We start from the raw sequence: 72,089 nt of genomic DNA on the forward strand, positions 1-72,089 counted from the left end.
CATGAATAAATAGCCCTCGTTTTGATGTGCCAAGTATACTCCTCGTTTCGATACCATCTTTGGAAAGGATACGGTCCTTGTTAAATCGGGCTACGGGCCTAATTAACACAAGTCCCTTGTGCTGGAGGACTCTAAACTTTCGCAGTACTAAGTATAAAAGGATACGGTCCTTGTTAAATCAGGCTACGGGCCTAAGTAACACAAGTCCCTTGTATTGGAGGACTCTAAACTTTCGCAATACTTTTGACCAAACGATTACGGATCGTACATGTTATGATACTTGTAATACTTGATGATGAATACGGTTCATCCCTTGCTTTGCCGATGTTATGATACTTGATGATGAATACGGTTCATCCCTTGCTTTGCCGATGTTATGATACTTGATGATGAATACGGTTCATCCCTTGCTTTGCCGATGTTATGATACTTGATGATGAATACGGTTCATCCCTTGCTTTGCCGATGTTATGATACTTGATGATGAATACGGTTCATCCCTTGCTTTGCCGATGTTATGATACTTGATGATGAATACGGTTCATCCCTTGCTTCGCCGATGTTATGATACTTGATGATGAATACGATTCATCCCTTGCTTTGCCGATGTTATGATACTTGATGATGAATACGGTTCATCCCTTGCTTCGCCGATGTTATGATATTTGATTGATGAATACGGTTCATCCCTTGTCTTGATAAAGTTTCGATATGTTCTGTTTTGAAAGACCTCGGCTTTATTCATGCAAAAACCTTTATTTTTAGTACCATTCACTGAGTTTTGTACTCACCCCTCTATATATATGTAGGTGATGAGCAGGATGGCGGTGACGCCTAGACCGTTTTGGATGCTTGTTTTGGATTTGTGCTTACGTCGGCTTTACTGTTGTAATTACGTCGGCGATGCCCTGTTTTGCATGTCGGCAGATCTTGAAAATCATGCTTCTTGACTTATATTAGCTGTATTTTGTATATGTCGGCTCGAGAAGCCTTTTGATCAAGATGTAACCTGTATATTTTATCTTGATGTATCTAAGTTGCAAGTTAATTGGAATGTTTGGCATTGCTTTAATCTACGCACAGCTCTTATGGACCACTTGTGTTTGATCTATCGCTTCCGCATTTGTGAGCCCCCTACATCCATACTCTGATTGTGTTGAGTTTTGAAAAGTTGGCCTTCGGTAATTACGGATTACTGGCCATCGCGGCACCAAACTACTAGGGGCGGTTTGGGGTCGTGACAGAGTGGTATCAGAGCACAAGTTCCTCGGTATACGTTATTCACACACTTTGAGTCCTGAAGAGCATAGGATTTCCCTTAGAAAGATGTTAGGGTTGCATCATGGTGTTTGTTGTTTGAGTGAAGTGTGCATTGTCTTGATATGCTTATTTGCTATTTGCCTATGTGGTTATCTGCTTAATTGTTTTAAAGTCATACTTTGCACGCTCATAGCATCATGAGGAGAGGTAGACCACCGCTTGGCCGAGATCAGCCCGAAGACAGAATGGACAGATTGGAAAGATTAGTTGAGGGTTTGGCCCGCGAGTTGAGGCAAACCAGGCAACAGTTCGCTAGTGCTACGTCGACTCAGGCCGAGCAGACCAACGGCCGAAATGTAGTTCCACCTCCTCCAGTGCCGCAAATTCCCCCGCAACCAGCCTTATATGGGGATGGCACGATAGCTTTGATTAGGGAGTTCAAGAAAATGAGACCACCGAGGTTCTCTGGGGGTATAGAGCCGATGAAGGCTGAGGCATGGGTTTTGGAAATGGAAAAGTTGTTCGAGATCTTCCCTAGCACTGACGCTCAGAAAGTGACGTTGGCAGCATTCACATTAGATGATGACGCCCGCAGGTGGTGGATGACGGTTAGAGGGAGCAATCCGGATTTGACCTGGACCCGATTCTTAGAGTTGTTCTACAAGAAACATTTTCCCCTAAGCGTTCGAAACCGCAAGGCTACCGAGTTTCATACTCTGACGCAAGGCAACAAAACAGTGGCGGAATATGACCGCGCTTTCACTGAATTGGTAAGATTTGTACCTCACATGACCAACGATGAATATATGAAGGCCAGGAAGTTCGAGTGTGGGCTTCGTGGACCGATTCAAGACCGGGTGAGTTTACTCGATATGCCGACTTATGCCGAAGTATTGGATAAAGCCATTCACGCCGAAGCTAATCTGAACCGATACCAGAGCTCGGGAGAAAACCAGCGAAAGAGGCAGAACTATGACAATCGCCGAGGACAGCTGGGCACAAAGAAGAGAACGAACATGGGCAGTACTAGTAACGTAAGGCAGGAAGGGAGTGCTAAACCGGTGTGTTCGGATTGTGGGAAACAGCATTTCGGGATCTGTCGACGAACGTCTGGAGCCTGTTATGAATGTGGCGAGATGGGCCATTATGTGAGGGATTGCCCCAAAACAAAGGCTGATAACAACAAGAAAGGAGAAAATACCTCGGGTTCCGTTCAGAAGGGAAATGCTGGGAGAGGACAGATGAGACAGGGCAGAGTGTTTGCATTAGTACCAGGAGACACTCAGAACGCTGAGGCAGTAGTGTCAGGTATACTTCTAATTTGCTCCCAAGATGCTTATGTGTTGATTGATTCGGGTTCTACTCACTCGTTTATATCTACTAAGTTTGCCGAGAAAATTAATAGAGAACTAGAGCCCCTTGGTTATGTGTTGTTTGTATCTACTCCATCTGGGAAATCTATGTTTGTTACATCCATTTACAGAGCATGTGTTGTTGTGATTGAGAATGTTGAATTGCTAATAGATCTTATGCCTCTAGACCTAGCTCATTTTGATGTTATACTGGGAATGGACTGGTTAGTTGCAAACGATGCATCTATTAATTGTGTTTCGAAAAGCGTCACACTGAGACCCCCAAACCTAGCCGAGGTTATTTTCCAGGGTAAAGGGGTAGTGCCCCCACCATACTTGATTTCGTCCATTAAGGCCTGTAGGTTAATTCAGAAAGGGTGTCGAGGTTACTTGTGCAGTATACTGAGTGATCAGAATGGAAATGTTAGCTTAGCCGACATCCCGATTGTTAGGGATTTTCCCGACGTCTTTCCGGACGAATTGCCTGGCCACTTGACCGATAGAGAAATAGAATTTACTGTCGATATTACATCGGGAACGCAGCCGATCTCCAAACCACCTTATAGGATGGCCCCCGCTGAACTTAGAGAATTGAAACTGCAATTGCAAGAGTTGTTAGATAAGGGATTTATTAGGCCGAGCACTTCACCATGGGGAGCACCTGTTTTATTTGTTAAGAAGAAGGATGGCACACTCCGTCTTTGTATTGATTATAGAGAACTCAATAAAGTCACCATTAAGAACAAGTACCCGTTACCTAGGATTGATGATTTGCTTGATCAGTTACAAGGAGCACGAGTCTTTTCTAAGATCGACCTTCGGTCTGGTTACCATCAGCTTAAAGTTAAAGCCGAAGATGTTGAGAAGACTGCTTTTCGAACAAGATATGGCCACTACGAGTTTTTAGTAATGCCTTTTGGAGTGACTAATGCCCCTGCTGCATTTATGGATTTAATGAACAGAATCTTCAAACCGTATTTAGATGAATTTGTAGTTGTTTTCATTGATGATATATTGATCTATTCCAAGAGTAATGATGAACATGAAAACCATTTGAGACTTGCCTTACAGATTTTGAGAGAACGGAAATTGTATGCGAAGTTTAACAAGTGTGAGTTTTGGCTTTCTACCATCTCATTTTTGGGTCATGTGATTAATGAGGAGGGTATCTCAGTAGATCCTAGCAAAGTTGAAGCCGTAGTAAATTGGCCGAGGCCGACTAATGTGTCCGAGATTCGTAGTTTTCTGGGTTTGGCAGGTTACTACAGGAAGTTTGTGAAAGATTTCTCAAGGATTGCAATTCCGTTAACGCAACTGACTAAGAAGGGAACACTGTATGAATGGACTAAAGATCGAGAGTCAGCCTTCCAGGAACTGAAGACGAGGTTAATTACAGCACCAGTACTTGTACTACCATCAGGTAACGAAGAATTTCATGTCTATAGTGATGCATCGCATAAGGGTTTGGGTTGTGTATTAATGCAAAAGGGTAAGGTTATAGCTTATGCATCTCGTCAGTTGAAACCTCATGAGAAAAACTACCCTACCCATGACTTAGAATTGGCGGCCGTAGTATTTGCTTTAAAGATTTGGCGTCACTACTTGTATGGAGCTACTTGTCAGGTTTTTACAGATCATAAGAGTTTAAAGTATCTATTCACTCAGAAAGAATTGAATTTGAGACAGAGACGGTGGCTTGAGTTGTTGAAAGACTACGATATGCAGATTCAATATCACCCCGGAAAAGCTAACAGTGTAGCCGACGCTTTGAGCAGGAAGTCTGATGGAAATTTGGCGTGTTTAACCGTGATATCAGCAGAGCCGACTATTGTTAATGAAGTAAAGACAAGACAGATGGAGGATAGCTTCCTCAGGAAAATAGCCGAGGAAATTCTCACAAAGCCGAGACCAGGGTATACTATCGAAAACCGAGTACTCAAGTTTGAAGGAAGGTTATGTGTGGCCGACGTCCCAGAGCTGAAGAAAAAGATTTTGCAGGAAGCTCATAGCACTAAGTTTGCTGTCCATCCAGGGAACACCAAGATGTATCAAGATATGAGGCAGACCTTCTGGTGGCCAAATATGAAAAGAGAAATAGCCGAATTCGTGTCCCAGTGTTTACATTGTCAGCAAGTGAAAGCAGAACATCAAAGACCAGCAGGACTTCTTCAACCTTTGCCGATTCCTGAGTGGAAATGGGAGCACATCTCCATGGATTTTGTGATTGGGTTGCCGAAGACACCTAAGGGTATGGATTCAATTTGGGTTGTTGTGGATAGGTTAACTAAGTCAGCACACTTTCTACCCGTTAAGACTACCTTCAACGCCAATCAACTTGCCTTGTTATATGTGAACGAGATTGTCAGACTTCATGGAGTGCCGATGTCAATTGTTTCAGACCGAGATCCTAAATTTGTTTCTAGATTTTGGCAGAGTCTACAGAGGGCCTTCGGAGCCGAGCTGAGATTTAGTACAGCCTTTCATCCCCAGACAGATGGGCAGACTGAGAGGACAATTCAGACGCTTGAAGATATGCTTAGACTTTGTGTGTTGGACTTCCAAGGAAGTTGGGGAACACATCTACCCTTAGTGGAATTCGCTTACAATAACAGTTATCAAGCTAGCATTGGCATGGCGCCGTATGAGGCCTTGTACGGAAGAAAATGTAGGTCGCCGATATGTTGGACCGAAGTCGGAGACAGAGCTCTGCTTGGTCCCGAATTGATTCAAGTGACAACAGAAAAGATTAAACTTATCCAACAGAGGATTAGAACTGCCCAGAGCCGACAAAAGAGCTACACCGATCAGAGGAGAAATGAGTTAGAGTTCGAAGTTGGGAATCATGTATTCCTGAAGGTTTCACCAATGAAAGGAGCTTCCAGATTTGGAAAGAAAGGTAAGTTAGCACCTCGCTATATTGGGCCATTTGAAATTCTTGAGAGAATTAACCCCGTTGCCTACAGACTTGCTTTGCCGCCAGATTTGAGCCAAGTCCACAATGTGTTTCATGTTTCGATGTTGAGGAAGTACATCCGAGACCCACTACATGTAATTGATCATTCCAAGATCACAGTTAATGAAGATTTGGGCTACGAGGAGAAGCCAATGAGGATTGTTGATCGACAAGTGAGACAATTGAGGAACAGATTGATACCGATGGTAAAGGTCGAATGGAAGGAGCATTATGGCACAGAAGCCACGTGGGAAAAGGAAGAGGACATGAGAGTCCGTTATCCGGAGTTGTTCTGGAAACAAGGTAATCTAAGTTTGGGGACCAAACTTCTTTAAGGAGGGTAGGATGTAACAACCCTCACCTTACTCTTGCCATACTTGCATACTTTTTTTTTTGCATGGTCTAGCTTATTATGTTAATTTGAAGGTTTTGCCTTGTCTTGATTTGCTTAAAGTTTGCTTGCATGATTTTGTTCTTTGCTTAGTGTGTGTGTGCATAGCCGAGGTCATCTTGAGCTTAGTCCGCCTTTGACCCTTTGTACTTAGGACTATCTTGAGGTCTTGTTTAACCCCATCTACACCTCGGGCATTCTTTGCCGAGATGTTTCGTACTTGAACCTTGTCCGCAGGCAGGTATGGCCTAGGCCGAGATGTGGCGCACCCCGGCCAAGGTGTGGCACAGCTTAGTCAAGTGTCGTCCTCCCTAGCCGATGTTTTTCTATTCCGTTACTGGATCCATGTTTTGAGCCGATGTCATCTCCTTGCCGATGTGTATTACCCGAGCTTGCTGCATACGATTTGTCAGAGACCTGTCTTGTCTATCAATCACCTTTTGGAGCTGAACCAACCCGATTATGCCACGTGTCCGAGCTGTTTGTTAAGGCAGCCGACAGACCTTGAAACAAATCATTTCTTGTCTCAAATCTTTGTTTTAGAGAGAGAAGCTCTAGAAAGGGAGGGAGAAGAGTTCTTGAGTGAGAGTAGTCTTCCAAGCTTGATCTTTGTGGCTTGAGCCGTTAGATCCGAGTTTTGAGGTTAGAATCTTGATCTCCTTCGGTTGTTCTTGCTGATCATCTAGTTGCATTGCATGATCGGATTTGTTTTGCATGTCATGCATCGTTTTGAAGTTGGTTTGGAAAGAGAAAATGGTTTTTCATGTGTTCTTGAACAAAGTCTCATTTTGATTGAAGAGTTTGGAACGAAAACCATGTTTTTGTGTTTGTTCTTGCATGACCTTCTTGAATGGGTACTTAAGCCCATATGTTTTGAACTCTTGGCATGAAAACTCAGATTTTGTAACAAGTTGTGAACTTGCATCCATCTTTCAAATGATCATGTTCTTCATATTCTCCAAAGGAAAACCCAGGTTTCTCCTGACCTTGTTTAGCGGGACCTCGGCCTAGCCCTGGTCAGTACCGGTGTGTTTTTATGAAACGGGAGCAGTAATTAAGCTCCCCGCTTGTTTTGTTTTGTCCTTGACTTAGATCTGGCATGAATGCCGAGATCATTTGCATGTATACATAGAGCTTGCTTTGAGAATGTGACTTGCCATGTGATTGTAGGTCCTTGATATTGCTTTGAGTTTGCACCGGAAGAACTAGGTGAGTGGTATTATTGATAAAGCTATGTTATACTTGTTTGATAAATCTTGTTGCCTTGTTTGACAAAGTATTTTGTTAGCATGAATAAATAGCCCTCGTTTTGATGTGCCAAGTATACTCCTCGTTTCGATACCATCTTTGGAAAGGATACGGTCCTTGTTAAATCGGGCTACGGGCCTAATTAACACAAGTCCCTTGTGCTGGAGGACTCTAAACTTTCGCAGTACTAAGTATAAAAGGATACGGTCCTTGTTAAATCAGGCTACGGGCCTAAGTAACACAAGTCCCTTGTATTGGAGGACTCTAAACTTTCGCAATACTTTTGACCAAACGATTACGGATCGTACATGTTATGATACTTGTAATACTTGATGATGAATACGGTTCATCCCTTGCTTTGCCGATGTTATGATACTTGATGATGAATACGGTTCATCCCTTGCTTTGCCGATGTTATGATACTTGATGATGAATACGGTTCATCCCTTGCTTTGCCGATGTTATGATACTTGATGATGAATACGGTTCATCCCTTGCTTTGCCGATGTTATGATACTTGATGATGAATACGGTTCATCCCTTGCTTTGCCGATGTTATGATACTTGATGATGAATACGGTTCATCCCTTGCTTCGCCGATGTTATGATACTTGATGATGAATACGATTCATCCCTTGCTTTGCCGATGTTATGATACTTGATGATGAATACGGTTCATCCCTTGCTTCGCCGATGTTATGATATTTGATTGATGAATACGGTTCATCCCTTGTCTTGATAAAGTTTCGATATGTTCTGTTTTGAAAGACCTCGGCTTTATTCATGCAAAAACCTTTATTTTTAGTACCATTCACTGAGTTTTGTACTCACCCCTCTATATATATGTAGGTGATGAGCAGGATGGCGGTGACGCCTAGACCGTTTTGGATGCTTGTTTTGGATTTGTGCTTACGTCGGCTTTACTGTTGTAATTACGTCGGCGATGCCCTGTTTTGCATGTCGGCAGATCTTGAAAATCATGCTTCTTGACTTATATTAGCTGTATTTTGTATATGTCGGCTCGAGAAGCCTTTTGATCAAGATGTAACCTGTATATTTTATCTTGATGTATCTAAGTTGCAAGTTAATTGGAATGTTTGGCATTGCTTTAATCTACGCACAGCTCTTATGGACCACTTGTGTTTGATCTATCGCTTCCGCATTTGTGAGCCCCCTACATCCATACTCTGATTGTGTTGAGTTTTGAAAAGTTGGCCTTCGGTAATTACGGATTACTGGCCATCGCGGCACCAAACTACTAGGGGCGGTTTGGGGTCGTGACAATGAATATGGCTTTCATTTTTTAAATGTTAAATAAACCCAACTCAATTTATTATCCTATATATTAGGTGAAAGGAACTTTTCATTTAAAAGTTTAGCATTAATTTATTTTATTTTATTTATTAAAATTAGATAAATAAACGTGACGTAAAATTATTAATCCATCTAATTAAACTTACAATTTAAAAAAACAGGTGAGCTGGTTACGAGATTATGAGGAAGATATGGGCATTTTAATAAGAAATTCAATTAGGTGGGTTTGGTCTCTCAATTGAGCAATTATTCATTGCTCCAAATGTATTGACATGACAATTAATGGTGGATATCTAAGGCTCCATTTGATTGTTTACATTGGATATAAGAATTAAGAGGATATGTAATATCTAAGAACAAAGATGTGATATAATATATTATAGGATATGAGATGGATTATATATACTATTGGGTCACTCATACTATATTTGGTTAAGATATGATATAGGATGGGATAAGAGAAGAGTGATTATTTTTTACCTTTGAATGAAAGATGAGTTATATCCGATGGTGAGGGATATACAATACCATTGGAGTGGTATTGCATATCTCCTTTTTGCGTCACATACTATCCGGAACAACCAAATACGACATACAGGGAGACAAAAAAAATATATGAGACTCACTTCATATTATATCCAGTCCTATACACATATCCGGCTTTTATATCTGATAAACAAACAGAGCCTAAGGGTGCTGCTGGGGTGATGGTTGGTTCAATCTATCAATTTTTGTTCCACACCCCCATGGCATTGAGTTATTCCACATGTGGGGGATTATTAGTCCGACTAGACTATTAGTCCAGCCTTCACTTTTCCAAGAGGTTCCAAAGCTTCAATGTCTAGAGAGAAGGGAGAAGAGATGAGCCGATCCAGTACTCAGTGCATCCTCTGATGAACAGCCTGATCGAGATGCTGAGCCTCTCATTCCCGTTGTTGCTTATTTTCTCTGTTTCCAATAAACTAGGTACGGAGATCCTGAGGACGAAGAGGATACTCTATCTGCTAGCTGATTGTTTTTTGCCTCTTAGCCCTCTTCCGGCGTGAATCGCGGGTGTGGCTGCTCGCTGTTTCACTTTGCACCAGAATATGCTGACTTCACTACCCAGAACCATTTCCAAAACTTTCTTTTTGACATCATAGGTTGGAGCTAAAATAGTTACAAAATGACAAAATATGTTAAAAAATTAATAAGGTAAAATGTCATATCCAAACAATAATTATTTCATTTTAATTATAAAAAAAACAATAATTATTTCGATTTTTTTCTCACAAAAATAAAAAAGAAATCATAAAATTAATTACAAACGAGATTTTTTAATTTAGACTAAAATAACTAAAAAATTAAAATATTAACTCACTTCCTAAACGAAAGGATAATAATAATTAACTGATTTTGTTAATACTTTAAAGATAATAGAATGACCAATTCGTATGTTGTCATTTTTTATAATATCATGTATTATGAAAAGTCTCATAATCTGCCTCTCAATTGAGAGAAATGCAGACCACAAAGTCAAATTGAGCATTGATTAATCTGAGATGATGGCTAGGGTGGCTACCGACTGGTGACTAGCTAATTAGTTTCACTCGATATTTTTAAAATTTATAATATATATATATATATATATATATTTTAATCCCATAAGATCAAGGTGGGCTTGGATTTTGAACACATTTGTTTTTAGCTCAACTAGCCTAAAACCTGTAGCATGCATAAGAGAGTCAAATTTTATTTATAAATTAAAAATAATAAAACTTTTTAAAAATATATATATCTATTATACAAGGAAGAGATGGTTTCTAACCCACCCACAAGTTTTGTGAGAGTTTCAATCTCTCAATCTAAATTTATAATTTTTTGATTTTTAAAAATTAAATAATTTCTATTGGCTAGCTCTTATTCAAGCATAAATAAATAAAAATTAATATCCCTTGATTTATAACTTTCAAATGGAAAGTATATCAAATCTAAAAAAAATAAAAAGTATACTAATTCATTTCAAAATTTAAATTTGAGAGTCACTAAATATGGAAAACAATCTATTAATTTTAATTTTAATTTGGCACAATATAAATTTAAAATTATAATAATCTATCCCATGATTTATAAGTGTTAGATACAAATTTAAAATTATCATAATTAGCTCATAATTTTTGTATTTAGGAACAATAAGAGTGACGTTGAGACTATTTATATATTTTATGAAAGAATATTTTTAAGAAGAGATATTATGAGAGTCTTAAAATCTCATACAAAATCTATATACTATTATAATTGAAAAATGTTGCCATCCTATTAAAGTTTAAAGTTTCAATTTTTATTTTTTTTTGATTTTGTTTAATTTTTGTTAATACGTGTCACAAGATTGGTTTATAAATTAATTTTATATTCTGAAAATAAAATTTTAAATTTAGGTTCCTCCTAAATTATGTTACCAGTATAAGATTAAAATTCGTTCCTTAATTTATGCATCTTTTATTAAAGTCTAAAATTAAATTTTAAACTTAAACTCTTTTTTAAATTATGCTATTACAATTAGAATGAGATCAATATTCATGTGTCATAATGATGTGTCATAATATTATTAGTCTAAACATAATATGTTATTAAATACACGTATTCAAATTATTAATCACTATTAAAAGTTTATATTTTTATTTTTTTGTCATTTTTTGGTTTTGAGTTTTATAAAAAAAAAATTATGTCCTTCTAAACTATAAGAACTTAAACTATTACTGTTTTTAATACAATTTTTTTTTGGAAAAAACAAAAAATATTAAGAAAATGAATGACTTTTTTAACAATTGCCAAACATAATGGATTCTGTTATTTATTTATTTTTTTAATCTCAATTGTCAATTAAACAAATTAAAATAAAAAAATAAATTTTTTTGGCTTAAATAGTTGAGTGACTTTTGCTAAAATCAAATAGAAATAAACATTTTTTTTCTCTATTAAAAGTGATAGTTGGTTAAACTTATTTTTTTATATAATAAAAAAAATTAAATGGGAGTTACATGTGATAATTTATTGTTCTATCAATGCTACAAACCCACACTTTCACCCACAATGATTTGACAAGGAAGTTGGGTCCCATGTCATTCAGTGTATAACAAATTAAGAGTTGACATGTATGAAGTCACATCATTGTGGATACAATTGTAGGCGTTTTTTTTTGTGAGTCTCAAACATTTTACTTATTGTTCATTTAAAGTTTTTTAGCACTTTCGAAATATGGTGGATCCTATTAATTAATATATATATAGTTAATTTCAGTTGTCAATTAAACAAACTAAAATAAAAAATGAAAAACTTTTGGCCCAAATTGCTAAAAAGTGCATTTTGCTAAAACAAATAGAAATAAATGTTATTTTTCTAAAAAAGTGATGGTTTGTAAGATATCTTTTTTTTACTTAAAAAAATGGGGGTTATAGTTGATAATTTATTAGTCATCTATAATTATTTTCAGATCAAATGAGAATAACATTCTAAATTTTCTTCTTACCTTTTTTTTATACACAGATACTTTTATTTTGTAGAAATTTAATTTTATTATATTTTAATATTTTTATTGTAATTTTTAAATGAAAAATAATTTTTGAAAAATCATATTTAATTATTTTATGCCATTATAAAATATAATTTTCTTAATGTCAACTTATTCGACGATCCCTTTCTAAAAGGTGTATTTGTTTTTGTTCATTAATATTAAAATTTTAATTAATCTTATTTATTATTAAAAAAAAATTAACAAAAAAATTTATATATTTATATATACAATTTTGTTTCGATTGCTCAGGTTATTTGGTATCTTTATCCAAGTCCATTCAAATTTATTCGAATTTTTTAATTTTACATAGGTTCTCACTGAATTAAAAATTATGTTGCACAATCTTTAAAAATTTACAGGCTTGACTCGAGTTGCTTATATTCAACTTGCCCAAATTTACAATTTTAGCAAGGGGGTTGAAAGTTACATTATTAAAGTTGTGACAAATTAAAAATTGATACATAAATTGTGATAAAAATGTAAAACTTAACTTGTAAGTTTCAATATTTTTTTTTATTTTTATAATTTATGTACAAAAATCTAACTATTTATATTATTTCATATAAATATATTTTATTAATTTTTTCACATCCCGTGCACAGTACGGATTTTCACTAATATATATATATATATATATATAAAGAGAAAAAGAGATGTGATTTTAGTTGTAGTGTGAATCTAATACGGTGGAGTTCGTAAATTTTGATTATGTTAGAGATTTGATGTGGTAATTTTTAGTAATATAAGGTAATATCAAAATTAGGCCTTATCTTATTGGGTCTTCGAAATTTTGAACCTTATGCAATAAGAATTGTTTTTAGTGAACATTGGGCGACATGGTAAATAGTTTAATGATTATGAAATTTTTTAAATATTTTTTATGTTTATTACATTTTTTTATAATCAAATAGTTATGATTGAAATATAGTCAAATATTTGACCCAATTGATTATAACCACATATGCCAATTAATTTAGCTAATACTTAAGTGCTTTCACCATCTAGAAGGAAAAAAAAAATGGTGTTTTTATTTATTTTTTGATTTGCAGTACAATAAGATAAGTATTTTTAATGTTCATTTTTTTTTTTAGGTTTTATAAATAGTTATGATTAAGTTACAGTCAAAATGTTTAACCTAATTAGATTTTGTCCATGTAATAGATGTTTTTAATTGTAACTTTTTAAATTTAGCCAATATATAATTGAGTTGTAGTCATGTTTAATCCCATTACATTGTGTTACTTATATCAATGAGATAGTTGTTTTTAATTTTTAAATTTAGCAAGCATGGTTAAAGGATGATTCAATAAAAACCAAATTGATACTAATAGTTGATCAGTTTTTTTCCATAAGGAGTTTCAAGTTTTTTTTTTCCGAAAGGAAATAAGATTAAGAAGAAAAATATCTTAATATAAAACTAATCATTTAATAAAAGAGACATAATGGCCCGTTTGATAGAGCTGTGAGAAAGTGATTATAGATTATAGCTTAACAGATTATAACTTACAGCTGTGAATATAAGTTGGTAACCTGTTTGGTACAGTTGTGGGATTATGGATTTAAGCAGCAGAGTAGTGTTTGATAAATAAGTTGTAAAATAGCTTTTTTCTGTGTAATTGTCATTTTTGCCCTTATAAGGTATAAAATTTGTGATTTCATTTATAATACATTTTTTTCTTTTTCTTTTTCATTTTATTTTCTTTTCTTTTTCACCTTATTTTCTTTTTTAATTTATTAATTCATTAAAATTAATATTCATGTTCTAATTTATATTAATGTTGTGATTTCATTACATATTATCTTTCATATATTTATTATCAAAATTATTAATTTTTTTCTTCTCTTCTTTCTCTGTATTTCTTTTCTTTATTATTATTATTATTAATTGTGATTTTAGTATAAAAATTATCAATTGCTCATCAATTATTAATTATTATTATTATTATTATTATTATTATTATTATTATTATTATTAATTTGTTCATCGATTATTAAAATTAGTATCAATTTGTCTATCAATTATTATTATTATTATTTTTCATATTATTATTATTCTTTATTATTATTCATTTTAATTATTTTTAGTAATATTTCATTTTTAGTACAATTTTTTTCATTATAAATTAATTAGTGGCAATTAATGGTTTAATAAGCATCAATTAATAGTAAAATTATTAATAGGATCAATTAGTATAATTTTTTTCATTATAAATTAATTAGTGGAAATTAATGGTTTAATAAGCATCAATTAATAATAAAATTATTAATAGGATCAATTACTATAAATTTTTTTCATTATAAATTAATTAGTGGCAATTAATGGTTTAATAAGCATCAATTAATAGTAAAATTATTAATAGGATCAATTACTATAATTTTTTTTATTTTTTCATTATAAATTAATTAGTGGCAATTAATGGTTTAATAAGCATCAATTAATAGTAAAATTATTAATGGTATCAATTAGTATAATTTGTTTTTCATTTTTTCATTATAAATTAATTAGTGTCAATTAAAATTATTAATTAGTGTCAATTAAAATTATTAATTAGCGTCAATTATTATTTTTTATTCGTTAATTATTATTTTTTTTTATTAAAAAGAACATTGAAAACCTCCAACAAAAAAAAAAAAAAAAAATTGAAAACCCTAGCTCTGGCGGGACAAACCAGTGCTAGGGTTTCAGATTGACAGACAGAGAGAGAGAGAGAGAGAGAGAGAGAGAGAGAAAGAAAGAAAGAGAGAGCCAGAGCCGTAGAGAGAGCCAGAGCCAGATTGACCGCCGGTGTTGATCGCAAAGAAGGAGAGAGGGCTAGGGTTACGCTGTTGATCGCAATGGTTCAAATCGTGCCGCCGACGTCAATCGCGAAGAGGGAGAGAAAGCTAGAGTTCACGCTGTCGATCGCGATGGTTCAAATCACCACCAGCGTCGATCGTGAAGAGGAAGAGAGAGCTAGGGTTCACGCTATCAATCGCGATGGACACCAGAGAGAGAGAGAGAGAGAGAGAGAGAGAGAGAGAGAGAGAAAGAGAGAGAGAGAAGAGACAGAGCTCAGTCGTCGAAAATTGACATGCTCGCCGGAAATCGCCGTAGCTCACCGAAAATCGCCTCTCTCGTTTGTGTGAGAGAGGAAAAATGAGTGAGAAATGGTTTATATACATGGCACACTTGTAATTAGCATCAATTAGGAAGGGCATTTAAGTCATTTTACACCTCCCATTTCAGCTTCCCGTATAAACTGAATCAAGAAGCACCCCTTGACACTACAACAAAATGGTACTTTAATGACAAAATCACTTCGTCTCCAATAGTGAAATTTTCGTCACCAAATTGATCCGTGACGAAATAATTTCGTCACCACGTTCGTCACCAATTCGTCGTCACTAAAAGTACCCGGTGACGAAAATTTATTTTGTCACCTATTATTGGCATTTGGTGACGAAATATTTCGTCACTAAATATTAAATATTTTGTCACCTATAACATCCATTTCGTCACCAAAATTAAATAAAATTTTATTTTATTTATTTTGAGTGACAAAATATTTCGTCATTAAAAATAGTGATAAAATTTTTAGTGACGAAAATATCGTCACCAAAAGATGAAAAAAAAAGACCTTTCAGTGACGAAAACTTTTTGTCAAAAAATATTTTAATTTAGTGATGAAATAGTGAATGTGTGACAAAATTATTTGTTGGGATTAGAAAGTTTTAGTGTCAATTTTTTTTCGTCACCAATAATAAATAATTTTTAAAAATTGAGGGGAGGGTTATATTTGCAATTTATATATTTTTTTCAATAAACAACACCTGTACATTTTAATAATCTATTAAATAAAATATTTAATACAAATCAATATAAAATTAACCTGTTCATTATCATAAAACAACCAAGCAAAATACATGTCTCATAGTATCAAGAAATTAATATATAACATCCAAATTATAACATCTATTTTAGTAAAATCAAAAACTACAACACAATCAAAATAACTTGTACATTTTAATAACCTGCTGAATATAATATCCATTACAAATCATTACAAAAACCTGTTCATTTGGTAATATCAACAAAAACCTGTTCATTTTAATCTATTCAATAAAATATCAACAAAAAGATAAGATCCATCACAATATAATCATAACCCACAACAACATAGTCAAAATACATGTTTGGTAATATCAACAAAAAGTACAACTACACTGTGATGGATGTCTGGTAATATCAACAAAAAACTCTTGCTATGCAGGTTACCAAATTCGTTCATCTCCAATCTGCCATTTAAAAAAGAAAAAATAAAAAGAAAAGACAACAACAAAAGGTTAAGGTAACCATTCACTAAATATGTTAATATGCAACCTATAAGAGAAAAAATAAAAATTTCAAAGTAAATTTTAAACCAAATTTTTATCGTACTTGTTCCGTAAATTTTTACAACTTACATTAGTTCCTCCCAAGGTGTTCATGATATTTCTTGGCCTTTTAACGACTATTTCAAGATTTTACTCCCTAACGGCCTATGTTCAAGCCTAAATGTTTTCCAATCGAGAGTCCTATGATTGTTCTGTAAGTTTTCACAACTTATGTTGATTCCTCCCAAAGTGTTCATGATAATTTCTGATAATCTCAAGGTGTTTGTGATGTTTTTCGGGCCTTTAGATGCATACTTCACTATTTTCCCGAGACCTTGTGCCTAAATGTCAAAAGTAGTTTTTTATTCTACCCTAGTTAAAGAAGAAATGTTCTACTAAATTAACATATAAACATAATATACTAACCAAGAAGCTTGTTCATCAGAATCTGAACTTTCCCCACTCTCAAAATTTCCCGTGATACCTTTCTGCGTCAAACACTCTATGATACTTTGTATCTTCTTGCTTTGTTTCTTCTCTGACTTTTGAAACCTTGCAATTTGTTCATTTTGCTGTGCTATTTGCATCTCAAGGCGTTGAACATAGTCACTATTTTCAGCAGGTGCAACAATAGTCTTCATAGAAGAAAAAGGCCTCAAGCCGAGTCCTTTCACATAACCTGACCTTGGCTTAAGCACCTTAACTGACAACTCCTCTTGGCTTAAAGGGATCACACCAGTCTGCGAGAGGTGTTCGGCTTGCGTCTTTATCATGTTGTCCTGTTAATTTAAAATAAATCGAACAATTATTAGTTATTCTACCCTACAAAGCAAATAAATAATTTTATCAAAATTAATATGCATTGCCTTGTACATACATAATTAGCTTGGCTCTCCGACGAAATCCATTCATGTGTGTTCGAATTATAGTGGATGGACTTGTAAAACTTTGCCAAATCAGGAACTTCTCCATTTGCAATTATCTGATTCATTTATTTTTGAATGTTATTTCAAATATTTAAATAACAAAGCCTACTAATCTGATAAAATAAAATAGCAGAACACACCGAGCTGTGCACCCTAACCGGGATTGATTTTGATCCACATCTATGTTTTGTTTTCATTTGCATCCTATTATTCACATTAGTTAGTGATTGTTCCTACACGATTGAAACACCAATATAAACAACAAAACTTAACATTAGTAAGAAGAAAATAAATTTTTGACAATTAACATAAAACATTATACCATGAATTCTTTACTATTCCACTTCTTGTCAATTAGAGATGTCCATTGATATCATGAGCAATTACCAAGTGGCTATTTCGGCGAATTTCTTAAACGAAGACTAATGGATAGGAGTTAAGAATTCTTTGTTCATAAATCTCTCCGTCCCAAAACACTCACTTTTATTGGATCAAGTGAGAATTTTAAAATATAAAAATCTCGTGACATGTTTAAACAATTATCAGGATAAGAGTTAAGGATTCTCTGTTCATAAATCTCTCCATCCAAAAATAGTCACTTTTATTGGATTATGTGAGAATTTTAAAATATAAAAATCTCATAATATGTTTCAACAATTATCAGTAGTGGTTTGAAAATTGACTATTTTAATTGACTTTTTACAAAAAGATGCACAAAAAAAATATAATAATTTATAATGATTTTTTAACTTTTACACTAAATATATTCCCAATCGAGTCCTCAGTGTTTTGGGAATAGAGGATTCAAAGAGATTGATACAAAGGTTCTGTGCGTTTCCACAAAGGAGGTTCCTAGTCACATGTAATTTTTTTTTTAGGTACATCGGAAAGTTCCTAGTCACATGTAATAGAAACCATATTGTCCATTGAAACCAAGCTGGTGACAACTTCAAGGATCTCCTTCTTCACCATTCAAAGGATTGAAAAATTTATTAGTATATAGGTTGACTTTTACTAACCAATACACGTTTGCTAGGGTTAAAAAGCAGAGAAATTCATCTAAATTTCTGATTTTCAAATGCTTAGTTGCCAGCAAAAGACGAAAAATTATTTTCCTTGAAACTTGTTTCAAAAAAATCTTCCATTTCCAAGTTTGAACCTTACCCTAAAGCCAATGCAAGCCCTCAAAGTCAAATTTAAAATATTTACGAACTAGCAAGACAAAGAAAATAAGAACAATATGAAAAAGTGAATAATTTTTCTAAATTTTATTACTGAAAAAGAACTTAATAGTTGTAAAATCTTAAATTTCAATTTATAACAAACAATGCTTGGTGTAAGTCACAATTCATGCTTCAAATCAAGCTAAGATTACATAAAGTAAGAAACTGTGAAAAATAAAAGTTAGAATATATTCTAGAGAAACGTTACTCAAAACGGATTTATTTAAACTTTGAAATTAAGTTGTTAATATGTTTTCAAATACAATATATTTTTTCGTTCGGAGACCAATAGAATTCACCTAAAATTCAGATCGAATATGAATGTTTTGGCCTGATTCAATGACCTTGAAATATCAACAAAATTATTATTTTACCAACAATTTGTCAAACCGTTCCATGAATTTGCTGTCATTCACCACTGCATTTATACACCCAAATGTCACATATGACTTAGCAATTGGGTCAATTTGAACTGGTATGCTACTCATTTTCCCATATATATATATGGATTGACATTTCAAGTTTTATATTTCTTCTTCCAGGTAACTTCAGGGATGCAACCCCTCAAGTCAAAATTTAAGATATTTATTAAGTATACTAATGCACAAAAATGTATGGAATAAGAAAAATACAAGAAAAAAATAAACCACATAGAAAAGAGACAATTTTTCTGAAATTTTATTACTAAAAAAGAATTAAACAGCATCGAAAACTTCAAGTTCAATTTACATCAAATAATGTTTGGTGACCAAATCACAATCCACAACCCAAATCAAGCCAAGATTGCCAGGGACAAATTTCATTAAAAGGACTTTTATATTTGGCTTTCACAAGCCCCTAATAGCACAAATCAATCCAACAAGAACAAAATCAAGACATGTGAATCCAAAAGAACAGTTATAAAACCTTAATAAAAAATAGCAAACACATATATGACAGAGCCAAACAAATATTCTGAGATAATGAAATTTGAGTATCAAATCAGAAATTGAGAAAGGGTTTGTAAAGCATGGGGCGTGTTTGGGAATTTTGAAGAGGAAATTTAAAAAATGGAGTGATTGTAACAGAGAGAGAGAGGGAGGGAGAGAGAGAGAGAGAGGGGGGGGGAATCCGAACATACCTCAAGAATGGGACAGTCAATCGTCGCCACCGCCGAATGGAGAGCACCGTTCGAAGTCGAAGTTGCTTTCCTTCGAACCCTCTCTCTTCTCCCTCTCTTCTACTAGGTTTTGCAGCTTACAAATCTGATGTTCCAGAAGCCAAAAGAAAAAATTAGTAGAGCCTATTTTGGGGTTTCTTTTGCCGCCCAATTTTCCCTCCGAAATCGGTGACAGAATTATTATTGACAAGGAAACTGGTTTCTCAACAAATGATATAAAAATATTAAAAATTATTGGTGACGAAAATATATTCGTCATTAATAATTTTATAATTGGTGACAAATTGTTTTCTCACTAAAAATCTCAAAAATTTGGCACCATTAAAAAAAAAGCAGAAAAATATTCAGTGACAAAAAAAAATAAAAATAATGACGAAAAAAAATTTCGTCACCTAATTTTTTTATTATCTATGTAGATTAGTGACAAAATTTTATTTTTCTCTCTAAAAATAGTACATTTGGAGACGAAATATTATTTTCTTCACTAAAGGTACGTTTTTCGTGACAAAATTTATTTTCGTCATTAGTTTTCGTCTCCAAAGACTCTTTTTGTTGTAGTGTGAGGTGCTTAGAAATTTAAGCTGAAAATAGCTTAATAAAAGCTATAATCTATCCCTTTAAGGCCCCGTTTGGTAGAGCTGTGGAAAAGTGATTATAGCTTATAGTTTAACAGTTTATAGCTTATAACTGTGAACATAAGCTGATTTTTGACTTATAAATTAAGCTTCTCCTCTCCTACTTAAAGAATAAGTTAATTTTTGACTTACAAAAAGTTATAAGTTGTATTGTTAAGCTGAACCAAATACATTATAATAGCTTAAATTAAGCTAAAAGCTGAAATAAGCTGGAAATAAGCTCTACCAAACAGGGCCTAAGTTTTACCAAACACACCAAAATAACTTCATTTAAGCTAAAAGCAGCTTTAAGCTGCTTTTAAGTGCTACCAAATAGCCCCAATATATATTTCATACTAAAGCTAAACAATACAAATAATATCTAACAAATAACTTTTGCTGATCCAAATATATATGAATAATTATTCCAACTAAATATTGATCATTTTTATACCACACAATTTATTAATAAAACTCTCACATAAACAATAGAATAGACAAAAGTGAGAATAAAAAGAACACAAAAAAGAAAAAAAGAAAAAAACATATATCAATTTAATAATTGCAATCAATCATTGAAATGAATTTTTAAGATATCATATAGAACTAATAATTAGATCAACAGAGACTAAAAATGTATAGTATTAGTTATACCAAATATTATAGGACACACAATATATTTGAGATATATGCATGTAGACACCCCATTTTGACTGACTCTAAGACTTGGGCGCTTTCTTTTGATTTTCCGATGTGAAATTTGTAATGTATTTCTCACGGAATCCTCAATAAGAAGAGATGGAATTTGAGCTTTATTCATAACTTTAAGCCTAGGTTGGTCATGTATTTGAGCCTCATTAGACACATGGAGTGAAGTCGGACCAGCCCGGAGAGAAGCAGAGTCAAACCGGAGGGAAACGGGCAAAACCCTCCTTGGCCGGTCGACCCCCGGATGTCCGGCCGGGTGACCGCCCCAACACAATAAGCCTAGGTAGTTTTGCCTAGTTTTTGGCAGGTTCGGGTGGGCACTTCCCAAACCCATTTTTTTGACCCACCCATGCACAAAATGCAGATACACTCTATCTCCACTATCAATATTGTTGGCCTCTTTACATGAGAGGTGGAGAGAGCATGGCCAAAAGCTTATTCCCTTCACCTCGTTATCCTTTGTCTTCCATTGTTGTCTTTCACCATCTTCTCCACTAAGTTCTCTATATTCTCCACCTTTGCATATACAATAGGACATTAGATTGATAGAGAGGAAGGCTGGAATATTGAGAGAGAGAGAGAGAGCTAGAGCATTGAGAGAGCTTCCTTGATAAAGAAAAACACTTAGCCAAAGTTGCTAAAATTCCTTCACTATTTTACCTCGCCAATATACACTGTTATCCTCACATTTTATTGTGAAAATCAGCAACAACACATTATTGTAATCATATTGTTGAGCTTTGACAAGAGAAAGAGTGTTTGTTGATTGAAAGTGACAACCCTGTGTACACCATTTCAAGCAAGAATTTTAAATTTTCGAGTTGAGGACTGGGAACACATTTCACAAACTTGAAGGTAATTAAGAGGAAGTTTGGAAATCAAGAAATTTAATCTTTCTTTGGAATGTGAATTTCAAGTCTTTCATTTCCTTATATTTTTTATCTCATATTTATTTTCTTGTTTTATATTTCTTAGTGTTTTGTTATAATTCAAGTAGTTTGTTTAGCTTATATTTATTGTCTTACTTTCTATTTCCTATTGTTTTTTTGTAATCTAAGCAGTTAGTTTAGCTCATATTTTTTTGCTTATTTCTTGCTCTTGTTTAATATTAGTTGTGTCGTAAGCTAACCGGTAGTGGTTAGTTGAGCCACCTACAAATTTCTTGTTTGTCCCTTTTCTTGGTTTTGCAGCAAGATAGGTTTTGCTCGGCCTAGTTGGCCAGCCGGCCTATTTGGCCGGCCTGTTAGCTTCTTTTGGACAAGATAGCGTTATCTTCTGACGTTGACCAACTTCTAGTGATTTGCAAGGCAAATGAAGCTTTTTCTTTTGTCTATTTTATTTTGAGTGTTTTGTGAGGTTTTGTTTTATTTTGTTGTAATATTTTCCTCGTCCCTCTCTTATTTGGTTTGTAATAATTTATTTAAAGTGTTGTAATAATCCCCCCAATCCAGCTTCTTTCTATCACGTTCTTTTACTTACTTTCCTTATTTGTGAATATGCATCATATTTTGTTTTTCATCCTATCTATGCTTTGTATCCATGTTTCATGCATCTTGATTTGGCTAAGTTTGCATTTGTGGATTTAATCAATTCCTATGTGATTATGTACGCTACCGCATGTTCTTGAGATAATTCACATGTCATATCTTAAAAGACGAATCTTTAGTTGCATCTCATGTGTGAATTGCATTAGGATTTTGTATATAAGATCATGTATATTTTGCTAACTTTGTTTTGTAACTATTCGCGGGACGTCGGTAAACATGTATGTTTTTATGCTTTAATACTATGTTTAATACTATCTTTAGTTGCATCTCATGTGTGAATTGCATTAGACGAATCTATGTTTAGCATTCTACCATGAGGCTACTTGCTTACTTGATATAATTGTATTGATGCTGGTGGATGGAGGTTGTGTCGCTTAATTTGGAATGATATTGATTTTTCATGTTTACAAAATCAATTTATTTGGGTTGTACATCTTCAAAACTTTTTTTTCTTCAAAACTACATGAAATGAAGTTGTTCCAAAGTGGGTGACATAGTCTATACTTGTTTGCTTCACATAGTAATTTTTAGGATTTATTAAATAATTGAAATATGAACATATAAAGAAAATAAAACTCATATCATGGTTTAGTAGAGACCGATCTTTTGATCGGGTGAGCGAGGGTGCTCAATAATGACATTTCCCTCTCATACCTAAGGTTCCGAGTCAAGCATCTTTGGTGACGACGAACGGTGGCCTTGGTATGAGTCACAAGTTTCCTAATTTTCCCAAAATATTAGGTAGTGACTCTAAGATCTGGTGATGTAGTCCATTTATGACAAAGGTTTTGCAATAAAATGGATTTTCTATAAATTTTGTCAAAACTGGACTCTTATCTATGTTTCACATTGTACTCGTGAGACTAGATCAAAGAAATCGAGGGTCCGAACAATTTAACGAGCATGGGTACCCCTCAAGCATGTTACAGTTTTTGGCAACTTTACTGGGGATTTTATGAAATCTTGACTTGAACTCCATGATATGACTTTTATTTTTAATTATATGTTCTTTGCATTGCATGCATTGGTGCACTCAAAGTCCCTATGTTGTCCATATACTATTGGGAGCATATGCAAGCTTTTTTATGACACTATACCCATCTTTACGTTACTTTATAGGCCTTGTGTTATAACCTTTTGACATCTGTCAAAAAGGTAGCTCTGCTATTTAAGGTTCTTAGACTTTGAAGATAGGCTATATTGACTCTTTTGATTTCCTGGGATCTTCATTGGTTATGACCCAAAGGATTCTTTAGTAACGTTACCTTGACTTCAACCCTAAAGTAGAGCCAACCCTGTGCATATAGTAAGCTATAGTACCTTCCAAAAGTAGGACATGATGCACTCTCATTCTAGGATGTATGATACCATTTGTTTGAATAGTGACACCCTAGATTATTTCAAAGCTAGGACAAGGTAACCCTAGCCCCCATAGGGGTGTTTGTTCTCTTTCCTGCTATGTGTTATGTGATCGATACAGGGTTTCTTAGATTCAAATAAGTGGTTTAGGCATTTTAGTTTTTGGAGTTGAGTTCAGTTTTTCAACATGATTTAGCAGGTGATCAATTGAGCCGAAATGATGTAGAAATTTGATTGAGGGTTGCAAGGAAGTTGAGCACCATAGCTTTAGAACAGTCAAACATGCCCCCAAGTTCTTTGGACTCGCGCAGGTAGACTCTGGAAATTTGCAGACTTAGTTCAAGGCCAGCTAGTGTTAGTTTATTTATCATTGGTCACGCGAAAAGAAAAGCTACAACTACGACAACAATCCAGCACCTGTTTTTTCACCGACTATATCATCCCTACTTAATCCACCAGAATCAGTGATGGCATAAGAAAATATAATAGACATGCTTTTGGCTCTCCAACAAAGCATAGATACCATTGCCAGCAGGGTTGCTACTCATAGTGATACTCTTGCTGAATTACGATGCTCGATTGGGGCATCTACCACTCAACCTCCCCCGGTGGCCCCTCAAATCCCAAATCCACCTCCGCCAGTTAAGGACTTCCTTGAACTAAACTTGCCAGAAGATTTAAGGATTCTTGCATAATCATTGAGAGCATAGTTCTTCCTCTCCCAACCAATGGAAGGACTTTTTTCCCTAGAAACAAATGAATTTAACCCAACTATGCTGAAATTGGCCCAGCTGGAGAAAATGTTCAAAAGATCACAAGTATAGCGATCCCGGGTTTACCCTTGTTGTACAGTGATCCGGACATGTGTCCGTGGATGTTGGTAGTTGTTTATTATCTTGTTTGCATCCTTTTTACTTCGTATTTGAGTTATAGGATGTGTTGGGCAGGTTTGTTATAGGTTGGTTGTGTTTGGGAGCCTAGTGCTGCTGCCCAGATTTTTGGACCTTCGCTCGAGCGAGGAGTTTGTCGCTCGAGCGAGAGTTGAGTTCGTGTCTGGTGGATCGAGCCAGAGTGGCTTCGCTCGAGCGAGCGATTGCATCTGGTTCTGGACCTGAGAACTGCATTTCTTGGCTCGAGCAAGCTTTCTTCGCTCGAGCGGTCTGGTTTGTTCTTCGCTCGAGCGAGAAGTCTGTCGCTCGAGCGTGCTTCTGGTTGCAGACCTGAGGGTTTGAGTTGTTAGCTCGAGCGAGCATTCTTTCGCTCGAGCGCACTTCTGAGTTTTTGGCTCGAACGAGAACTTCTTGGCTCGAGCGAGAGTTTTCTGTGTCTGGTCGCTCGAGCGAGCGTGTTTTATATCAGCGGACAGTAGCGTTTTTGAACATCAGTTTTTCACTTTCTTTTTCTTTCAAACCCTAGATCCAAGACTCTCTCTCTCTAAACCTACATTCTCTCTAAGATTTGATCTCCCTAGAGTGTGAATCTAGCCTAGGGCCTTTGTTAAAAAGATAGAGGGCGTTGAGAGCTTCTTCTTAATCTGAAAAAGTTTGGATTTGGAGCACGTTGATCTTCGAGTCTTCATCTCCTTTTTGGCTCAAACTTCGAGGTAGGGATATCCTACTCCTCTCTATGGGTTTTGTCTTTAAATTTTAGTATTTTGAGATGTTGGGGTTGGTTTGGTAATTTGGTGAAAGTTTGGGGCTTTTGTGTTATTTTACAAAAGTTGGGGTTTTATTCATAATAAACCTAGATGCGTGTTTGGCATAGAGAAATGGAATAAATGTTGAATCATTGATGAAAATGGAACCTAAGGGTTGAAATGTTAATTATGGAAAATGACCTAATTACATTGTTTGATTAATTGGAATAATTAATTGTGAGAAATGAGAAAATGAAATGAGATTGTTGAGATTGGGAATGCAAAGGGTTAAAGGGTGTAGTTGAATTATTTATCACTCACCGGAATGAAATGTTGATTGAATATCCATTTGTGCATTTATTTTCTGTTTAGAAATAACTGCTTTGGGCTATCGGTGGAGGATAGTCGTGATTGTTGTAGACAATGCATGATGATTAGGCAAACGGAAACTAATCAATGGAATGTGTCATGGAATTTGACTGTTGATAGAATACATTAACTGTATGTATTGAGTGATTGTATATAGAACCAATGTGTTTGTATACGCTATGTGTAGAGGAGGAGATGGGGGACGTAATCCGCGGTTTAGCGGAAGATAGGGGATGTACCTCTAAACCGGATAGTGTTGGGAGAAGATAGGGGATGAACTCCGTAGATACAGCTCATATGCTTGTCTAGAGAAGTGAAGATAGAGCTCATATGCTTATCTTTGTGAAATGTGGATACAGCTTATATGCTTATCTGTGAATGTGGGATATAGTTTTTATACATATCTGTTGAAATAATGATAGAGCTAACATGCTTATCTGTTGAAAAAGGGAAAATGAAAAGTAACTTGGACTCATAAGTCGTATGACATAAATATGTGATTTATGTGAATGTATCAGTGTTGGCCATCTATCAATTGCTAATCTTTTAGTCATTGTTCATGGTTGGTTTAGTGTATTTCTACTGGATTGTGGCTCACCCTATATGGGAATATCATTTTCAGGTACAGGTAGCATGCCACCTCCAAGGACATAGCTTGGGAGGCTAGAGGCGGACATACTTTTGTCGTTTTATTTTTGATGTATTACATGTAAATTCAAGCCAAGGGCTTAACGTGTAAATGAGTTAGTACTCTTTTGTTGTAACCAAGTGTTAACTTGGAAAGCTGTAAGCCCATAGGGCATTTGCTTTTGTTATTAACATGTAATACTTTTTTGTAATGAAACTCTGATAAATAGAAGAATGTGGAACTTTTACATATCAATGCATATCTTTATTGATGGGTTTAATGTTGTTATTTTGAGGGCGTTACAACAAGGAATCAACTCCATTGTAGACATAGAAGATGAGTATGCGGACATATCCATCAAATTGTTGGAACGGTATAAAATGCCACACATTGATAGGTTTGATGGAGCTGGTGACCCCACGGTCCATATTTGCTTCTTCTCGGACGTCCTAAAACCCATGGGTTTGACTCGACCTCAAAAACTTTCCTTGTTTGGGAGGACTTTATCTGGTATAGCTGCCATCTGGTATGCTAAGTTAGAAGACTCAGTGAATCAAAGTTGGGAGGAGTTAGTTGAGGCTTTAATTACCTGATATTCTTACAACACCGAGATTGAGGTAATTGCTTGGGATTTAGAGGCAACTCGCCAAGAGCCTAGTGAAAGTTTAGTGCTTTCATCACTAGATGGAGGGAAAAAGCAGCAATAATGATCAACAAACCACTCGAAAAAGACCAAATCCACATGATAGTCAGAAATCTACATGGAAAGATGTTACAGAAAATGATAGTCCTTTCACTCTTCACTTTCAATGACTTGCATGAAATAGGGGTCCAGATAAAGGATGCCATCAAACAGGAAATCATTGTGGATGATAGAGAGCCTATTCGGAAGTCTTTTGGTCGCAATTCAAATACTACTAGTAGTAGCTCAGCCATGAGACCTCATGAGGTCAACTCTGTCACTACCACCACCGCCAAAATAGCCGACCCATTTGCCAACACCGGTCCACAAACGACCAACTCAACCTAAACTACAGCGAGAACCTTTAACCCTCTCTATATGTCCCTAGCCAAAGCTATGAAAATCTTGACAAGAAGAGGGTATCTCAAACCTCTGGACCACCCGACCTCTTCCCGATCCTCTCCTAGCCAAATACGATCCTACCAAATACTGTGCCTTTCACCAACATCCCGGACATGACATTGATCGTTGTTTCTGCCTCCATTATGAGATCCAAGACCTCATTGATAATAAGATCATAGCTTTCCCACAACCATTGAAACTTAATGTCATTACTAACCCGTTGCCACCCTATGACAAAGTTCCACCACCTCTTCATCTTAACCTCATCCATACACTTTCACCCACCTTTAACCCTAGCATTTACATCACACCTATCCATTTACCAAAATCTGAGGTAGACATTCCTGAGAGCACTGAGCTGTACATGATGGATGCGCCTCCAATCCAGCTAAAACCTAATAACCCTATGGTGGCAGTGGTAGAAACTAAACAAGAAGCGGCCAATGTGTCTATATTTGGAGAAATAAATAGAGAACCAAAGAGCCCACCAGAGTATAATGTGGGGATGATTCAAGCAAAGCCTGACAATTTCCTTTCGGCCATCGAGGACAAATGGTAGGATGATAGCGACCTGCAGCCTCCTCACACAAACAATGAATGGGTAAGTCATGTACCTAACGAGACCTGGTACTCGAAAGAAATTGATCACTTGACTAGGAGTGGACGCTACTTCAAACCTCCACACCTAAATCAGGGAGAATCCATAGGCAAAGACAAAGAAGCCGAGAAAAAGAAAGAGAAAGAGAAAGAGAAAGAGAAAGAGGAAGAAGTAGAAGACCTGGTTCTAAAATAGCCGAAGAAGATCTAGGAAAATATTTCCATTCGGGGGCTTCTCATGGCTTCCTAAGAACATCGACAAGTAATGTTGTCACCTTTGGGCAAGGCTAAGCTATCAATTGACATAACTACCGAGCAATTGGTGTCACTAATCACTTCGAGAGAAATAACCCCTGTAATAACTTTTGCTGACATAGAGCTACCACCAGAAGGATTAGGACATAATAAGCCTTTGTATATGTCACTGGAGTGCAGAAAGAAATGGATCCTAATCATTCTGATTGACACCGAATCAACCATCAATGTCTTCCCTACATGCGCTGTTTACGCAATCGGGGCTAAAATTGGTAGATTTCGCGTCTACCACCGAGTTGATCAGAGCTTATGATAATACTAGTCAGGAGATATGGGGACAATTAAACTGCAAATAACAATGGGTCCGTCTGAGCAAGAAGTCGAGTTCCATGTCATGGATGTTCCTACAACATTCAACTTGCTATTGGGAAGACTTTGGCTCTACCAGATGAATGCATAATGTATCAACTGATAAAATACCCATATGAAGGGGGCATTGCCACTGTTTTTGGGAACTCATCCATACATTCTCCTTCGAAAATCCTAACGGCATTGTTAGAAATACATCATAGAGAAGAAGACGTCTTCCTTTCAGGCTTCACCCTGGAAGAAGCCTGGCCGGTTTAAACGATCATGGCCGAAGATGAAGGAATGTATGTCAACACTTAGTCAATATACCTCATGAGTAAGTTAGGGCATATTCCTAGGATGGGATTGGGAAAGAGCTGTAGAAAAGGCATCGCCACAGCAAATGAAGCATCCTATAATCCGCATGTATTTGGGTTAGGGTATACACCTACAATAGAGGACTGGAAAAAGAAAGGTGAAGAGATCAAAGAGATGATCAAGGCAAAGAGAACTAGGAAACAATTTTAATTGATCCATAGTAGCGGTGAGCAGCGGATATATCGATCCACTCAAACCGACCGAACCGAACCAATCCGCCGCATTTTGGACGGATGCGTGATGACGAGCGGACGGTTGCAGATTGATTTTTTTCAATCCGCCTAGTTTTGGACGGATGGCGGATTTGAGGTTCATTTGGCAGCAACCGAACCGCCAAACCGCCGAGCACCCCTAATAATTTGTAAGACTTTGTGTTTTCAATTTGTTTATATATTCTATTTGTGTTTTCAATTGAAAAAGAGTTTAAATATTTTGTTGAATGTATTATGTTGAAAAAGAGTTTTCAACTTAAATATATTTTTTGAATTGAAAAAAATAAATATATTATTTATCTATATATTTTAGTTTTTAAATCTAACTCTAAAAATAATAAATAAAAAAGATTATATATGTTGGTTGGTTTTTGTTTTCAAAAACAGATGTGGATGTAACAATACAGAGGCATACAATCTCTACTATTACTCTGTTCATGATTTTGGTCGTTTGAATTGGTTTTGTATTTTAAGAATCACAAATATAATATTTTATGTAGATGAGGCATGTTGTGATTGTAATATGTGGATAAAGTTTCAAACTTTCTTTCTTTGGATGAGGCATGTAGTGATTGTAATAATCTATTAAGTCATTGACTGCAATTTTTTTTTTTTTTTTTTTTGAGAAAGTGTACAAGTTGAATTATGTTGAAAATTTATAAAATTTTAAACCGCCAAACCGATTCACATCTATCCGCCGATCCGCTAATCCGCTCAATCCACATCCGTCGGATTGGCAGACGGATACGGATTGATTTTTTCCAATCCGCCAATCTGATGGACGGATGACGGATTGAAAGTTCTGTGGCCGCAACCGACCTGCGCCCACCCCTAATCCATAGGCTAATTCGTGGAACTTTAAATGGGCGCTTTGTCTGTGAGTGAGAAGATTTTATTTTCTGTGGATTTCTCGAACTATGGATTGACCAAGCGGACAAGAAGAGGTATCTTGGATTTGAAATCTTCTTCAATCACCAACTTTCTGATAGCGATGAGGAACAAGTAGATCTGAGTGTCAACATTGGTCAAGACAGCAACGGCAACGGCAACGACAACGGCATGGATGAAATCATAGGTCTAACACTGGCTGGTTTGCTAAAAGAGCTAGATACTAGTGTCAAAACATTGAACTTGGGGGATATGACTGTGTCTATGATCGGAGGAGGACCGTTTTTGGACTGTTCCAGCTTTATCATGGACATAGTGGATGGCACACGTGCAAATTGGTGTTTTTGAAACAAATTTTCTAAGCTCTGGGTCGGTCATTAAGTTTGAGGAGTTGAGTTCATTGGGGATGCCAGAGTTTGGCGATTGTGGGGGTAGTCACCCAAACACTTCCATCCCGTTTGAGTCTTCTTTTGCATTTTCTTTTGAATCAGTTGTAACCGTTGAGTTTGAGGCTTCCAATGAAGATGATGTGATTTCTACTTACTTCTCTATGCCTATAGTTCATGACATTAACCAGAATTTTCAAAATGTTGATAAAAACGAAGAGGAAGAAATTCCTCGGGGCTTTGAAAAATTTAACTGCATGGGAGGAAGAGCGGCGCACCAAACTACTAGAAGACAAGATTGTTTCAATAAATGTGGGTACTGAAAATGATCCTCGCTTAGTTTAGATTGGTTCCACTTTGTTCTTGGAGGAATGCGCGCAATTAGTTGCTTTATTAATGGAATTTAAAAATGTTTTTGCATGGTCCTACGATGATATGCCTGGAATTGATCATGAGATTGAGCAACATAGGATCCCTCTTAATCTTGAAGCCCGACCTATTAAACAGAAGTTTCTCAGAATTCGTTCGAATTGGGAATTGAAAATCAAAGAAGAGGTGACCAAATAGATCAATACTGGGTTCTTTAACAGAGTATCTGACTTGGTTGGCCAACATTGTGCCAGTCCCGAAGAAAGATGGCAAAATCCGGGTTTGTGTCAACTTTCGGGATTTGAACAAGGCTAGTCCGAATGATTACTTTTCATTACCGCATATCGATGAGTTGGTAGACTTTATTGCAAGGCATGCCTTACTGTCATTCATGGAGGGTTTTTCAGGGTATAACCATATCCTCATGGCTCTAGAGGATAGAAGAAAAGACTGCATTCACAACACCATAGGAGACATATTGTTACAGGGTCATGCCATTTGGTTTGAAAAATGTCAGGGCCACTTATCATAAAGTCGCCACCACACTGTTACATGATATGATCCACAAGCAAGTTGAGGCATATGTAGATGACATGATTGTTAAATCCAGAGATCAGGAAGGCCATGATATCGCATTGAAAAAATTCTTTGAGAGGATTTGGAAATATAGGCTGAGGCTAAATCCACAGAAATGTACCTTTGGGGTAACTGCGAACAAGATGTTTGGATTTCTAATCACACAACAGGGAATTAGGGCAAAGTGCAATTCATAAGGAGCTTTATTTCTAAATTAACCTTGACCTGTGAACAATTATTTAGTCTGTTAAAGAAAGGAAAGAAGTTCGAATAGGATGGTCGATGTCAGTTCGCCTTCGAGCAAGTGAAGTAGTATTTGCATAATCCGCCCGTGTTATCGCCACCTGAGCCAGGAAAACCGCTGATTTTGTATTTATCAGTGACTGAATCAACCATGGAATGTATGCGTGCACAGGAATCAGACGAGAAATTTGAGAAAGCCATTTACTACTTGAGCAAGAAGATGCTTTAATGCGAGGCCCACTACACTCCCTTGGAAAAGGCTTGCTTAGCTTTGGTTTGGGCCACCAGGAAGTTGAGGCACTACTTGTTAGCTCACTCAGTAATTTTGGTTTCAAGATTAGACCCCATCAAATATCTCTTTGAGAAACCAGCACTTATCGATAGGGTAGCTCGCTGGTTGCTTTTACTTTCTACATTCAACCTCAAGTATGTCACTCACAAATCTTTTAAAGGAAGGGTTGTGGCAAAATTTTTGGTTGATCACCGAATTGAAGGAAAAAAAGATATGGGGTGCTCGTTCCCAACAAGACTACTAGAAACTCAAGGGTCCAATCAACATCCCAGAAACTACATTCCATACCCACATAATCACATAAACATGTTATCACATAAGCATATAACATTACACTAAGTCTCTATCAAACGAGACGAACCCAATGTGATACTAATCACTTCCCACGTACCCAAAGTATTCAAACCTGGCTCTGATACCAAGTTGTAACGCCCTCAAAATTAACCCATTATATATATCATTGACATGCATTAATTAAAGAAGACAATTAATTAATTCATTCATCAGAGTATTACTAAACGAAGCATTACATGTAACATCGAACCAAACGCCCTACAGGCTTACATCTTTCCAAGCCAACACTTGGATTAAAAAATATGAGTTCAAATCTCAATACAAGAAAAGCCCTAGGCTTGAATGTTTACATGTACCAATAAATAACAACTATTAACTAAAGGTAGTCTTCTTCAATCCAGAAGCCAAACCCTCCCAAGCTAAGCCTTTGGAGGTAGTCTATCGCCTGAACCTGAAAATGATGTTCCCATAAAGGGTGAGCCACAACCCAGTAGAAATATACTAAACCACATATAAGCAATGAATAAAGCAATAGCATTCAACAGATGGTCAACCAAAATAATCAATTACTTCATTTTACAGTCTCATGACACTATTGCCAAAGATACGTTTTACTTTCCAATTTTATCAATATGGCTCAGAACCTGGCCAAACTTACAACAGTGAATCACATATATCATATTCACATCCTTCCATTAACAACAACAAATGAGACTCAAGCTCATATCAAACACTTCATACTTCCAGATTGATACACATTTTAGTGCTGTATCAATAAAACACTTCTATATAAATAAGCACACATAAAAGTGATACTAATGGAGTCCATCCCCTATCTCCTCCCAAACAAAATCCGGTTTAGAGGTCCATCCCCTATCTTCCCCTAAACCGTGGAGTACATCCCCTATCTCCTCCCACACACAAAACAATGTATGCAAATGCAATGCTCAATCAATACACGTATTTTCTGTATCAATGCCATAGTCAAAATTAATGACTTAACCAATGTGATTAGTTTCAGTTATTCCTAATCCACATGCAATGTCTACAACAATCACGACTATCCTCCACCGATAGCCCAAAACAGTTATTTCTAAACTGAAAATAACTATGCCAACAATTCAATAGACAAATGATACCAGTTACCCAATTACGCCATTTAATCAATGAATTCCATGAGTTTAACCCTCTTTTCCCAATTCCATGAATTACTTATACAAATTAATTCAGTAATACAACTAGGGTTTTTCCCAAAATTTACCACAGTATCCCCAACATATCAAAATACCAAAACTTAGGACAAAACCTATAAAATGGAGTAGGAAATCCCTACCTCAAAGAAAACAACCCAAATGATGAAGACAGAGATGAGTGCCCAAATTCCAATGTGCTCCAAATCACCAAATGTTCAGATTAGAATGAAGCCCAAGCCGCCCTCTATCTTTCTTACAAAGAACTTAGGATGGATTCACACTAGAAGTAGATGAACACCTAAAGAGAAGATGAGTTTTGAGGGAGAGAAGTCGGACCTAGGGTTTAGAACCAAAAAGAATAAGAAAAGACTGATCAAAACCCGCTGCTGGGTATATAAACTGGACAGGCTCGCTCGAGCGAAGACTTGGTCGCTCGAGCGACCAGACACAGAGAAACTACGCTCGAGCCAAGGAAGCCTTGCTCGAGCCAACAACTCAAAAGCTCGCTCGAGCGAAAGAAAGCTCGATCGAGTGAAGAACTCAAACCCTCAGGTCTGCAACAAGACACACGCTCGAGCGAAGGAACTATTGCTCGAGCGAAGGACGAACTCACTCGCTCGAGCGAAGAAAATCTCGCTCGAGCCAAGAATGAACAGCTACAGGTCCAAATCAAACGCAACCATTCGTTCGAGCGAACAACTCCTCGCTCGAGCGAAGAACCAAAAACCTGGACAGCAACACTTGGTTTCTAAAGCCAACCAACCTGAAACAAACCTTCCCAACACATCCTATAATTCCAAATGAGAAAATAAGGAACAACAACAACAATTATACAATGACAAAGTCTACGGAACCTAAGTCCGGATACAATAATCAAGTGGGAAAAGACCGGGGTCGCTATAACCTCCCCCCCTTCAAAGAATTTCGTCCCCGAAATTAAGCATAAGTTTTTGAAAACAAATTTTTTGTTTGCAATGCATTAGTAAACATCTTGACCCAAAACTGGTCATTTCATCCCTTTATCAAGAGGCATCTCATATTAAATATATAACACAACATAAATCTCAACCTGTGTCATTATTATGCATTATTCCTTTCAATGTTAACAATCCCCATATCATATTCAATTACATGATATATATAACACACTCAGCAATGTAATCAACATATGCAATGCTATACTAAACTTCTATAATGAAGCAAGTTTCAAGACACACCCATTTACCAAAACATACTCAACGTTTTACAACTTAAGACATATGTAAAGCTCTTAAGTTCAACAACATTACAAAATCTAAATACAAGATTACAAATGAATAAACATGTCCGGGTATTTTTCGCGGACTTCCAATTCACGCTCCCAAGTGGCTTCCTCCACTCCATGATGTTTCCACAAAACGTTTACCAAAGGGATGGTCTTGCCTCGCAAAACTTGATCCCGCCTATCCAATACCTGAACCGGTCTCTCCTCATACGAGACATCCTCATCAACCACTAAATCGGTCCAATCCAACACATGTGATGGATCCGGCTCATACTTCCGAAGCATACTCACATGAAACACGTCATGTACTCCGGACAACTGCGGCGGCAAAGCTAAACGATAAGCAGCCTCGCCAATCCTCTCAAGGATCTCGAACGGACCAATGAACCGAGGGGACAACTTCCCACTCTTCCCAAACCTCATCAAACCCCGTCTAGGTGATATCTTCAGAAAGACATGATCACCTGCCTCAAACACCAAAGGTCTCCTCCTACGGTCGGCATACGATTTCTGACGACTCTGTGCTGTAACAAGCCTCTTACGGATAAGCTCAACTTTCTCCGTCGTTTCTCTCACCAACTCTGGACCTAACAGAGGTGCATCACCCACCTCAGCCCAACACACAGGAGATCTACACGGTCGGCCATACAAGGCCTCAAATGGTGCCATACAGATACTAGATTGGAAACTGTTGTTGTAGGCAAACTCCACCAATGGCAAGTGCCTCTCCCACGACCCACTAAAGTCTAGAACACAACCCCGAAGCATATCCTCAAGTATCTGAATAGTACGCTCGGACTGTCCATCAGTCTGAGGATGATAAGCCGTGCTAAAGGTCAACTTAGTGCCTAAGGCACTCTGCAAACTCTGCCACAACCTGGCAGTAAAACGAGGATCTCTATCTGAGACGATCGTCACTGGGACCCCGTGCAATCTCACTATGTCCCGAATATACAAGTCGGCAAGATGATCCACCGTATCTCTCACGCGCATAGGAATAAAGTGCGCCGACTTAGTCAACCGGTCTACAACCACCCAAATAGCATCACTACCCCGCTGAGTCCTCGGAAGACCTACAACGAAGTCCATAGTGACATGCTCCCACTTCCACTCGACAATAGGTAAGGGTTGCAACAAACCCGCTGGCCTCTGATGCTCGGCCTTCACTTGCTGGCAAGTAAGGCACTTAGATACGAAAGCTGCCACATCTCTCTTCATACCCCGCCACCAGAACTGGCAACCCAAATCCCGATACATCTTAGTGCCTCCCGGATGCACCGCAAGGCGTGAATGGTGGAACTCTCGGAGTACTTCCTCTCGGAAAGACTCCGGCACAAACAGACGGTCTCGGTATCTCACACTGAGGTCGGGATACATCGTCAAACCTTTCTCAACCTTTCCACCGGAAATCTTCTCACGGAGAGATTCTACCTCAAGGTCACCTCTCTGAGCCTCTAACACTTGAGTCACAAGTGTAGGCTGAACAACAACAGAAAACAAGGCCGCAGCCTCAACGGATTCGCCCAGAAGTAAATCGAACTCCCCAAGTGCACCCAACATCTCCCATTCTCGGATGGCTATACTAGCTATGTCACCAACAGGTTTCCTGCTAAGGGCATCGGCCACCAAATTGGCCTTTCCCGGATGATAATGCAATTCAAAGTCATAATCCTCTATAAACTCCATCCACCTCCTCTGCCTCAAGTTCAAGTCTTTCTGTGTAAACAAATATTTTAAACTCTTATGATCTGAGAACACCTCGAACCTCTCACCATAAAGATAATGCCTCCAAATCTTCAAGGCAAATATCACAGCTGCTAACTCTAGATCATGGGTAGGGTAATTCTGCTCGTGAATTTTCAACTGACGTGAGCCATAGGCAACTACTTTCCCCTCTTGCATTAACACACAACCCAGACCCTCTCGTGAGGCATCACAATAGACTGCATAACCTAACCCTCTCTCTGGAATAATCAATACTAGAGCGGTGGTCAGTCTAACTTTCAACTCCTGGAATGACTTTTCACAAGTCTCACTCCATACAAATTTGACTCCCTTCCGAGTCAGTCTAGTCAACGGCGAAGCTAATCTGGAGAAATCTTTCACAAACCGACGATAATACCCGGCTAACCCCAGAAAACTGCGGATCTCAAACACACTCTTAGGCTGTGCCCAATCTTGCACTGCCTCAGTCTTGGATGTATCCACAGACACTCCTTCACCAGACACTACATGGCCTAAGAACTTGACCTCTTCCAGCCAGAACTCACACTTCCCAAACTTAGCATAAAGCTTATGGACTCTAAGTAACTCAAGCACCACTCTCAAGTGTTCCTTGTGCTTCTCCTCAGAAGGTGAATAGATAAGGATGTCGTCCACAAATACGACTACAAAACGATCTAAAAATTCCCGGAATATCCGGTTCATCAAATCCATAAAAACTGCCGGTGCATTGGTGAGCCCAAATGGCATCACCAGAAACTCATAGTGGCCATACCGCGTACGGAATGCCGTCTTCGGAATATCCTCCTCTCTGACCCTCAATTGGTGGTAACCTGATCTCAAGTCTATCTTAGAAAAACAACGGGAACCCTTCAACTGGTCAAACAGATCATCTATACGAGGCATAGGGTACTTATTCTTAACCGTAGCCCGATTCAATTTTCGATAATCTATACACAGTCTCAAAGCACCACCTTTCTTTTTAACAAAGAGGGCTGGTGCTCCCCACGGCGAAACACTAGGACGAATAAAACCCTTGTCTAGCAACTCCTGGAGCTGAATCTTCAACTCAACTAACTCGGCTGGGGCAAAACGATAAGGTGCCATAGAAATCGGCGCCGTGCCGGGCACCAGGTCAATAGAGAACTCAATCTCTCGATGCGGTGGCAAACCAACAAGATCCTCGGGAAAGACGTCTGAGTACTCACAAACCACCCTTGGCAATTCAATCTGAGTCTCAACATCCTCACTAATCGAAAGGTTAGCAAGTAGACCACTAAGCTCACTCCGTCCTCGTGGAACATACCCCGGTGGCAACACATCACCAACCCGGTCCCCCAGAAAATGAAAATACTCTCCGCTCACAGTACAACAAGTGACCCTCTGGCGGTAGCAATCAATAACTGCCCGGTATGACGATAACCAGTCCATACCCAAAATAACATCGAAACCCCTCATAGGCATAACTACAAAGGAAAATGGGATTCTATGATAATCAACCTCTATATCACAACCCCTAACACCTTGTTTCAAAATCAATTCACCCCCAAGAGGTGATACCACACAAATAGGAGATGCTAACTGTGCTAACTCCAATTCCAAAAAAAATGCAAATGCAGCAGACACAAAGGAATGAGATGCACCCGTATCAATCAAAACATTAGCAACCGAGTTGCAAAACAAGAAGGTACCTCTCACAACTGATGGAGCCGGTATAAGATCCTGCGCGGTAACAGCGTACACGCGCCCAGACGACCTCTGATCAACCTGCTCACCCCTAGGAGCATAAGATTGTTGCACTGACTGGGACGTTGAAGCCCCCTGATTAGCCCTCGAGGCCTGACCCGACTGAGCTGGCTGCTGACCCTGAATCGGCCTCAAACCAGATGCACCAGGTGTGCCACCCAACTGCGGGCAATACCTCTTCATATGCCCTGGCTGACCACACTGAAAACACGAGAGTGGCTGACCTCTACCCCGACTCTGGCTCTGAGATCGAGCCGAAGAAGGTGCTGCTCTCTGAACTCCTCCCCTCTGAGGACAAATTGGAGACTTGTGGCCCAGCTGGCCACACTTGAAACAGGTAATGTCTCCCTGACTGCCTTTCCCCGAACTAGCACTCGGTACAGGAAAAGTCGATCTCGAAAAGCTACCCTGAGACTGCTGGGGATTAAAACCCTTCTGTCTCCTACCATCATTCTGACTATCCTGACTCCTCTTGGAGCCCTTCTGCCCTTCCTCCTCCTCCTGCATCATGATCTCCATATGGGCTGCAGCATCAACCATACGCCCGTAATCCCGAATCATAGTTCCCCCAACTCTCAGCTTGAGGCCACGCCTCAACTTCTTCTCAAACTCAATACAGCGGCGTTCCTCAGACGCCACCAACTCAGGTGCAAACCTGGACAAGCTAGTAAATACAGCCTCAAACTCGGCCACTGAAGAACTCGACTGTTTAAGCTGACAGAACTGGTCTCGCAGCTTCTCTCTGACTGCCGGAGATAAAAATTTCTCCTGGAAAGCATTCACAAAAGCCTCCCACGTACCTCCTATACGCCCCTTAGTAAACTTCCACCACTGACCCGCATCCCCCTTCAACTGGAAAGATGCCAAGGTCACTTTCAACCCCTCGTCTTCGATGCCAAGCATCTCAAACGTCTTCGTTGTCTGTTCGAGCCACTCATCTGCCTTAAGCGGCTCTTTAGGATCACCCACAAATTCATCCGGATTAGACCGGAAGAACTCCCTCTTCAGAAAGGAAGGTCCTGCATCCGCAATAACAGCCTGAGCTTGATTCTCAGCTCTGAGAATGCCTACTGACTCCCTGAATGCCCCTGCTATCTCTCGGGTTAGAGCGCCCATAGCCTGCTGGCCTACTGGCTCGGCCACATTGGCCTGGCCAATTCCCTCTTGAACTGCCGGAATCTCCTCTGGCACAGGCACCTCCTGCCTACCCGGCCTACCACGCCTACCGCGTCCTCGTCCTCGTCCTGACATCCTAATAAAGGAAACAAAGACATTAGCACATTAATAAATGTGCCGAAGCTAAACACTCGCGTCCTAATGCAATGGACAACAATAATTCATTCCACGTAAGCACATAATCACATAAGCACCTACGAATTTCATTCCCGGATAATGATAGTCCCAATGCGTTACTATAGTTCCGGTTGGAAGCAGCAGTGATCAAGTGCCTTTCCAACAAGACTACTAGAAACTCAAGGGTCCAATCAACATCCCAGAAACTACATTCCATACCCACATAATCACATAAACATGTTATCACATAAGCATATAACATTACACTAAGTCTCTATCAAACGAGACGAACCCAATGTGATACTAATCACTTCCCACGTACCCAAAGTATTCAAACCTGGCTCTGATACCAAGTTGTAACGCCCTCAAAATTAACCCATTATATATATCATTGACATGCATTAATTAAAGAAGACAATTAATTAATTCATTCATCAGAGTATTACTAAACGAAGCATTACATGTAACATCGAACCAAACGCCCTACAGGCTTACATCTTTCCAAGCCAACACTTGGATTCAAAAATATGAGTTCAAATCTCAATACAAGAAAAGCCCTAGGCTTGAATGTTTACATGTACCAATAAATAACAACTATTAACTAAAGGTAGTCTTCTTCAATCCAGAAGCCAAACCCTCCCAAGCTAAGCCTTTGGAGGTAGTCTATCGCCTGAACCTGAAAATGATGTTCCCATAAAGGGTGAGCCACAGCCCAGTAGAAATATACTAAACCACATATAAGCAATGAATAAAGCAATAGCATTCAACAGATGGTCAACCAAAATAATCAATTACTTCATTTTACAGTCTCATGACACTATTGCCAAAGATACGTTTTACTTTCCAATTTTATCAATATGGCTCAGAACCTGGCCAAACTTACAACAGTGAATCACATATATCATATTCACATCCTTTCATTAACAACAACAAATGAGACTCAAGCTCATATCAAACACTTCATACTTCCAGATTGATACACATTTTAGTGCTGTATCAATAAAACACTTCTATATAAATAAGCACACATAAAAGTGATGCTAATGGAGTCCATCCCCTATCTCCTCCCAAACAAAATCCGGTTTAGAGGTCCATCCCCTATCTTCCCCTAAACCGTGGAGTACATCCCCTATCTCCTCCCACACACAAAACAATGTATGCAAATGCAATGCTCAATCAATACACGTATTTTCTGTATCAATGCCATAGTCAAAATTAATGACTTAACCAATGTGATTAGTTTCAGTTATTCCTAATCCACATGCAATGTCTACAACAATCACGACTATCCTCCACCGATAGCCCAAAACAGTTATTTCTAAACTGAAAATAACTATGCCAACAATTCAATAGACAAATGATACCAGTTACCCAATTACGCCATTTAATCAATGAATTCCATGAGTTTAACCCTCTTTTCCCAATTCCATGAATTACTTATACAAATTAATTCAGTAATACAACTAGGGTTTTTCCCAAAATTTACCACAGTATCCCCAACATATCAAAATACCAAAACTTAGGACAAAACCTATAAAATGGAGTAGGAAATCCCTACCTCAAAGAAAACAACCCAAATGATGAAGACAGAGATGAGTGCCCAAATTCCAATGTGCTCCAAATCACCAAATGTTCAGATTAGAATGAAGCCCAAGCCGCCCTCTATCTTTCTTACAAAGAACTTAGGATGGATTCACACTAGAAGTAGATGAACACCTAAAGAGAAGATGAGTTTTGAGGGAGAGAAGTCGGACCTAGGGTTTAGAACCAAAAAGAATAAGAAAAGACTGATCAAAACCCGCTGCTGGGTATATAAACTGGACAGGCTCGCTCGAGCGAAGACTTGGTCGCTCGAGCGACCAGACACAGAGAAACTACGCTCGAGCCAAGGAAGCCTTGCTCGAGCCAACAACTCAAAAGCTCGCTCGAGCGAAAGAAAGCTCGATCGAGCGAAGAACTCAAACCCTCAGGTCTGCAACAAGACACACGCTCGAGCGAAGGAACTATTGCTCGAGCGAAGGACGAACTCACTCGCTCGAGCGAAGAAAATCTCGCTCGAGCCAAGAATGAACAGCTACAGGTCCAAATCAAACGCAACCATTCGTTCGAGCGAACAACTCCTCGCTCGAGCGAAGAACCAAAAACCTGGACAGCAACACTTGGTTTCTAAAGCCAACCAACCTGAAACAAACCTTCCCAACACATCCTATAATTCCAAATGAGAAAATAAGGAACAACAACAACAATTATACAATGACAAAATCTACGGAACCTAAGTCCGGATACAATAATCAAGTGGGAAAAGACCGGGGTCGCTATAAAGACGTGTATTACTAGATTGGAAGCAGCCCTAGAATTGGAGGTGGTAAGGCTAGATGTGATCGGAGATTCGAACTTGGTTATCTCTCAAGCCAATGGAGACTGAAAGGTTAAAGAAGAGAAAATGAAAGTCTACCATCAAACCTTAGACATGTTAATCCTGAGGTTTGAAAGACTAACATTTACGCACTTGGTAAGAGAAAAAAACCGATTTGATGATGTGTTGGCAACCCTGGCCTTAATGATTAATATGCCAATTGGGGTTAAGATGCGCCCAATCCTAATTGAACAAAGATATATGCTCGCATATGAAATGGTAGCAGCAACAGAAGAGGTTCAAGAAAAAAATCCCTAGTACTTTGATATTTGGAACTTTTTGGAAAGTAGTGCATACTCGCAAGAGGCAAATGCCAAGGATAAAAGAGAGATACGACGTCTGCCTGCACAGTTCACCTTCTACGGAGATAGGTTGTATAGAATGGAGCATCTGGAAATGCACAAGCTGTGTGTAGAGAAAGAAGAAGCAAAGCATATCACGGAAGCCATCCATGGAGAGGAATGCGGAGCCTATATGAACGATTTAATGCTGGCCAGAAAAATCCTTACACAAGGATACTACTGGTTAACCATGGAGAGTGATTGTATTGAATTTGTTAGGAGATGCCATAAATGTCAAATCCACATAAATTGGATGAATATCCCACCCTTAAAACTCTACAACATGGCTTCGCCTTGGCCTTTCTCAGTGTGGGGCATAGAGGTCATTAGAGCAATTGTACCAAGGGTTCAAATGGGCACGAATTCATTCTGGTTGTTATTGACTATTTCACGAAGTGGGTAGAAGCACAGTCATATTCGATTTTGAAAGCAGCACATGTGACCAAGTTCATCTGGAATAACATCATGTGTAGGTATGGAGTACCGAATCAAATCATTTCAGACAATGGTTCACATTTTAAAGGAGAGATATCGGTCCTACTTGAAAAGTACGGTGTAACCTTTCACAAGTCATCAACATATAGACCGCAAACTAATGGGGCCGTCGAAGCTGCAAATAAGAACATCAAGACCATTCTGCATAAGACGGTAGAAACATATAAAGATTGGCCAGATAAACTGCCTTTTGCATTTTGGGGATACCGGACATCAATCCAAACGTCTATAGGGGCAACCTCTTACTTTGTGGTATATGGAATGAAGGTTGTTTTGCCAATTGAGATAGAGGTGCCTTCGTTGAGGATTATGACTGAATGTTAGCTAGCAGAAGTTGATTGGCAACAGAACCGATTTGAGGAGCATATGTTGTTTGATGAGCAAAGATTGAAAGCGTTATATCATGTTCAAGGGTATTAATGTAGGATCGCCAAAGCATTCAATAAAAAGGTGAGGTCTAGGAATTTAAGAAAAGGAGACTTAATGCTGAAAGACCATCTATCTCTTATCTATGACCCTAGGGGCAAGTTCAGACCTAATTGGACTGGTCCCTACATCATTAAGTCAATCTCCTTAGGGGGAGTAGTCATTCTCATGGATTTGGATGGCTTGGAGTTCTCGCAACCAATCAATATGGACAAGCTAAAGAAGTACTATCCTTGAGAGAGCTCGTTTGGCTGAAAATCCGAAAGGGTAACCTAGGCAAAAGTTAGAGCATAAAAAAATAAAAAAATAAAAAGGGGAGCTCACAAGGTTGAAAACTTGGAAGAGTAGCTTTGGCAAAAGTTAGAGCACAAAAGAAGAGTGTTAATACTCGAGTGAACCTTAGCTGGAACTACAGATGGCATGATTCCTATCTTTAGGATACGTAGGCAGCTTCATCTTGAAGTCGGCCCTAATTATTTTTCAACTCACTTATCCTATCCATGTTTGATTGGTTCATCCAATGCGATTCAGTTGTCCTATTTCTTCTTCATGAAGAATTCAGTTGCAAGACAAATTCAGTTGTACATCTCAAGGGTTAATTTCACGTTGATTGGGTAGTGGCCATTTGCAAAAATAGATTTTGAGGACCTTTAATGAAATTAACTGATTTCCTCGAAAATTACTCTCTTTCTTTTTTTTTCAAAACTCAGACCATTTTTTGGATCAAAAAAAGAAAATTTTCTATACTCATAACTTTTATTAAATGGTTTCAAAACAGAGGATGGAATAAGCATGCTAATTTATCTCCTATTTTAACTACAACCTTTTTAAGAAAACTGAAAAGAGTCAAAGCAATGAATTAGGGGCACAGTCGAGTCACTTCCCCTCCACCCAGCCACTTTCTCATACAACTGCCCAAACGTCTGACCACTTTTTCTTCTGTCCAGGAAAATAAGACAACAACAAGATGGAAGGCTCAATGGCTTGATTATTTTGGTCTTGTTTTAAGTCATTTCTTTTCCAAACTAGTGTATTGTAACGTGTTATGCCCTGTTTGTCTGTTATCGAGTTGTATTATGAGTTTTTGGACAGTAGAAAGCTTAATGACCAATCCAGAACTTATTGAAAATTAGTCACTTTTGGTTTCAAATTACAAACAAAATGTTGTACTCAAATATCATGCCATTCTTGCCACGATGTCTAGAATAAAGCGTTTTCTTTCATTAAAAGTCCAATTTTCCGATTACAGCTCGCCAAAACAAGAAAATTTCAAGAAAATAGAAAATCTGAAGCTAATACATTGGTGTTCGATTCCTTAAAGCAAAAATGAAATAGCAATGTCATCAAGGTCACCCTTTACATCAAAAGCAGAAGAAAGAAAAGAAAGAACAAAAAAATGGAAAAACATAAAATAGAGACAGGGTGTTCTCAGATTTTTGGTAATAGCTCGGCAATAAGCGTCAAAGGTTGACTTCACGTGCAAACAGTTCCATTGCTCAACTCTACAGCCAGTTACCCCTCCTCAAGGTATATACTCTAAGGAGAGCTTCGAAGGCCCTACCTCAGGATTTGCAGGATTTTTGAAGGAAATTATCCCCCACCGGCCATCGAACCTTTCCATATTGGTTGCTTGGTGTTTCAATTCCTCATTCTATCTCTCTAGCCAGCTCAGCTCTCGTCGCGCATCTTGATACATATGTTGGAGCAGAGATAGTTGCTCAGTCAACTGTCGCACCTAATTTGTTCTACTTTGCAAATGGTGTGACAGATTGGAGACTACGGTGACGGTCTCTATATAGGATTTCAGTGTAAAATGATTGGCATCAATGTCAGATTACGTGGCCATTATTCATTCAACCGATATTGCAGAGAAATTGAAAATAGGGGCAGAGATAGGGGCATTCTGTCAAGGCTTGGAAGAGTTAGTGTTTGTAATTTCGATTAGGGAATTAGTAAGGTCAAGGAAGAGAGTGAGAGAGCAAGAGAAAGCCATGCAGGAAGAGAAAGATTCAAACTACCACAGATGATGGTTTACATTTTTTTTTTCCGCTCTGTGTCTTTCTCATGGGCCTCAGTTAAGAAGAGGACAGAGTGGAGGAAGAAGACAAAGAAGAGAGTCCTCGGGATAAAGGATTGCAAGAATTAAGGCTTGTTGGCCAGGCATTGTGATCGCTAGAATCATGCGACAGACACAACATCTGATAAAGACCTATCCTTCTTTCGTGTGAAATGTGTTAGGATATTCCTGTTTACTTGGTTAAAACCTTCCCCCTCTCCATATGAAATACGGTTAGATACACCTGTTGGTTACACCATCTTCTCTTCTTTTGCGTAAAACACGTTAGGATGTTCTTGTTTACTTGGTTAAAACCTTCCCACTCTCCGTATGAAATACAGTTATGTACACCTGTTAGTTAAACCACCCATTTCTCCTTTCACATGAAACGCATTAGGATTTTGATGCTTACTTAGTTAAAACCTTCCTCCTATCTGTATGAAACACGGATAGGTATGCCTGTTGGTTACACCGTATTTCCTCCTTTCACGTGAAACGCATTAGGACTCCAGTTTATATGGTTAAAACCTTCCCCCTTTCCGTATGAAATACAGTTAGATATGCATGTTGGTTACACCACTTTCCCTTCTTTCGCGTGAGACGCGCTAGGATGCTTCAAGTTCACTTGGTTAAAACCTTCCCTCTCTCTGTATGAAATATGGTTAGGTACACTTGTTGGTTACACCACCCCTTCCTCATTTTGCGTGAAACGCGTTAAGATTTTGATGCTTACCCGGTTAAAACTTTCCCTCTATCCGTATGAAATACAATTAGGTACGCCTATTGGTTACATTACCTTTCCTCCTTCCGCGTGAAACACGTTAGGACTCCATTTTACATGATTAAAACATTTTCCCTTTTCGTATGAAATACTGTTAGGTATGCCTGTTGGTTACACCAGTTGCCCTCTTTTTGCATGAGACGTGTTAGGATGCTTTAAGTTCACTCGGTTAAAACCTTCCCTCTCTCCGTATGTAATACGATTAAGTATGTGATGGGTCGTTTCACACACCAAATAAAAACACTAAACTATACCAAATTCCTGAGAATAGTTGTAAGTCTAGGTATCGATCCATAGGGGCAAACGGGAAATTAACCTAATTTAATTGTTAAATTTCTAAATTAATTTTGATAAAAAGATTGAGGGATATCATGACTAAACAAGAATTAAATGAAATTGAGAAATTGAATTGAAAATTAAAAGTAAGGTTTGAGATACTGCTTTTAGGAAAAATCCCAGGACAAAGAATTCACCAATAACCACATAAATAAGACTTAACATCGGCCATCAATTGCAATATGGTTCGAACTACCCAATATTTTACAACTACAACTTTGAAACATTGATCAAGAGGATTGTTGCATTTAATGTACAGGTACGAATAATCCCAAGTAGCACAAGTCATGTTGCCCTTGAAGCTTGAGAAATCATTTTCTTCAAACCCTAGCCTCCTTTTTCCTTAGATTATTTTTTCGAACCGCAAAACAGCCCATTTTTCTTCTTTTTATTCCCAATAGAATAGACTTAAATTTTCACGCGTGCAACCCTAGGTGGGTTGCTTGAGCGTCCATGTGCGCCGCTCAAGCGGTGGTAGGCCACATGTGTGGTGAGGTGGTAGGCTGGGAATTTTCACTACTCGCATGGAGAATCTGCTTTTGTGCCACTTTTTACTTGAATTTGTGTGTTACCCACCAAATTTGTACAAGTGCACAAAACACATAATCTCCACAAAATAAACAAAAATCAAAGACTATAAATGTAACTTGCAAGGTTTTGAACCTCAGACCGGACTAGCCGATTCAACCGGTGACCGGGTGAGGTTTCGGTCCTGTTAACCCTCTTAACTCGTGCAAATATAAAAACCGGTGTATTTGAAGAGAATCGGTGAAACCAGTGGTTTAATCGGTGAACCGGTCAACCAGTTTACGGGTCAATCAAACCAGGACAATTTGCTTATGATATATATATAATAATAAAAAAATTAAGATCAAATCTATATTTCTTTTACGTTTCTAATCTTCCACTCCAAAGTAACCATCCAGGGCTTCTTCACATAAGTCTCTCTCCTTTTGTTAAGCAGCCGATCTGTCTCTCTCTGTTTTTTTCGCCATTAACGAATCAAGTTCTCAACTTTATACATGGATTCACCACCACTACTGCCAAAGAATCTCAACCTCTAGCCTCCAAGTACTACTTTACTTTTGTGTAATTTGTTAGGCTACTTAGTGATCTTTCATTTAGTTTGAGCCTTAAAAGGGTTGATAAATCTTTGATCTCCTTTTTTTTTTATAGAAAATTTGGGTTTACTTGAAGAAGGATCTGTTTTCTATTTTCCTTTTACTATCTCATAGAAAATTTAAAAATAAAAAATAAAAAATTCCTCTACTAATTTGGGTCTATTTGATCTCCTTCTTGTTTAGCAGTATATGAAAAAATCCTATAGATTATAGATAGATAAATAGATAGATAGATAGATAGATAGATAGAAACATAGAGATTCTCACCGAAAATTGCAAAAAAAAAAAAAAAAAATCCTCTACTAATTTGGGTCTATTTGATCTCCTTCTTGTTTAGCATTATATGAAAAATCCTTTTTTTTTTTTTTTTTTTTTCCATTCTGTAGATTATAGATAGATTGATAGAAAAATAGAGATTTTGAAAGAGAAATACTAGCAAACAAATGAATGAGACCCTCCTGTTGCTGCTGTTGTTGCTGTAGATAAAATGAAAAATTGTCGCATGATATAATAAATTAATTGTTTGATTTCCTTTTTCTTGCTTTGGATACCCATGAATAATTATGATTATTTTCCTTTTCGTATGACCTATTTTACTGCATGCATCTAATAATTAATAGAAAATTAACTTTCAAATTTTGAACTACACTTAATTTAATTATTGTATTGAATCAGACTTTTTTTTTTTTTTTTTTTTAATTGAGTCTCTAGCCAGAATAGGAGTACTTTTTTATTATGATTATTGTATTGTATTGAATCCTACTTGCTAGAATATTAATTTGAATAGGAGTACTTTTTTTCTTTTTTCATTTGTTCTTATCCTACCTTGTAGTTGTGAGAGATGTCATATGGCTAGAATTCAACAGCTAATTCCACCCAATCCACAATGAGAAAATATGATATTACATAGACACATGTTATCGAGGGACGAGATGTTAATGGAAAGAAGACTTACTCATGTATGTATTGTGGGAAAACTATTAAAGGTGGAGGGATTATGTGGTTTAACTTTTCGTGCCCCTTTCAGAAGACGAATAGCCCCACAATTCGGACTCCCGTGGTTTTGAATCTAATTTCAAAAGTGCAATGTGAAACAGTGAAAATACAAAAAGAGTCCAAATCCGGCAATTTTTTTTGGAAAATTGATGTTTGAATCAAATGCCAAAAATGGACTACTTTGCCAGATTTCAAAGTCACTACCTAAATATTTTTGAAAAATTTAGGAAACCCAAGACTCATGTCAAAGGCCATTAGTCCGTCATCACCAAAGTGTCTCGGCTCGGGAACTTAGGTATGAGAGGGGAAGGCCATGAATTGAGCACCTCACTCGCCCGATCAAAGATCGGCTTCTACTTATCATGATGTGATTTTTATTTACATCATATGCCCTTGTTCCGATTTATTAGTTATTTTACTATGTGATGCACACAAGGTATAGACTAATTTGCAAGAATTGGAATATTTGATTTCGTGCTTTATTTTGAAATAGTTTTGTGAATTTGGCTTAAATGGACATTAATCAAACTATCCCAATTCAAGCAATTAGCCTTCATCCACAAGCATTCAAACAGTTATATCATTTAAGCAATTAACCTCATGGAAGTATGCTTTGGCATGGTAACACAAACATTCGATGCATGATGCTAAAACATAAAAATTATTCACCTAGTACTCCAAGCCAAAACAAAGCAAATTTATTAGAAAAACATACATGTTCCTAATTAATGCAATATGACTAATGCAATGCATACATTAGGTATTTTATAGGCTTGGCCATGAGCATGGCATATGATTTCATTCAAGACATACGATAAAGCACATATTCAAGTAATGAATTTGAACATTGATATTGGGTTAGTATGATGAGCCGAGTCTTGGATGTATGCAAGACAATGGATGCAAAGTCATAGGAATGCTAATTTGAAAAATGATGTTCCTATACTAACCATCGTAAGCAAGTAAGTAAAAGGGAGAAAGACGTGGGGCTGGAAGACATACAACTTATTACATAATTGGCCCTTGTGCAAGAGGGTGCGAATCAAAGTCCGAAAGTCCAAAATTAACTAATTATTACAAAACTGAATGAATAAATAAATGAAAAATTAACTAGCTAATTATTCTATTACAACAAGGATAACCATGATAAGTAAACTAACTATTTAAGCTAACTAGCTATAACAATTACAAAAAAACAATAATAACAATTACAACACTAATAATTAACAAGACTAATTATAACAACAATGATAAATAAATTAATTACAACAATGCACGGACCATTAATTGACAATAATGATGTAAGCAAGGATGCACAAGGGTTGTGTGCACAATGTCCAAGAACAACTCTGTCTGCCTAGGCTTGCTCTGTTTCACCTTTAGCCACTGCCCTCTGCTTTCTGCAAAATACATTACTGATCAAACATTGATGACCGACCGACCCTCAATGAAGCCCGGCCGGGCCTAAAAAAGGCTGGTCGTACCTCAATTTCATGCAAATTTTTGTTTGTGCTCTAAAGTGAAAACCGTGCAGACAGAGTGTTCTGAACTCTGTTTGTCCCTCTCACACTTCTCTGTCATGGGATAGCCTCGAGACAAGGTTGGAATCGTTTCCAAAAGCATCAATGAGCAAGATGATTGCTTGATGGTTTCGGGAACAATTTGGACAAAAATCAATAAATACAATGAATAACAATGACCCCTCCCTCTTATCATAAAGTGAACTCAAATAAGGAGGTAGAGATGCTTCAATATTCATCAAAACATCATGAATTGATGTAAGACAACCCTTTACACAATGGAGGCCGAACCCCAAGCAATATATCTCATTTTCTTTATGTGGGTTAGTTCATTTTAAGCCAAATTTATTAGTCTTTACCATCCTTTAATCCTTTAAGTCCAAGATGATTGTTATGTCCACTAGAGATAACATCCATTAAGTGAAAAATATGTCAAACGGGAGGTGATTCTCAACATGAAAAAGAGACTACACCGTTGGCAATGAACCTCCGTAGAGATTAAGCCATTAAGCATAAATCGCTAGTTCATGTTTTGAATAACTGTCAACCAGTTGAAATAATTCTCAAATGAAAGAGATGAATGGCAAATTGATTGTTAAAATGATGTTCTTAAATATGGAAATGAGTTAAAGAAAAGCTAATAACAATATACACCAAGCTATGTGGGCAAACTTATGAAACAACAACCAAGCTAATCAAAGCATGAACTATTTAAACAACCTAGAACAATCCCAAAACAGCCCTCAAGAGATGAAAAACAGTGGCTTAGAATGCATGAAAAGAGCTTAAAAAGCTAATCAACAAAGAGAGAAAATAAGACTAGTAAGCAAGAACAATGAGGGGTGGCTAACCCCTCCATTTTTGAAATCTCAAAGCATGATTTTTAGCCCCTTTTTTTTTTAACTCTGAAAATCAGTTTAGGAAACAAAGAAAAAGAGTGTAAAAGTAAGGGTTTGAACTATAGGTAAAGGTGTAGAAAGAGTGTAAACTCTCTCTATCTACCCTTTTAGTAGCTCTCCAAACCCAAACTCAAACATTTGGAATAAAATCAAAATAACATAAAACTACAAGAACTAGATAGAAAATGAAAGAACAAGAAGTAAATGAGAGGATGACAAGCTTATACCTCTCAAAGAAGTGAGCTTTTGCTTATGAATCAAACTATGTCTCACCACACTCTCAAGCTTGAATTATGGTGTTCAAGGCTCAACCAAGGTTCCTAGGCTAAGGTGTGAAGGTGTATATGGTGTATGGATATAGGTTCAAGGTGATAGGTTTTCTCAAAGTGTTGCTTGCACAAGAAAATAAAGAAGAAGGAGCTCTCAAGAAGGTGTAGAGGCTTTTTTGAAATTCTTCAACCCTTAAAACAGAGATATATGGTCGTTTTTATAGAATTTGAGCAAGAGAAGTCATAAATATCTTCAAAAATGGGCAGCTGGCGAGCTCCCGGCCAGAACAGTGTTTCTTGTTACTAAGGCAGGGCCGACCCTCAATGAGGCACGGTCGGGCCTCAATGTATTCCCCTGCTTTTCTGCTTCAGACTCAGCGTAGGATGGCACAATGTGTAAAAATGGATTTATTGGGTATAATCAGTGGGAATATGAGAGGTTTGGTATTATAAATAGATTTAGTACCGTAACTAGCCAGTAATTCATGATTACCGAAGGCCTGCTTAACAGTAATAACAGTAATACAGAGTGCAGGGGTTGGCGGAAACCAAAACGGTAAATGAAAGATGTCCAATGAGCTGTGACAGTCTGTATGCAAAAAGACTTTTCATACATATCGACATTCAGAAACAAAAGCAATATGTACATACACATATACAGGCATTTAGGTTAGGGACCAAATCCCTACTATAACAGTACAGTACAAGTCTATACAGTCTATACAAAACAGAGACAGAAAGGGGGGAGATCTAAAACACCCCGAAGCAGCCTTGGCTTGGACACAATTGGAACCTCGCAGTGAGGCACGTTGGTTGGCTTGACAAAAAGGGAGTTTAACCCAACGCTCCTAGCTCCGATCCGGTGTCTGGATACCTACATATATATAAACAGTAATCTAAAGCCCAGTGAATAACATGTGCGTAAAGAGGTTAAGAATGAATGTCCTTTCAGTATTTAAAACAGTCATTTGAACAGTATATTAGTTATTCGATCATAGCAGTCATAAGTGGTACGTCCAATAGCAAACAATACAGTAGGTCTTAACAGACCGAACAGTCAGTTGATGGCCATCATATCAGTAAAAAGTAGTGGTTTCAAACATGGGAACTGACAGAGATCTCTGTGACAGTAGCAGTACAGTACAGTAACAGTAAATTGCTATGGATGCCACAAATACAATTCGCAAATAGGACAAGCATTCATTCAGTAAGAAATATCATTTCAGAAAGTAGTACAGTTGATCATTCAGAAATTATTCATGATTGAATATATCTTTACAACATTGTTACTCACAGTGTTCTGGGCTACAGATGGGCTAGTGAGCGTCCTCCGATGCCAACCCTACACAGTTACAGGATGAACACATACTAAGTTGCACGTTTGGGAAACAATAACTTAATCCCTATCTTGACCCGTGTGTGGTTCTACATCAATATCCTCATTAAGATGCCTTAAACTAGGACTAGGAATGCCTAGGATCGAATGAGGATACAAAGATGCACTTTAAAACACTTTTCAGAGTTTTCAGAAAACAGGGGTCTCGCTCGAGCGTGACTTTCTACGCTACGCTTGAGCGGACATGCAGTCAAAGGATCTCCGCTCGAGCGTGACTTCCTTCACTCGGGGAGACTGTAAACTACAGTAAAAGTACTAGATGCACAAAAATCACGCTCGATGGACGCTTGATCTACGCTCGAGTGTGAGACACAGGTCCTCGCTTGAGCGTGAACTCTCTTACTCGAGCGGACTGTAAACACAAGAAAAGTACTGGATACATGCATTTCACGCTCGAGCGTCACTTTACTCGCTCAAGTGGACTGCATGAACTCAGAGTGTACGCTCGAGCGTGGAGTTCCTCGCTCGAGCATGGATCCTAAATCTGGAATTTCCAAATTTGTCTCCAAGCATGAAACTCAACATTTAAGGCATCAAATTCAATCCTTTTGGGCTAATTTTCTAGAAAACACTTTAAAACTCATAATATGACATGTTTCAAAGATCAATTTGCAAAATCAAAGCCCAAAGGTAGTTAAATTAAAACACCATTTCAACAAAACTTCAAGAACATGATGAACATGCAACATGCATGAATTTAATCAACTTCAAAGCTTCCAATGCATGATCAAATGAGCCAATTCACTCAAAAACATGATGACTTCATGGACTATAACCCAAATATGGACATGCATGTGAGGATTCTAAGAAAACAACCTCAAAATTCAACAATGTACACATGTATGCATGATCTAGCTCTCAATTTAACATGTTAGAACCAATTCTAGACTTAGATCGCTAAAGACTCATTAACCATGCAAGGTACAACTAGAATTCATAATCAAGAAGATGAATATCCTACCTTATGTCCTCAAGTTCAAGAAGGGAAGCTCAATTATGTAAATTTTCCTTCAATTCCTCTAAATTTCCAAGCAATTATTTGAAGAAACCAAAGCTCTCCTAACTCTCTCTCTCTCTCTCTAGTCGGTTGGGCTGAAGAAATGGCTGAAGAAATGTTATAATGCTAGCATATAGAAATCAAATAAAAGGCTTATGAACTAGACCACTTAATGGCATTTTGGTAATTAAAGCAACTAATGTGATTTAGCTTATTTAATCCTATTTAATCATACCAAATCAAATTCCAACTAAATTTACCATAAAATCACATTAATTCTAATTAACACAAAACACTAATCAGTTTCCGATTCGGCTACCGATAAGGCCTTCAATTTACAGTTCAAAACTTAAAATATGAACAGATCAATTAACAGTCAAACAGATAGACATGCATTCAAACTAATACACTCAATCAATCAATCAGAATTTCAGTCAATCGGTCACTTAACATGCATAATCATAGATTAGCATTAATCAGTGGTGAGGGTTGTCACACAAAGTTGCTGAAATTCCTTCACTGTTTTACCTCACCAATACACTACTATCCTCACCTTTTATTCTGAAAATCAGCAACAACACATCATTGTAATCATATTGTTGAGCTTTGACAAGACAAAGAGTGTTTGTTGATTGATAGTGACAACCCCATGTACACCATTTCAAGCAAGAATTCTGGATTTTTGAGTTGAGGGTTGGGAACACATTTCGCAAACTTGAGGGTGATCAAGAGGAAGTTTGGAAATCAAAAAGTTCAATCTTTCTTTGGAATGTGAATTTCAAGTCTTTCATTTCCTTATATTTTCTATCTCATATTTATTTTCTTACTTTCTATTTCATAGCGGTTTGTTATAATTCAAGTGGTTTGTTTAGCTTATATTTATTTTCTTGCTTTCTATTTCCTAGTGTTTTGTTGTAATCCAAGTAGTTAGTCTAGCTCATATTTTTTTTTCTTGCTTATTTCTTGCTCTTGTTTCATATTAGTTGTGTTGTAAGCTAACCAGCAGTGGTTAGTTGAGCCACCTGCATATTTTTTGTTTGTCCCTTTACTTGGTTTTGCAACAAGATAGGTTTTGCTTGGCCTAGTTGGCTGGCCAGTTAGCTGGCCAGTTAGCTTCTTTTGGACAAGACGGCGTTGTCTTCTGACATTGACCAACTTCTAGTGATTTCCAAGGCACATGAAGCTTTTTCTTTTGTCTATTTTATTTTTAGTGTTTTGTGAGGTTTTGTTTTATTTTATTGTAATATTTTCCTCCTCCCTCTCTTATTTGGTTTGTAATAATTTATTTAAAGTGTTGTAATAACCCCCCCAATCCCGTTTCTTTGTATCCCATTCTTTTACCTGCTTTCCTTACTTGTGAATATGCATCATTTTTGTTTTTTATCCTATCTATGCTTTGCATCCATGTTTCATACATCTTGATTCGGCTAAGTTTGCATTTGTGGATTTAATCAATTTCTATGTGATTATGTACGCTACCTCATGTTCTTGAGATGATTTACATGTCATATCTTAGAAGCCGAATCTTTAGTTGCATCTCATGTGTGAATTGCATTAGGATTTTGTATATAAGGTCATGTATATTTTGCTAACTTTGTTTTGTAACTGTTTGCGGGACGTCGGTAAACATGTAAGTTTTTATGCTTTAACATCTTGTTTGTGTGTGTTTTTCTTACTATGTTCAGAATTCTATCATGAGGCTACTTGTTTACTGGATATAATTGTATGAATGCTGGTGGATGGAGGTTGTGTCACTTAATTTGAAATGATATTTATTTTTCATGTTTATAAAATCAATTTATTTAGGTTGTACATTTTCAAAACTTTTTTTTTCCTTCAAAGTACATGAAATCAAGTTGTTCCAAAGTGGGTAACATAGTCTATACTTGTTTGCTTTACATAGTAATTTTTAGGATTTATTAAATAATGAGAATATGAACATATAAAGAAAATAAACTCATATCATGGTTTAGTAAAGGCTGATTTTTTGATCGGATGAGCAGGGGTGCTCAATAATAACCTTCCCCTCTCATACCTAAGGTTCCGAGCCAAGCATGACAAAGAATGGTGGCCTTGGCACGAGTCACGGGTTTTCTAATTTTTTCAAAACATTAGGTAGTAATTCTAAGATCTAGTGATGTAGTCCATTTCTGGCAAAGGTTTTGCAATAAAATAGATTTTTTTTATTAAAGTTGCCAAAACTAGACTCTCACTACTACAAAAATAGTTAAAGATCACACTTTGACAAAAAAAAAGATCTCACTTTTATTGGAAGTGTGATAAAAAAAATTGGATTGATATTTTAATCACACTTAATTTGATTGAGTGTGATAATATTTATTTTTTATGTCACTTTTCAATTAAGTGTGATTATATATATATATTTTTAATCACACCTTCTAATTAAAGTGTGATTATATATACACTACTACTTTTTAATCACACTTTTTAAACAAGTGTGATTATATATATATTTTTTAATCACACATTCTAATTAAAGTGTGATTATTTATATATTTTTTAATCACACCTTCTAATTAAAGTGTGATTATATATACACTACTACTTTTTAATCACACTTTTTAAATAGGTGTGATTATATAGATATTTTTTAACCACACATTCTAATTAAAGTGTGATTATTTATATATTTTTAATCACACCTTCTAATTACAGTGTGATTGTATATACACTACTACTTTTTAATCACACTTTTTAAATAGGTGTGATTATATAGATATTTTTTAACCACACATTCTAATTAAAGTGTGATTATTTATATATTTTTTAATCACACCTTCTAATTAAAGTGTGATTATATATACACTACTACTTTTTAATCACACTTTTTAAATAAGTGTGATTATATATATATTTTTTAATCACACATTTTAATTAAAGTGTGATTATATATACATTACTACTTTTTAATCACACTCCCTAAATAGATGTGATTGTATAAAATATTTCAATTTGATTTTTATATAAAATATACAATTCCCAAATTCGCGCCTCTATTCTACCCATGAATGATAGAGATGACTCACTACTAGAAAATGAGGCTTTAGACACGGAACTTTTTCACCCATTTTTTCATCTTTCTATCTCTCTGTCTCTGTCTCTCTTCTCTCTCTCTCTCTCTCTCACTCTCACTCATCACTCTTCTTTGGCTGTCTGTCTGTCTCTCTTTCTCTTTGTCTATCTCTCTCATCTCTCTCTGTCTCTCTTCTCTATCTCTCTTCTCGTTATCTCTCTCGCTCATCTCTCTCTGTCTCTCTCTCGTTTATCTCTTTTCGCTCTTTTTTCTCTCACTCTCTCTTTGTCTATATCTTTTCACCCATTTTTTCATCTTCCTCTCTCTCTTCTCTTTTTCTCTCTCACTCATCACTCTTTTCTTTCTGTCTATCTGTCTCTCTCTCTCTCTCTCTCTATGTGTCTCTCACTCATCTATCTCTTCTCTCATCTCTTTTCTCTCTCTGTCTCTTTCGTTCATCTCTCTTCTCTCTATCTCTCTCATATATATATTTTAATCACACATTCTAATTAAAGTGTGATTATTTATATATTTTTTAATCACACCTTCTAATTAAAGTGTGATTATATATACACTACTACTTTTTAATCACACTTTTTACATGGGTGCGATTATATATATATTTTTTAATCACACATTCTAATTAAAGTGTGATTATTTATATATATTTTTAATCACACATTCTAATTAAAGTGTGATTATATATACATTATTATTTTTTAATCACATTTTTTAAATAAGTGTGATTGTTTATATATATTTTAGTCACACATTCTAATTAAAGTGTGATTATTTATATATTTTTTAATCACACATTTTAATTGAAGTGTGATTATATATACACTATTACTTTTTAATCACACTTTTTAAATGAGTGTGATTATATATATATTTTTTATCATACATTCTAATTAAAGTGTGGTTATTTATATATATATTTTTTAATCATGCAATGTAATTAAAATGTGATTATATATACATTACTACTTTTTAATCACACTTTTTAAATGAGTGTGATTATATATATATATTTTTTATCATACATTCTAATTAAAGTGTGATTATTTATATATATATTTTTTAATCATGCAATGTAATTAAAATGTGATTATATATACATTACTACTTTTTAATCACACTTTTTAAATAAGTGTGATTATTTATATATTTTTTAATCACACATTCTAATTAAAGTGTGATTATTTATATATTTTTTAATCATACAATGTAATTAAAATGTGATTATATATACATTACTACTTTTTAATCACACTTTTTAAATAAGTGTGATTATATATATGTATATATATTTAATCACACTTCCTAAATAGGTGTGATTGTATAAAATATTTCAAATTGATTTTTATATAAAATATACAATTCCCAAATTTTTAATCACACTTAATCTGATTGAGTGTGTTAATATTTATTTTTCATGCCACTTTCTAATTAAGTGTGATTATATATATATATATATTTTAATCATACTTCTAATTAAAGTGTGATTATATATATATATATATATAGGGTAAATTACACTGACACCCCCTAAGGTTTGTATTTATTACAGTTCCCCCTTCGCGTTTTGAAAATTTCATCTCACTCCCTGAGATTTAAAGTTTCATTACAGATTCCCCCCATAGTAGTTTAATTTTTTAAATACTAATTTTGCCCTTACTGGGTAAATTACATTGACACCCCTTATATTTTAGAAATTACAATCCCCTCCCTAAGGTTTAAAGTAGCATTACCAATTGCCCCCTCGGTTAGTATTAGTTGGGAAAAAAATTAATTGAAAAAAAAATTAATTGAAAAAAAAAATTGTTAGTAAAATTTTTAAATTTGTATTTAAAAACCAACATAAACTTATTTTTTGAATTTACGTTTTTTCCTCAAATTAACAAACTGAGACAACCCCTCACAGTTTAATTTTTTTAAATACCAATTTTGCCTCATTGGATAAATTACATTGACACCCCTCACATTTTAGAAATTACAATCCCCTCTCTAAGGTTTAAAGTTGTCACGCCCCACTTTTTATTACTCAAAGTCATTACCAAATTCATTAACTTAATTCAATTTCAAGGATAACATACGAAAAATAAACTCATACATTCAATCCGTAGAAGTGATTAACAGCACTCTCATTCGTATGCATAGTATATATTACATGAACATACATAATAAATTGCCCTTGGGCTTACATCACTTAAGGTACAAGAAGAAGGGTGTAACCCTTTTACAACAATGGCATTCCGCCAACATAACTGAGGCCCCATGGCCAGTAAATAAGTAGAACCAAATCTTGCAACCCAACCTGCTTAACACCTGAAAAAGATTCAACAACGTGGGATGAACATATAGTCCAGTAGGGAACTCAACATGATCCTCAACAATAACAACTTACAGATAGCTATGATCATGAACACTCATTCTCATACTAGAGTAGTAATGTGACAGTTTATACAAAATTATATATGTATGAACTTTTCTCGAAAACAATCGTTTCGTTCAACACTACAAGTGGTTTATCTTTCCTTTTTCCTTTCATTAACCCCCATTCTCAATCTTTCATAACATTAACAAATACTTAGGAAGTAATCTCACCAAGCCCGATACCCTCTTCCATTTCCTACACATACTCATATGTACCTTTTCAAACATGTTTATCTGTTAATCATATTATTTAATTTTGATGATGTCTAAAATATATTAGTTAATATACATATTATTTGACACAAATTATTATCTTTTTAAAATATATATATTTGTTAAATATTATTTAAATAAAATAATATTATCTTTTTAAAATATATATGTTAAATATTATTTTAAATATTTTCAAAAACTTTACTATTCACTTTTTGAAAAATAGGGTTAATTACTATTCATCTTTTGACAAATTGATTAATTATATTATTTTGACAAAAATGATTGATTGGTTGTATTATTTTGACAAATTTGATATTTATGGATTGTCTTATTTTGACAAAATTAATATGGAGTGGTAAAATACATTTAGTTTAAAATCTTTACAACATATACAATATTTTAAAGATGACATATATTTTCAGATCCATCATAAATATTATTTATAGAGATTTTTCTGTATACAAAATTTTGATCAGAACTTATATAACATTATATGCAGAATACATCACGTGCGCTATTAAATTTTTTACACTACATTAATTATATCATATTATAATTAAACAAGAAGAACAAGATGGAGTTATGTATATATGTATATATATATATATTATAAACTAGATGGAGAAAATTATTTGTTTGTTTGAAAGTTGTGAACTTTGTATTAAATTGTCTACAAAAACGGTGGCTCCATGTTTGAAAAAAACAAGAAGAAAAAATCAATCTTATTTTTATCTTTTTAATTCTTATCATTTGCTGACTATTTAAATTTAAGGAGTGTGCTTATGTAAGCAATGACATCAAGAGCCTGCTTATGTAAGCGATGACATCAGGAGCGTGCTTATGTAAGCCATGACGTCAGGAGCGTGCTTATGCAAGCCATGACGTCAGCAAGGAGTGTCCAACGGGTATATTTTTGTGTATAAATAGAGGTGTTGGATGTGGAGAAAAAATCAAGAACTTGAAGAGAAAATATTTCTGTGAGCTCCAAAATTCTGAGTATTCTGCTCTTTCACTTTCAGATCTAAGTCTAGTTTTTGTTCTTACACTTTCATATCTACTCTTTGTGAGAGAATTATTGTAAAAGTGGGTTCAATTACCACTTATTCTTATTCCTTATTTTTGTAAGAGATTTTGTAAGGGTAAGGCATTTATTGTTGAGTGAGGCTCAATAGATAAGAGTAAGTCCTGTGCCAAATCCACAAGCTTGGTGGTGTATTTATTCAATTGATAGTAAAGAAATTCTCAAGGAGGTTCCTTGGGGAGTGGACGCAGGCCTGGCGTGCCGAACCACTATAAATCGCAGTGTTTGATTTTCTCTCTCTATCTCTTCTACTTTTATATTGATAATTATTATTCTATTTTTTTTATTTATTAAAATTCTGAATATTGTGTTATTTTTAATATTGTAAAATTTTTAATAACCCAATTCACCCCCCCTCTTGGGTTGCCTATCTGGGATAACAATTGGTATCAGAGCCTAGACTCTAGTTTTTGTGACTTAACCGTCTCAGAGTAGATCATGGCAACCCCTAGTTATTCCTTACCAGAGGGACAAGCATCTAATAGGCCACCTCTATTTAGCGGCACAAATTTTAGTTATTGGAAAACTAGGATGACCATACATATTCAATCTAATGATTATGAATGTTGGAAAATTATTTGTAATGGTCCAAAAATTCCTACCAAAACTATAGATGGACTTAGGGTACCAAAACCTGAAGATGAGTGGGATGAATCAGATACTAGAATGGCCCAAATTAATGTCAAAGCTACAAACATGTTGTACTGTGCTTTAGATGCCAACGAGTTCAATAGAATTTCCACATGTAAAACCGCTAAAGAAATTTGGGACAAGCTTATAGTGACTCATGAGGGAACTGAACAAGTTAAAGAATCTAGAGTCAGTTTGCTAGTCCATAATTATGAACTTTTTAAAATGAAGCCTGATGAAACTATTCCTCAAATGTTTACTCGTTTTACTGATATTATTAATGGTTTAACTTCTCTTGGAAAAATATATACTAATGCTGAAATTGTAAGAAAAGTGCTTAGGTCATTGCCAAAAAGTTGGGAGACAAAAGTCATTGCCATTACCGAAGCCAAGGATTTATCAAAGCTAAGTCTAGATGAGTTAATGGGATCTCTCTTAACTCATGAGCTCATAATGCAAGAAGGAAAGGAAGAGGAGGACAACAACAAGAAGAAAGGAATAGCTTTCAAATCCACCTCGAAACATCAAGAGGATAAGGAAGATGATTCAGATGAGGATGAGGAAATGGCATTCATCACTAGAAAGTTCCAAAGGTTTGTGAGAAAGAAACAAGGTGTACGAAATTTTTTCAGAAAAGACTTCAACAACAGGGATTTTCAAAGAGGAGAAAATCACAAAAAATCTGAAGTAACCTGCTATGAATGCAACAAACCTGGACACTACAAATCAGAATGTCCAGAACTTAAGAAAAAATTCAAGAAGGACAAAAAGAAAGCTATGATTGCAGCATGGGGAGAAGATAGTGATGAAAGCGACACAGAAACCGAAGTTTGCAAAAACGAGGTTGCTAACCTATGTTTAATGGCACTTGGAAATGAAAATGAGGTAAATGACGAATCCTTTACATTTGATGAATTACAATTAGCTTTTGATGAATTACATGCAGAATTTAAGAAACTTAGTTTGAAAAATAATTGTCAAAAGAAAGTAATTTCAAGTTTATCAAAAGAAAATGAATCATTGACTTCCAAGATAAATGTTTTAGAAAATGAAGCCATGAAAATGAAAAAGGAAAATGAGATTTTAACTCAAAAAGAGTCTTCAATTTCTGAAAAACATTTAGTTGTATTGCAAAAAGAAAACGAGTCTTTAAAAAATGAGCAAATTATTTTAAAAGAAAATATTGAAGACTTGAAAACTACTCTTTCAAAGTTCACTCAAGGTAGAGAGACTTTAGATAAAATTCTTAAAAATCAAAACCGTACTTTTGGTTGAGCCGGAATTGGATATAAACCTTTTTCAAAAGTAAAAACTGCCAAAAATGGTTTTGTATATGCATCTTCTAATCACTCTCATCTCACATGTCATTTTTGTGGAACAAAAGGTCATATTTCACCTTCATGTCCTATTAAAAGAAATCCTTTTGCTAAAATAAAAAAGATATGGGTTCCTAAGGATATCTCAAGGGTATCGAATTCTAACTTTTATGGACCCAAGAAAAAATGGGTACCAATAGAGAAATCAAATTTTTGTAGGTATGTTTCAAGACAAAATCCAGTAACGATAGATGGTATCTCGACAGTGCATGTTCGAGGCACATGACTGGAAATAAAGCTATGTTCGCCACACTCCAACCAAAGGATGGCGGATATGTGACTTTTGGCGACAATAGCAAGGGTAAAATCATTGGTGTAGGAAGTATTGGTAAAAATCCCTCTCCTATTATTGAAAATGTTTTATTTGTTGTATAGCGATCCCGGATTTACCCTTGTTGTATAGTGATCCGGACATGTGTCCGTGGATGTTGGTAGTTGTTTATTATCTTGTTTACATCCTTTCTTACGTTGTGTTTCAGTTATGGGATGTGTTGAGCGGGTTTGTTACAGGTTGGTTGAGTTTAGAAACCAAAACTAGTTGCCCAGATTTTTGGCCTGTATGCTCGAGCGGAGGTGTTGGCGCTCGAGCGTAGATTACGTCCATCCAGTATCTTGTTGTGCAGTGTTGTACGCTCGAGCGTAGGGTTGGGAGCTCGAGCAGAGTCCTGGTTCTGCAAAAGTGCTGGGCGAGAGCATTCTGCGCTCGAGCGGGAGGTTGGCCGCTCGAGCGGAAGTCTGTGAGTGGCCGCTCGAGCGGGATGTTTTACGCTCGAGCGGAAGACTGGGTTTAAATCCCGAAATTGTGACTTTTCAAATCACTTTTTCACTTTCTCTTCTCTCTCTTACTTTTCCAAAATCACCATTGTTGAGCCTCTCACTCTAGACTCTACCTTCTCTCTAGGTTTTGATCTAGTAGGAGTGATTTACTCACCTTTGGCCTTTACAAAAAGGTTGTTGATCGTCGAGGGCTTCATTTTAATCTGAAAATCTCGGGTTTTGGAGCACGTTGGGTTTTGTCGTCTTCTCCTTTGGGACTCCGAGTTTGAGGTAGGGATATCCTACTCCTCTCTATGGGTTTTGTCTTTAAATTTTGGTATTTTGAGATGTTGGGCTTGGTTTGGTAAATTTGTGAAAGTTTGGGGCTTTTGTGTAATTTTACAAAAGTTGGGGTTTTATTTATAATAAACCTAGATGCATGTTTGGCATAGAAAAATAGAATGATTGTTGAATCATTGATGAAAATGGGACCTAAGGGTTGAAATGGTAATTATGGAAAATGGCCTAATTACATTGTTTAATTAATTGGGATAATTAATTGGTAAAGAATGAGGAAATGAAATGTTGATTGAATATCCATTTGTGCATTTATTTTCTGTTTTAGAAATAACTGCTTTGGGCTATCGGTGGAGGATAGTCGAGATTGTTGTAGACAATGCATGATGATTAGGTAAACGGAAACTAATCAATGGAATGTGTCATGGAACTTGACGGTTGATAGAATACATTAATTGTGTGTATTGTGTGATTGTATATAGAACCAATGTGTTTATATACGTTATGTGTAGAGGAGGAGATAGGGGATGTACTCCGCGGTTTAGGGGAAGATAGGGGATGTACCTCTAAACCGGATAGGTATTGGGAGGAGATAGGGGATGAACTCCGTAGACAGAGCTCATATGCTTGTCTAGAGAAGTGAAGATAGAGCTCATATGCTTATCTTTGTGAAGTGTGGATACATCTTGTATGCTTATCTGTGGATATTGTTGATATACATATCTGTTGTAGAGTGTGGATACAGCTTGTATGCTTATCTGTGGATATTGTTGATATACATATCTGTTGAGAATGTGGATATAGCTTTTATGCTTATCTGAATGTGAGATATAGTTTTTATACATATCTGTGGAAATGATGGTAGAGCTAGCAAGCTTATCTGTTGAAAAAGGGAAAATGAAAAGTAATTGGGACTTGTAAGTCGTTGACATAAATATGTAATTTATGTGATTGTATCAGTGTCGACCAACTATCAATTGCTAATGTTTTAGTCATTGTCCATGGTTGGTTTAGTGTATTTCTACTGGGCTGTGGCTCACCCTATATGGGAATATCATTTTCAGGTACAGGAAGCATGCCACCTCCAAGGACATAGCTGGGAGGCTAGTGGCGGGCATAGTTTTGTCGTTTTACTTTTGATGTATTACATGTAATTTCAAGCCAAGGGCTTAATGTGTAAACGAGTTAGAACTCTTTGTTGTAACCAAGTGTTAACTTGGAAAGCTGTAAGCCCGTAGGGCATTTTGTTATGAGGTTAACATGTAATACTTATGTCTTATCTGATGGGTTTATTGTTATTATTTTGAGGGCGTTACATGTTGAAGGTTTAAAACATAACTTGCTTAGTATTAGTCAATTATGTGATAAAGGTTATAGAGTTATTTTTGAGAAAACTCATTGCACTATTGAAAATACCTTAGAAAACAAAACTTTATTTGTAGGTTATAGACATGAGAATGTATATGTGTTTGATTTACATGATTTATCTTCTCATTTTAACATTAAATGTTTATCTGCTATAAATGATAATGGTTGGCTTTGGCATAGAAGATTAGGACATGCTCATTTTGATTTAATTTCCAAGCTTTCAAAAAATGAGTTAGTCATAGGTTTACCAAAAATTGTTTTTGAAAAAGATAAACTTTGTGATGCATGTCAATTTGGAAAACAAACTAGAATTTCTTTTAAATCCAAAAATATCGTTTCAACTACTAGACCGCTTCAACTCTTGCATATTGATCTATTCGGACCATCTAGAACATTAAGTTTAGGAGGAAAATCTTATGCCCTTGTTTGTGTTGATGATTACACTAGATATACATGGGTATTATTTTTAACACACAAAAATGAAGCTTTTTATAATTTCTCAAAACTTTGTAAAAGAATTCAAAATGAGAAAAATCTTAATATTTGTAGTATTAGAAGTGACCATGGTAGAGAATTTGAAAATGATGATTTTATTAAGTTTTGTGATGACTTAGGAATAGATCATAATTTCTCAGCCCCTAGGACTCCTCAACAAAACGGTGTGGTTGAAAGAAAAAATAGAACTCTTGAAGAAATGGCTCGTACTATGCTTTGTGAAAATAATTTGCCTAAATATTTTTGGGTCGGAAGCTGTAAACACTGCATGCTATGTTATAAACCGTGCCATGATTAGACCTATTCTTAAGAAAACTCCTTACGAACTTTGGAAAGGTAGAAAACTTAATATTAGTCACTTGCGTGCTTTTGGTTGTAAATGCTTTGTATTAAATAACAATAAAGATAATTTAGGAAAATTTGATGCTAAATCGGATGAAGCTATATTTCTTGGTTATTCTATGTCTAGTAAAGCTTATAGAGTATTTAATAAAAGAACTCTACTTGTTGAAGAATCTGTGCATGTTGTTTTTGATGAATCTAACGATATTATTTCCAAGAATCTTTTAAGTAATGATATTGTAGAAAATCAACCAAGCATGGAGAGTATTTATAAAAAGGAAAATGAAGAAAATCCATTACGCAAACATGACGAAGAAATGACAATGGAGAATCTTCAAGAAATATATGCTCTTCCAGAAAATGACTCAAATCTACCAAAAGAATGGAAGTATGCTCATGGTCACCCCAAAGACCTCATCATAGGTGATGCGGCGGAAGGTATAAAAACTCGTTCCTCTGTTAGAAATATTTGTGGTAACTTGGCATTTGTTTCACAAATTGAACCAAAATCATTTTTAGAAGCTGAAAATGATGAAAACTGGATTTTATCAATGCAAGAAGAATTAAATCAATTTGAAAGAAATGAAGTTTGGTTTTTGACCCCTCGACCTAAGGATCATCCCGTTATTGGTACAAAATGGGTTTTTCGAAATAAAATGGACGAATCTGGAGTTGTTACTAGAAATAAAGCTAGATTAGTAGCTCAAGGCTATAATCAAGAAGAGGGAATTGATTTTGATGAAACTTTTGCACCAGTTGCTAGACTTGAAGCTATTAGAATGTTACTTGCTTTTGCGTGTTTTAAAGATTTTAAATTATATCAAATGGATGTTAAAAGTGCTTTTTTAAATAGGTACATTTCGGAGGAAGTCTATGTTGAACAACCTCCCGGTTTTGAAAATCATAAATACCCGGATCATGTTTTCAAACTTTCAAAAGCCTTATATGGCTTGAAACAAGCTCCTAGAGCATGGTATGAAAGATTGAGTAATTTTCTACTTGACAAAGGTTTTTGTAGAGGAAAAATTGATACAACACTTTTTATAAAAATCAAAAAGGAAGATATGCTAATCGTTCAAATTTATGTTGATGATATCATTTTTGGTGCTACTAATGAAAATTTGTGCAAAGAGTTTGCTAAAGACATGCAGGGTGAGTTTGAAATGAGTATGATGGGGGAATTAAATTACTTCCTTGGTCTACAAATTAAACAAACTAATGATGGAATCCATTTAAATCAAACGAAATATATCAAAGATCTACTCAAAAGGTTTGAAATGGAATCATCAAAGCCTGCAGCAACTCCAATGAGCACATCGATAAAAATCGACAAAGATGAGCAAGGTAAACCCGTAGATGAGAAGAAATATCGAGGTATGATTGGTTCTTTACTTTATCTTACTGCAAGTAGGCCCGACATAATGTTTAGTGTTTGTATGTGTGCACGTTTTCAATCCGCACCGAAAGAGTCACACATCATCGCAGTCAAACGCATTTTCAGATATCTTGTCGGCACTCAAAATTTGGGATTATGGTATCCTAAGGGAACCACCTTTGAACTTTTTGGTTACTCAGATGCCGACTTTGCGGGATGTAAACTTGACCGAAAAAGCACTAGTGGCACTTGTCATTTTCTTGGACACTCACTCACCTCTTGGTTTTGCAAAAAACAAAACTCAGTGGCTTTGTCAACTGCTGAAGCAGAATACATTGCCGCCGCTGGGTGTTGTGCACAATTGCTTTGGATGAAACAACAACTTCAAGATTTTGGACTTCACTATGATCATATTCCTATAAAATGTGACAACACAAGTGCCATTAACCTTTCAAAAAATCCTATTCAGCACTCACGCACTAAACACATTGAAATAAGGCATCATTTTCTGAGAGATCATGTACTCAAAGGTGACATTGAACTCGAATTTGTGCCTACAAATTGTCAATTAGCTGACATATTTACCAAGCCTCTAAATGAAGAACAATTTTGTTATATTAGAACAGAACTTGGTATGATGAATACTCCAATATAATGTTTATATTAAAAATAATTTTTTAATAATTAAATAAAATAAATATTGTAATAATAATTATTATTATAAAAAATAATAACCATAATAATAATATACATATATTTATATATATAATTTTTCTCTCTCTCTCTTCCGTTCCGTCTCTATCTCTCACCCACTCTCTCCCTTACTCTCTCTTTTTCTCCTTCTCTTGCTGTCTCGCTCTCCCCTTCTTTCTCTACCCTTAGCCGACTCCATCTCCACCCTCACCATAGCCTACAACCAACTCCACCATCCACAAAATCATCGATCACTTTCATCACTATCACCATCCATCCAAATCCCTCACTAATCTTCCAAACTCCATCACTTCTCCACCCGAAATCTGCATCACCATCTTCACCGATTCATCAAGTTCCATCACCGATCCATCAAGATCCGTGACTGATCCATCAAGATCCATTGCCGATCTACAAAAATTCGTCACCGATCTACCCAATCGTCTCAATTTCTTCCGTTCATCAAGGTTATCACCGATCAACATGTTAAAATTTTTGTTGCACTGTGTTGTATTTTTTTACTTGTTATATGTGCTCCAAATTTTCTTGGATTTAATATTGGTTACTTCTACCTTGATTGAAGTATTTGTTTTTATTTTTATTTTCTCCTTTTTTGCTAGTGCACTTGGTGTAGTTGTTTATGGCCAGATCTTAAGGGCCTTTGGTGTCATAGATTGGTAATTTATTTCTTCAATTTTATGAAATTTCTAGTGCATTAACTCAGGGGGAGACTCATATTTTGAGATTAACAATCATTATAAATATATATATATATATATATATAAAAAAGGCATGTGTATATTCTGTGCATAATTTTAGGGGGAGTATATATATACATTTTTTTTCTTATCTGCCATACTCCTTATCTGCACCAACAAACAATTTTTTTGTGCAAAGTCAAAATTTAAAAAAAAAAAATATAATAATAATAATAATAATAATAAATAAATAAATAAATAAATAAATAAAGGAAGAAATGCTCACAATTTTATTTCAGAAAAAGAAAATATTACTCGATTACAGGTAAATTTTCAGAAGGTTTCACAGATTTTTTCTTTTTCACTTCTCTCAACAATTTTTCATGAGCCTCTGTTACATGCCTCTCTCTATTTTCGATTTCTGTGAGTCTTGGCATTATCACCGTTGCATAATACTGCACTGCATTCTCCAACTGTGCATTTTTTTCTTTTTAGCTCTTTCTTCTCCTTACACATATTCACTACTTGTTGTTTTAACAAGCACACCTCATCTCTCCATTGCTGATTTTCTTGTACTCTTACTTGTAATCGTCGCGCCATATTGGAAACTGCAGTCATGGCTTGTATACTAAGAGCCATAGTGTGATTAATAGCATCGAAATCATTTCGATTGCCAATACCACTAGAACCCTCATTTACAGGCATAGCATGTGCCTGCGTCACTGGTACTCTCTCATTTGCCTGCATTACAGGCACCTCATGCAGGTCCGACTCATTGATAGCCAAGGTAAGGAATGACATGATTACAAAAGAAGCTAAAACAAATTTTTCTCTCAAAACACTTGATGATTTTGTATCTTTGCCTCTGATCTGTGTCACTTTTTATACACTCCATTGCTCCATTCCTCGATGCATATCTGCTATCTCTGCTCAAATCTTTTGTTTGTCCATACTTCCTGCGCTCGAGATGCTCCAAAATCCCCACAATGATTCCGACAAGACAGCCGGCCCCTTATTTTATTTTTGGCCACCCAGATTATTGTATCCACTGTGTTTGTTTCTTATCTTCATCTTTATTTTGATGATGTCAAAAGGGGAGAAAAAATATGATTTTGAAAATTATATGTCGCAGGGTTGTCAAATATTTTGTCAAATTTATTTTGTGTCAAATCCATACAAATATTGCCATCATCAAAAAGGGGGAGATTGTTAATCATATTATTTAATTTTGATGATGTCTAAAATATATTAGTTAATATACATATTATTTGACACAAATTATTATCTTTTTAAAATATATATATTTGTTAAATATTATTTAAATAAAATAATATTATCTTTTTAAAATATATATGTTAAATATTATTTTAAATATTTTCAAAAACTTTACTATTCACTTTTTGAAAAATAGGGTTAATTACTATTCATCTTTTGACAAATCGATTAATTATATTATTTTGACAAAAATGATTATTTTAAATATTTTCAAAAACTTTACTATTCACTTTTTGAAAAATAGGGTTAATTACTATTCATCTTTTGACAAATTGATTAATTATATTATTTTGACAAAAATGATTGATTGGTTGTATTATTTTGACAAATTTGATATTTATGGGTTGTCTTATTTTGACAAAATTAATATAGAGTGGTAAAATACATTTAGTTTAAAATCTTTACAACATATACAATATTTTAAAGATGACATATATTTTCAGATCCATCATAAATATTATTTATAGAGATTTTTCTGTATACAAAATTTTGATCAGAACTTATATAACATTATATGCAGAATACATCACGTGCGCTATTAAATTTTTTACACTACATTAATTATATCATATTATAATTAAACAAGAAGAACAAGATGGAGTTATGTATATATGTATATATATATATATATATTATAAACTAGATGGAGAAAATTATTTGTTTGTTTGAAAGTTGTGAACTTTGTATTAAATTGTCTACAAAAACGGTGGCTCCATGTTTGAAAAAAACAAGAAGAAAAAATCAATCTTATTTTTATCTTTTTAATTCTTATCATTTGCTGACTATTTAAATTTAAGGAGTGTGCTTATGTAAGCAATGACATCAAGAGCCTGCTTATGTAAGCGATGACATCAGGAGCGTGCTTATGTAAGCCATGACGTCAGGAGCGTGCTTATGCAAGCCATGACGTCAGCAAGGAGTGTTCAACGGGTATATTTTTGTGTATAAATAGAGGTGTTGGATGTGGAGAAAAAATCAAGAACTTGAAGAGAAAATATTTCTGTGAGCTCCAAAATTCTGAGTATTCTGCTCTTTCACTTTCAGATCTAAGTCTAGTTTTTGTTCTTACACTTTCATATCTACTCTTTGTGAGAGAATTATTGTAAAAGTGGGTTCAATTACCACTTATTCTTATTCCTTATTTTTGTGAGAGATTTTGTAAGGGTAAGGCATTTATTGTTGAGTGAGGCTCAATAGATAAGAGTAAGTCCTGTGCCAAATCCACAAGCTTGGTGGTGTATTTATTCAATTGATAGTAAAGAAATTCTCAAGGAGGTTCCTTGGGGAGTGGACGTAGGCCTGGCGTGCCGAACCACTATAAATCGCAGTGTTTGATTTTCTCTCTCTATCTCTTCTACTTTTATATTGATAATTATTATTCTGTTTTTTTTATTTATTAAAATTCTGAATATTGTGTTATTTTTAATATTGTAAAATTTTTAATAACCCAATTCACCCCCCTCTTGGGTTGCCTATCTGGGATAACATTATCTATAAAACATTTGTTCTCTTCCACACTTTCCAAAAGACAAAAATGACATTTTGGTTCGTTTCCATTACTATCAAAACTATACATGCATATCTTTGTAAAAATATAAATTTACAACCCACCAACATGTATACAATCAACCAATGGAGTAACTCGGTCCTCCTAACTGTAACCAATCAAAATCCATGATATTTTCAGTTACAACGAAACAACAATCCCGTTTCACTCTACTAGCTATGTGCATAGTAAGCCAACAATACACCCCACTCAACAACATTAACAACAAGCCAGTTTACCAGGCGCTAGCTGGAGGGGTATGGTACCTTCGATTATTAGCGCAGTCAGTTCTCCAGGCGCTAGCTGGAAGGGTATGATACCTTTGATTCTAAGCGCGGGGCACGACACCAACAATCACAGCACATCAAGGCATAACCAACATGTATAATGCATATACATAAACTATCAAGACACCAGCAATGTGTTAAAGTATATGAACACATATCTACCTCTTCCCAAGCAAGCATACATATATAATGTATCTCAATAATTCATCACATACGATGTTCCATTAACAATGGTATAATGCAAACCCGACAATTCTACACAATCGTGTCATCCTCCACCGATGACCAAGGACAAAACCTCTAGATGCATATAGTTAGTACATCTATTAAAAGATTCAAATTTCATGAATCATAAACCCAACAACAATATTAACATGGTAGTTAAAGAAACAACTTCTACAT

The 72,089-nt window shown here is 36.1% G+C and overlaps 1 protein-coding gene across 1 annotated transcript; it reads right to left on the reverse strand.

Annotated features, from left to right (window-relative positions):
• Window positions 1-16,059: 16,059 nt before the first annotated feature.
• On the reverse strand, window positions 16,060-17,713 carry LOC145796702 (uncharacterized). The gene is made up of 5 exons (XM_082881867.1): window positions 17,673-17,713; window positions 17,509-17,583; window positions 17,302-17,406; window positions 16,851-17,203; window positions 16,060-16,346 (listed from the first exon to the last, which is right to left on the reverse strand). Coding segments are annotated over exons 1-5 (537 nt in total). The 5' UTR covers window positions 17,676-17,713; the 3' UTR covers window positions 16,060-16,345.
• Window positions 17,714-72,089: the final 54,376 nt, after the last annotated feature.

Source organism: Camellia sinensis, chromosome 8 (genome assembly GCF_055761805.1).
Source record: "Camellia sinensis isolate YWXY chromosome 8, ASM5576180v1, whole genome shotgun sequence".
NCBI classification, from domain to species: domain Eukaryota; kingdom Viridiplantae; phylum Streptophyta; class Magnoliopsida; order Ericales; family Theaceae; genus Camellia; species Camellia sinensis.

Bases quoted from the DNA above. Each gene is read 5' to 3' on its own strand.
- LOC145796702 (XM_082881867.1), bottom strand. The intron at 17,407-17,508 runs GTTAGGGTGCAC...TAAATGAATCAG, and splicing joins GTGGATCAAAATCAATCCCG to ATAATTGCAAATGGAGAAGT. The intron at 17,204-17,301 runs GTATGTACAAGG...TTAAATTAACAG, and splicing joins CGGAGAGCCAAGCTAATTAT to GACAACATGATAAAGACGCA.